Source organism: Vigna unguiculata, chromosome 1 (assembly GCF_037176805.1).
Source record: "Vigna unguiculata cultivar grain cowpea cultivar isolate G323 ecotype 2 chromosome 1, ASM3717680v1, whole genome shotgun sequence".
Taxonomy (NCBI): Eukaryota; Viridiplantae; Streptophyta; class Magnoliopsida; order Fabales; family Fabaceae; genus Vigna; species Vigna unguiculata.
The window spans coordinates 38,899,043-38,959,433 of NC_140792.1; the positions used below are offsets into that span (position 1 = coordinate 38,899,043).

The 60,391-nt window shown below is 33.3% G+C and overlaps 6 protein-coding genes and 1 long non-coding RNA gene across 12 annotated transcripts; 5 read left to right on the forward strand and 2 right to left on the reverse strand.

Moving 5' to 3' along the window:
- Positions 1-259: 259 nt before the first annotated feature.
- Positions 260-4,268, forward strand: LOC114176306 (protein indeterminate-domain 12-like). Its single transcript, XM_028061301.2, has 3 exons — positions 260-1,067; positions 1,259-1,655; positions 3,210-4,268. The coding sequence occupies exons 1-3, from the start codon at positions 899-901 to the stop codon at positions 4,030-4,032; spliced, it is 1,389 nt and encodes a 462-aa protein (XP_027917102.1). The 5' UTR covers positions 260-898; the 3' UTR covers positions 4,033-4,268.
- A 16,352-nt stretch (positions 4,269-20,620) lies between these two features.
- LOC114177483 (transmembrane emp24 domain-containing protein p24beta3-like) lies at positions 20,621-21,806 on the forward strand. Its single transcript, XM_028062889.2, has 4 exons — positions 20,621-20,898; positions 21,045-21,231; positions 21,341-21,448; positions 21,542-21,806. Exons 1-4 carry the CDS (start codon positions 20,692-20,694, stop codon positions 21,673-21,675), a joined length of 636 nt encoding a protein of 211 aa, XP_027918690.1. The 5' UTR covers positions 20,621-20,691; the 3' UTR covers positions 21,676-21,806.
- Positions 21,807-24,402: 2,596 nt separating this feature from the next.
- Positions 24,403-27,572, forward strand: LOC114194318 (uncharacterized). The gene is made up of 2 exons (XR_014994583.1): positions 24,403-25,951; positions 26,594-27,572. It is a non-coding gene; the product is annotated as an uncharacterized LOC114194318 (long non-coding RNA).
- A 3,780-nt stretch (positions 27,573-31,352) lies between these two features.
- LOC114177112 (calcium-transporting ATPase 12, plasma membrane-type-like) lies at positions 31,353-37,468 on the reverse strand. Of its 3 annotated transcripts, none has more exons than XR_014994587.1 (3): positions 33,346-37,466; positions 32,737-32,842; positions 31,353-31,640 (listed from the first exon to the last, which is right to left on the reverse strand). XR_014994587.1 is itself a non-coding variant. In XM_085672624.1 (3 exons), exons 1-3 carry the CDS (start codon positions 36,448-36,450, stop codon positions 31,522-31,524), a joined length of 3,279 nt encoding a protein of 1,092 aa, XP_085528750.1. In that variant the 5' UTR covers positions 36,451-37,468; the 3' UTR covers positions 31,353-31,521. The 3 variants fall into 3 exon arrangements, 2 of the variants coding, with proteins under 2 accessions (XP_085528750.1, XP_085528753.1); XM_085672624.1 differs by having other exon boundaries at positions 32,737-32,791; positions 33,346-37,468; XM_085672627.1 differs by lacking the exons at positions 31,353-31,640; positions 32,737-32,842 and having other exon boundaries at positions 32,896-37,464.
- LOC114177157 (uncharacterized) lies at positions 32,508-58,349 on the reverse strand. 4 transcript variants are annotated; one of them, XM_085672661.1, is made up of 5 exons: positions 57,404-58,349; positions 56,267-56,315; positions 40,812-40,871; positions 37,531-37,672; positions 32,508-32,791 (listed from the first exon to the last, which is right to left on the reverse strand). In XM_085672661.1, exon 1 carries the CDS (start codon positions 58,058-58,060, stop codon positions 57,425-57,427), a length of 636 nt encoding a protein of 211 aa, XP_085528787.1. In that variant the 5' UTR covers positions 58,061-58,349; the 3' UTR covers positions 32,508-32,791; positions 37,531-37,672; positions 40,812-40,871; positions 56,267-56,315; positions 57,404-57,424. The 4 variants fall into 4 exon arrangements, with proteins under 4 accessions (XP_085528787.1, XP_085528785.1, XP_085528781.1 ...); XM_085672659.1 differs by lacking the exon at positions 37,531-37,672; XM_085672655.1 differs by lacking the exon at positions 37,531-37,672 and having other exon boundaries at positions 32,508-32,842.
- Positions 47,355-47,756, forward strand: LOC146888970 (uncharacterized). Its single transcript, XM_085666884.1, has one exon. It carries the CDS (start codon positions 47,355-47,357, stop codon positions 47,754-47,756), a length of 402 nt encoding a protein of 133 aa, XP_085523010.1.
- LOC146888971 (uncharacterized) lies at positions 48,900-49,480 on the forward strand. Its single transcript, XM_085666885.1, has 2 exons — positions 48,900-49,164; positions 49,239-49,480. The coding sequence occupies exons 1-2, from the start codon at positions 48,900-48,902 to the stop codon at positions 49,478-49,480; spliced, it is 507 nt and encodes a 168-aa protein (XP_085523011.1).
- Positions 58,350-60,391: the final 2,042 nt, after the last annotated feature.

A 60,391-nucleotide genomic window follows, 5' to 3' on the forward strand; every position in this document is an offset into this window, starting at 1 on the left:
AAGAAGAGAAAATATATAATGACATGGGTGAAGATACTTTCCAGTATTTGCGCTGCTGCAGTGCCACACTCTATGATCAATCTCTAACTCTCTCTCTCTCTCCACACTTTCCACCCAAGTTTTTCTTCAATTTTATATATAATAAAAAGTAAAATAAATGATTTTGGAAGTGTTTTGCATTTTGTCACCTCCCTACATAGTCTGCCACTGTCATCATCACCCTTTCTTCTGGTCTCTATTATTTACAATATCCAGACACATAATGCAACTTATATTTCTCTCTTCGTCTTCTATCCCCAAAGAGTCTCTTTTTTTCAAAAGAAAAGAAGAAAGATGCCAAGTCCTATTTGGGAATTGAGATTGTGTTAGGAAATTAAATATCTTCTGCTTTTGATTGCATGCTGGATTCTCTTGATCAATTCCACACTTACAAAGAGAGAGAAAAGAGAGAGATGTGTCTGAAATAGTTGTGCAGAGTTGCTCAGACAAGCAATCCATGGCTTAGATAGATAGCGACTTGGAAAATAACCCACCACCCCCACACCACCACCATCATCATCATCATCATCTAACCTCTCTTCACGAGATTAATTTACCTTTCTTTTTACCACAAACACAGAATCAATTTTATATTCCTTTCTCTTTCTACATGTCTCTGCCACCTCACTACCATGCTCCCTCCTCAATAAGTTTAACAATTTTTGCACTTGTACCTCAGCTACCTTACCATCTTCTTCGTCTGTTCCGAGGTGCAAAAGTGCCTCCTTCTCGAACCAATATAGCAAATAGCTAGGATTTCGAAAACAAACAAATAAACCGAGACAAGAGAATATAACATCGTATCTCGCTTTTCTTCTTTTTCTCTCCCACCCTGTTGGAGGTTTTCTTCAAACCCAATATGTTCCCCACGGCTATTTCCAATTCAACTTCTTTGTCCGAGGATGCCAGTGTTTCTTCTGGTACAAAAGTTCAGGACCTGGGAGGACTCACTCACGCCCTTTCTAACATTTCTCCTCAACAACCACCTCAAAAGATCAAGAAAAAGAGAAGCCTCCCTGGAAATCCAGGTACACTTCCTCATCAATTCATATTTAATTCTCGACTTCTTTCAACCCTCTCTAACATGCATATTACCATTTCATAAGAGTTTGAATTTTTTGTCAATTTCAAAACTTGTTCGGGTTAGTGATCTGTCAAGCATATGTTTCGGTTGATGAGTTTAAATTAATATTAATTGATGATGGTGTGTGTGTTTCAGACCCAGATGCTGAAGTGATAGCCTTATCTCCGAAGACCCTTTTGGCTACTAATAGATTTGTTTGTGAGATCTGTCACAAGGGTTTCCAGAGAGATCAGAACCTGCAGCTCCACAGGAGGGGCCATAACCTCCCATGGAAGCTGAAGCAAAGGAACAGTAAAGAGGTAAAAAAGAAAGCTTACGTTTGCCCTGAACCTTCATGCGTTCACCACAACCCCTCCAGGGCCCTGGGGGATCTTACAGGAATCAAGAAACACTACTGCAGAAAGCATGGAGAGAAGAAGTGGAAATGTGAAAAGTGCTCAAAGATATATGCGGTTCAGTCAGATTGGAAAGCTCACTCAAAAACCTGTGGTACTAGAGAATATAGATGTGACTGTGGAACCCTTTTCTCCAGGTAATAATTATCATGCTCACAGTTTAACACGATCATGCTTTGGTATTCATGTTTTACTTAAATTGAAACCGATCCAATCTACCCCTTCCTTCATTCACTTCTTAAATAATGATGGGTTTGGCTTCATTTCCATTTTAACTTATTAGTGTTCATACAATCACACGTTTAAGAGAAAAACATGTTTCATAATATATCACAAGGCATATATCTTTAATATTTCTAGTGGATCTTTGGTTTTACACGCGAAGGGTAAGCACTTACCATGGAATACAAGAATAGCATTCACAGGTAGCACGGAAGTGGGGCAACATGCTTCTATGTCAAGAGAGATTAAACCTTACTTATCTCTGAATCCTAAAACTTCCAAATGAATATGCGGCAATGACCAAAAAAGGCACAATTCACGTATCTTCTGTTTTATCTACTGTGTAGTCTGTGACTCAACAGCAACCTTGAATCTTTAATTATTTTTCAAAAAACAAAAAAACATGTGATGCATGCCCATACATGAAGGGCAAGATAATGATGATATATTACTATTTCTTCATTATTATCTCCATGGAAAAGTTTTGTTCTTTAGACTATACAAAATTTTCAGTGTGTCAGATAGTGCTAAATTGTCTTCTAGAATATATGTAATCTCTCTTTCCCTCTTTATGTACATTTGCGCGTGTGCAAGTGGCTGCATACTCAGAAAATGATGATGGAGATTTATTTGTCTACTAAAAAACCAATATGAAAGAAACAATTGGTGATGATTTCTGACTTTCTCCTTCTCTTAATTTTGTTTTATTGAGAATGCTGTGCATTGTTTCTCTCAATTTTCATCATTGTGAAATCTGATAAATCTGCAAAATTATCAGATATGCCAAGTTGCTTTCTTTATCCTTGCTTCATCAGTGAGTAATATACACCCGGGATCGACTTCAATTCCATATTTTTCTGTCTTGCATTGCATGAGAACTAGTTTCCAAAGGCTCTAAAACATCAAAACAATATATGCACCCCCTACAAGCAATAAGCATCAACACTAGGAGCCAATATATATACAAATAAATTATACTTTGTCTATGTTTTTTTTTTCTTCATGCACCAAAGCATAAGCCTGTGTAAGTCGGTATATAGTCATTTCTCTCTCCTACTTTAATTTTGACCAAATGAGGACATAATATCTCCTTTGGTTCAAGCCTTTGACACTTCATTTCCACCCTGTGGACTCGCTCTCCCATGCATGATATCCCAAAATAAAATGTTCCCAGCATTTTTTTTACTTGTTAATGTATCTCTTTCAGAAAGCCTTGTTAATGCTAACTTAAAATAGACACCACCATTCACATTCACATACCTCACTTTCAAATAAAACCCAAAACAATGCAATAGTTCTCCTACTAATTCACGCCTTTCACTCACCGGTTTCTGTATTTTTCTAATGCTTTATATATGTTAATGCAGGATAGCAACTTTATCTCACTCTAAATTAATAAAATACTCTGATCTTGTTATTGGGTCGGGAACATAATACACATTTTCATGTTTTATGATGTGAAACCGCAGGAAGGACAGTTTCATAACTCATAGGGCATTCTGTGATGCATTGGCGGAAGAAAGTGCAAGACTATCAGCAAATCAATTAGCAGTAGCACCCACCACCACGACAAACCCATTCCAATCCCTCTTTCTTTTCCAAACCCAACAACAGAACTTCCAAAACCACCATATGACCAGCTTCAACCAATGGGACAGTTCTCAAGAAAACCCTAACCCTAGCAACATTGCCACTTCCCTCCAAATCAAACCAGAATCTCAAACTTTCCACAACCCCACTCTCTCTTCACTTCTCCAACACCAAGAGCAGCAACACCCCAACAAGGGCATGATAGCCTCACCCTTCGGGAACCTCCACGTGCCCTCACAAGCCTCCAGCTCTGCCACGTCAGCATACATGTCAGCCACTGCGCTGCTTCAAAAGGCTGCAACCGTTGGAGCCGCTGCCATGACGGGCCCAGGCCCTGCTGCTGTTGGGCCTCGGAGCGCAATGGGTCACGTGACTCAGCTCGGCGCGGGCGAGTTCGGAACAGCGAACCAACTCGACCCGGTGGTGGTGCCGGATAGCTACATGAGAGGGTTCCCCGGTCGTAGCCTCAAGAGTGACCGTCTCACTAGGGACTTCCTGGGACTCACGGCAGAAGCTAACGGCGGAGTTGACGGCGCCGCGGTTGACGTTAGCAGGAACGTGAAGGATATGCTGACGTTCGCAGGAGGTGTAGAGTACCACCAACCGCTCCGTCAGCATCACCACCACGCGCTTCTCAAGCCCCAACAAGGCTTCGGTTTCCTTGAGACAACCACTGCCCCCGAGACGTGGGGGAATTGTTGACGCAGACAATAAAATAATTCCATGTCACGAGGGTAAAATAGGCAACACATTTTGCTATAACAACCCTCACCCTTGACTTTGGTTTTAACACCTTACATTTTTTTTCTCAACCTCCTTTTAGACTTCTGGGACTTTCGTTTTAATGTGTTCTCTCCATTTAAATCAACTCACCATGCTTTAGTTCAATTTTTCATTTTCCTGAATATTAATATATTCGGCGTTTTGATAGTTAGAAATTTTGTTGCATACGTAATTAAATATAAAGCCTGTTTCTGACACTTGACGAAGAAGTAGAACGAATGAAGGGTTGTTTTGTTGAAGATGTTAAAGAGAATTATGCAGTTTTGTTTTGATGAAGTTTAGTGGCCTGGTAATGTTACGTGGATGATAGATTGGAAAAGTAGAGACAAAGTGTGTGGTCTGTGTGCGTGCATGAATGTGTTGGTGGCCTGGCCCTCTTTGTCAGTATGCAACAGCAAAAATGTCACATGCAATGCAAACGCAATAAAATTACTGTTAAGTTTTTTGTTGTTATCGCTGCCTATGTCCTATCTTTATCTCCATACCTTTTCATCTCAGTTACTCCCTCTCTCTCAACATTCAAATTTTCATTTTCACCTCATTTCATAATTGATTTTATAACAAAATGTTGTGTATAAATAAATAAAATTTGTTTTCTCTTTTCAGTACTTGTTTTATTGGCAGACCGTTGAAAATGAAACAGTGATGGTGGAGAGAAGATGAGGCAGATGAGCATGTCACTTATGTCGGATAGTACTTACGTTAGAGACTTTATGTCATTTTCTCTTCTTTACACTATCGATTATCCATATGTACCCCTATTTGACTACTTGTATGTATATGTGTGTCTGTATATATATAAAAGAAGATTGAATACACATAATCTCAAGAATTTCAGTGACTGAAAGAGGAAGATCATGGCATGACCAATACAGAGCACAGATTAAGATTCGTTAGGGTTATTGGGAAGCAAATTTCTTTGTCTTGAGGTTCAACAAGCAGACAATAATGGAGTATGTCTCTGTTATTGACTTTGAGATTAACAGTGAAAACCCTGCATTTGTTATGTGAAATCCTGCGCGCATGGTTTGTTGACTACGATGGTGGTTAGCTATAGGCTGCTAAGTAGTCCTTCAAGCTCACCAGTTAGCTCTTAGTTCTGTACCTTTTTCTCTTTCCACCTTCTTCTTCACAAATACAATGTTACAGATTATCTTCTCTTCGTTATTAAATGTACTGGAAGATATATTGATTTTTATCTGAATCGACTATTTTTAGATTTTTCATTTTGGGTTTTAACTTTAATGGATATCGGATTAGATATATAGTTGAAATAATAAAAGAAAATTAGCATAGGAATTGATGCTTAACTTCTGGTGTATAATTTGCACTGTTAAATCAACCATTGCTCATGACCCACTGATATTTTAAAAAAAAAAAAATCGAAGCTTAAACCATATTGACCGGATTTGCAGTCAAACAATGATTTGAATCAATTTGTATTTTTCTTCAAAGTGGTTTGGTCTATCATGTTGTCGTGTTGATCCTGGTGACCCTCAATTGAATACTCATAATAAATTTTGTTTTTTAATGTGAACAATCATGATAAACTTACTTAAAATATCATGTATATTATTACTCGACTATGATTTAAAATAATGATACTTTTACTATTAAATTTTAATAACATTATCTTCTAATATGAGATAATATCTTTTAAATAATTTTGAAATATTAAGAATGAAAAAATGAAAAACAATTTAAAAAATAATACTTAAGATTACAAAAGAAAATTGTGAAAAAAAATCATTTTCCTTTAAAATATCAAGTTGAAGCAGATTTGAAAGATGTCAAGTATTTAAGATTTTTTAAATCAGCTTAAAAAATGCTGTCATTGTTGTGGACTTTCAAATCCAAGGATTAAAAAGTAAATATTGAAAATGACGAGGTATTTGAAATGCGTGTTAAATTAATGTTTGAATAGCAAACAAATTGTAGAATATTTTTGCAGAAAGTAGTTATTAATTTAGGTATCAATTGATTGTACGGCAAAGTGTTTGATTTAGTTTTTGGAACAAGGTCAGACCACATATATCCATTCTTTTAGAACGAATGTTTCGGTAACTTCTATCTATATAATTTTCTTAAAATATATTTGAAAAATACATCGATATTGGTTAACGAATATATATTATAATCAGCAAGTAAAAACATTTTTGTAATACTTGGTAAAATTGTATGTGATTTTCTTTAAAGGTAGAAAATATGAATTTAATTTTCAGCGGAAAAGATTATGGAGTCAGACGTAACTATTTGCACTGCTGGCATGTATCACGGGGTAAGTACTTTGCATTGAAATTGCAGAAGGGACGTTACATGTTTTGTTTTGAAGTTGGAAGTTGGATATAGAATGAGTTTGAAGAGATTTTTGTAGCAGTGGACCACTTTTGGCTTTTATTTACTCCATTAGACTCATTAAAGAATTATTTTCCACACCAGACTGAATACTGTGCATGGAGAGAAATAGCCCCGAGAGCTGAATTTGCTTGTTGGTTTCTTGCCGCCGGCTCCATTTTTTCCACTGGAATTTGGCTCTTCCGGAGTTAAATTTTAGGAGGGTTTATAATTTTATATACCAGGATCTGTAACTAAAGGGAAAGAGATCGAGCAACAGATAAAGGAAGATTATTATTAATTACTACAAAATAACGACTACAATACAAGCTATTAAAGTAGACTTATTATTACTAACAAGTTCCTTAAACTTATGGTGCTTTAGGAAGCAACGTAAGTTTATTCAGAAAATATTTGAAAGAAGGTTTAGATAATGATTTAATGATAACGTCAATTTCAAGTTTATGATTGAAGCGTGTGTATATATATATTTTTGATGATATTTATGGAGATTAAAGGGTAAGTGTTATTGTTTTTGTTAAGTTGAGAGATGAAATTGTGTGACATGCTTATCTGATCAAGTTGATAAGTTTTGTCTTTGTGATTGAAGAATGTCTAATTGTAGACACATCTTGAGTCACTTCATTTATCTAATGCAGGTCTAGGTCAAATCTTATATAATGACATATGTGTAACACGTTTATTCAATAAAATTGATAAGTCTTGTTTAGGTGGTATGGTACATGTTAAATTCTTAACATGTGTCTTGAGTCACCTGATCTATCTAACACTCAGGATTAAGTTTTATCTAATGTGATACGTCTATCTAATAAAGTTCACAAGTTCTATTTTTTTTTTTTTTTGTGACAAAATGCAAATCCAACTATTGACACACGAGTCACTCCATCTACCTAACCTATGTTTCCCCATGATCTCACAAGAGCACAATAAGTAAGGTTTTCGAAACACTGAACAAAAACACTCATGAAATTATCGAGGTTGATCCTCCTCTCCGATGCCAACATGGGTAATTGTTTTCTCAGGTTGTTTTATGCAATTCATTTATAATTTGTAGTTTCTTTACGTCCAATTCTTTTACCAACTAAATTTTCAACAATTGGAACATACAAGAAGACAGAAACATTTGTTTTTTTACCACTATAACATAATCGGAAAGGACAATCCCAAGAAAGCACAATAATTGAATGAAATCCTAAGAAGACAAATGAACTTTTATATTTGACAATAGCCGACGGTACGGATTACTAATGTCATTGTGCATCGAGTCTTGAAGAAAAATAATTTCCACTAATTACTTATTTTGAAAATTAATTTCTTTGTTCAAACAAAAAATAATATGATCTTTTCAATTTCAATTATTTTTTAAATTCTATTCTGATTTTCTTAATTTTGTTCTTACATTCAAAATTTTATTTATATTTCATTATTTTAATTGATTTAAAATTTAATTAATTAATTAATTAATTTAAAGTTTAAATTGTATTTTTATAAATCTTATATGTGGTACTCCATGTTTATTCAAAATTTATTTCCACCTATTATAATAACAATTAAAAAAATATATTTTTAAAATTTCTATATTTTTTATATTTTCAATTTTTATACTTTTCCAAATAAAAATTTCTATTTAATTTTAAAACACGTATACCCTTTTAGAATTTCACGGTCAGGGTTGAATTCCAACTAGAACTGTCAAAATGAGTTAGAACACGCGAGCCAACCCGGCTCATCACAGGTTCTGGTCGGATTAGCTTAAATATTTTTTACAAATTTCAAAACGGGTTGATTTTTGACCCGGCTCATTTAGAACCCGGCTCATCCGGATTGAACCCGTGGTGAGTCGGGTTGGCTCACCAACCCGCAGATAAAAGGGTCACACAAGTGTTTTTATTTTTTTTATTAAGTTGGGCTTTACATTTGGGTCATGTTAGGTTATTTTTTTATCCAACACATAAATAATTTTTATTTTTTTTATTTTGGTTTGTATTTGGATTGTATTAAAGTTTATTTAGATTTTAATTAGAATTACAATTTATTTTTGACTGAAAAAAATAAAAAAATAATAATTTTTTAATTAAGTGAACTCGTGAGCCAACCTGTTTAACCCGCCAACCCGTGGTGGGCCAGGCCGGGTTCAAATTTTTTGGCTCGCTAAAAAGTGAGCCGGGTTGGGTTGACTCACTAAATCATCAACCTGTGGTGGGTCGAGCCGGGTTACCCGTTTTGACAGCTCTAATTCCAACATGTCAATCCACAAATTATCACTTAAACTATCATTAAAATTTAAATAATTAAATACAAATACATTAAATACTGAAAATCATCCATTTAAATTTGAATATTTAAACACAATAAAAATAATAATTTTCATTTCAAATATCTTATTTACAAAAATTACAATTAATCACATTAGTAAATAACAATATTTTTCAAATAATCATTATTTTGATAACTAAGTCCCTTAAGTTATGTTATTTTTCATTTTTTTTTTACTAAACATTTCAAAACATTAATTTCACAACAAAAAATCCTAATCACAATTTTCCCTTATTTATACCTATTTTATATTTTTTTTTCCTAAATTTTTTCCACTACAACTTTCAAAAGAAATGAAAAATCAAACAAAATTTTATAAAATCACTCATCCACCATCTCTTAGAAAATTGAAAATCTGCTAGAATTCGACTTTCGAAAACTGTGACAGGAAAAGTTTGATCACAGTACAAAATCATACTCCATTTTCGTTTGCCTGGGAAAGGAAACAGTTTCCATATGTAACCATGTTTAAGTCTACTTGGATGAATAAAATTTGAAAGAGGAAGATAAAAAAACAAAAGTAGTCTTATACTGGAAAAAATTATGATTTCTCTCCACGCACAGTATTCAGGTCAAATGATGGAAATAATAATTCAATGAGTCTAATGGGAAAAATAAAAGCCAAAATAATGAGCCACTGCTGCTGGAAAAATTTCGAGCTTAACTTAATGTAATTATGTGAAAGACAATTACATTCGATTTTGTTGGAAAATGTCACCTGTCTAATTTTTTTCTCAATCTTATTTATTCATATTTTATCTCTCTTTTCTAATTTTTATCGCATTTATCAATTTCTTAGGCTTGTCGGAGTGGAATTTCAACCCTGTAATGATTGTGATATGGTAGGATTTTTTTCATCTAAATGTTTGGAGCAGAATTGGCAGCAGCAGATGCTCTTCTACAGGTGCTGGTGATTATGATTTTTAGACATTATTTGGTAATAATTTTGAGGTAATCTCTGTCTGGAAGCAAATAATGAAGATTGTCCAGCTTATGTTAAAAAACTGATACTGTTTTGGATGCCAGAGGTTCCTACTGTCTACGCCATCTAAGAAAACATGCTGGCCATTATGATTTGAAGTTCACAAAAAGTTTCTTTTGTGAATCATTATAAGGAGCAGAACAACTCATCTATGCTATGCTGTGCTATCAGTGTAAAATTCAAATCCTAGCCTGTGAGTTTTTTAAGCCTATTATAAAGGGATGTAGTTATCATCATCTAACCAATTAACATAATCATTTGAATTTAATAAGAATTTTGAGTTCGAGTTTCGAATTTTATTCAGAATGTTTTTATTCGATCAAAATATGACTATCCAGCTAAAAAACAGAAATTATAATGTCCATCCATTGCATATGATATGATGGTAAAAACATATGGGTTTAAGTTGGAAGTTAATTTACAATTTATATAAATAAGAACAAATCTTATAAAGGGTGAGTTTCTGAACTTCTGGTGTGGTTGGTTCATCCTCCATGACAGTGGTTGATTGATGCACAATCCTTAACAAACTACGATATAGCTAAATTGCGAAATAGTGGGCACATAATAATTATTGGTCAAAGCATCGGTCAATGTTGCAGATGATATCAATTGTTCCATGATAGAAATCAAATAAACCGAATAATAATAACGTTTGGACCTGTGTTACACTCTTAAGTAAAAAGAGTTACATCTTGATGATAGTTACAACTTTCAACCTAGTGGAAGTGTTCAATTCTAACAGCCAAACTTCAAGAAATTCTTTTCCTCGTTGCTTTTTCTTTAGGGAAAAAATGGAGAATTTCGAAGAATTGGAGCCTTTTGTAAAGAGGATCCAAATAAAACCTGCATTAATTTATAAGCGTGAGTGTCTATATATATCTATGTGTATCTGTGCAGAGTGTGAAGGTGGTCCATGGCGCATAGGGGGTACTCAATTAAAAGGGAAAAGAAAAGAAAAAGAAGAGGAAAAAAATAAATAAAGGGAAAGATAAATGTCAACGGTTGCTCAATGGAGCTTTGAATTGAAAGTTCTGAATCACAATTCCCAGCAATCTTTCGTGTGTGTCCTTTATCAAATTCTGTGCACATCGCAGCCTTTGATGAGCAACTCTTTACGAATGCACTTCAACATAATGCAATAATTTGCTGTGTTTTCAATGAACCACTGAGTTATCAACCTAACCTAAAACTATCAAAATTTTCATTTTATAATTTCCCAAAGGATCACCACCTTGCCTAGCTTATCTCTCGAAATCTCCTCTAAATGGAGTTCTATTTTACAGATGAAGAGAGTTGGACATAACTACTAAAACTCAAAAGATTCTTAAAAAAATATGATTTAAGTAATGGTTCCATGATGAATGAATTAACCTAGAGTAACAAAAAGAATGGAAAAAGTTTGTAGTGATTAAAATTGAGTATGTTGAGTGGAAGAGAGGTGGTGAAAAAGAGTCTGGGGATTAACGAAAGGAGAAGGTTTTATGGTCTATGAATCCAAGCTTTTAGAAAGGATAGTTATAAGTTGCAGGGTTAAGGTACAATACATCCCATTTGCCTTCCAAAAAACTGCCTCTTTTCATATCTCTCTGTGCCACAAAGAGACAAACCAAAAGCCTTCGCTTTTTCCTCTCTCTTCTTCTTCTTCTTGCATGTCATCTTCCACTACCAAATCTCATTCAACTATCCCTTTTCTTTTCTAATTCTAATAATTACCAATGCCATGCTTCTTCCTTCCAATACTCAACAGATATGACAGAAACACAAGTTGTCATGAAATGCCACTATGAGGATGGTGATATTTTTGTCCTGGACCTTTACACAAGTTGATTGCCTTTTTTTTTCAATTTGATTAGTTTGGTTTATACAATTTATATATAACTGTGTATTTGGCTGAAGACTAAGAAAATCTTACTATGCAACTGCATATTCTCTCTGGTGTACGAAAGAGCAACTAAAGTCTCAATACACATGCAGAGCAACCAATGCAAAGATTCATGCACTGAAATGATGACATGGTAGAGAAAACTGAAAAAGGAAATATGCCATTGTCAAACTATGCATTGAGGTAATCTGTCCCTCTCAGGAGAAAAAAAAAAGACAACAACACGGTTCAAAATTGTCTATATCAGTTGATACAAGAAAGCGTAAACAGCTTGCTCGGTCAGAAAAACACCCAGAATTTGAATGCAAATTGAAAAGGACATGCATACGGAGAATGTCATAAATGGTAAGGTTAAGTGTTCAAAAGGAAACATAATGAAGGACAAAATGCCAGAACAGAAGCCAAAATTAACAGAATATTGAGACTTAAATAACACAATTCTTTCTATGCAGATGTGGCACATATTAGAAGCATTGTATTAGCCTATGTCCTTATAATTCTGTTTTATGGTTAGATAAGCTGTAATAAGAACTAGAATGAACATAGTTTCTTTGAACTCGTAGTAGTGTTTAATTTCACATGGTGAAGTATCTGAATTCATTTTGCGTCTTCTAAAAAACCTGATTTCGGAAAGGATGATATTTGGTTATTGCTACTTTGATTTGTCACGAAAGTTCAAACCTTCATCAGACTAAAAGTAATAACAAACATAGTTTTTGCACTAGGATAAAACATTTGCACTTTTTGGATCATGTTTTAATACATCATACAACACAGACATTCATATTAAGCAATCTCTTAACTTTGTGTCATTTATGTTAGAAATTGAGATTTTTTGCCCATCATTTTATAAAGCCTTTTTTTTGTCAGCGTCATTTTGTAAAGTTTGTCAGTTTTTTCTTTTAAGTTTGGTTGTAGTTTGTCATTCAATTAATAGTTTCATAATTTTAGCTAACTATATGCATGACATATTTTGAAGTATTGTGTTTGTGGTTACGTCATAATTCTTTGGTTTCTTTTTTTAAAAAAAAAATGTGTTGGTGGATAAACAAAAAAGAAAATATACTTCGAGAAAATGTCTAATTAATGATCAATTTAAATAACAAAAAATAATTAATTATTATAGTGACAAATTTAAATATCAATTTGTAAATTAAAAATTATTGGTAACTAACAAAATTTCTAAATTGGTCTCTAAATTTGGTCATTGTATGAATTTGTCTCTAAATTGATCATTTACATTAGCTATCAAGTTTTAACTACAATGAGTTTCTAAACGGGTTCTAAAATACTTATTTTATTGGTAGTTAAAATTTTGGTAACTAATGTTAATGGTTACTTTAGAGAACAATTCATATAGTGACCAAATTTAGAGATCAATTCATAAACTATTTTAGTTACAAATAATTTTTAATTTAAAAATTGATATTTAAATTTATCGCTATAATAATTAATTATTTTTTATTCCTAAAATTGATCATTAGATATTTTTTAATAATGATATTTATAAATTATTTTTTGTCACTATTAGATAGTATTAAATCTTTTGCTGTATAAAAAAAAAATAAACCCTTTAATTGAGATTAAGTGGACAGAAGTAAGCAAGTCAACTACCTGCAATTGCGGTCAGTCTCGCTACCTCTTTAGTTGCCGCCCCCTACTTGCTTGCTCATTCGCAATTACTACAAAGTCGCCCCTCTCTCTAAGGGGGCTTATGAACTCAGAAACTTTTTCGTATGTTATGGGGTCGCGAAGGATTTCGCTGCCAACCCTAGTCAGCAAGCTTATTTTTCCAGTGTCAACATTTCGACCACAAATATACTTACGTTGTCAGGGTCACGGTGTTCAAAACTTTACTCTTTGTATTTCACGATGGTCACACATACATTCTAAAACGATGAATAAGTTAATTAAGAAAGAAAATATTTATAAATTATTGTTGTGATTAGTAAGATTTTTTAACATATCAACACGACAAAATAAAATTAGATTTATTAATCATAAAATTTGTCGTTATTTCCTCGTAATTTTAGTTTGATGATAAAATCATTGTTAATCATAATACATATAAGATATTGTCTCTTTTGGAGTATGTGATCCGTCACGATTTTATTCTTAAAAAGTATGTCAGAAGATAAAAGGAGAAAATAATATTTAAAGAACCTTATGCTTTGACTTCTAAACGAAGAAGAACTATTGAGTGGTTTATAAATATTCGTCAATAATTATAGGTGAAGTTTCTCTATAAAAAATATAATGATTTAACTTTCTTTTCCTCTTTTTTCTCTTTGTTCTCCTCTTCTCTTATTATCTTTTTATTCTAACTCATTTTCATTTAATTTATTACAAATATTTCGTCAACTAAAAAAAATAGTTCTTATTTTACTAATAAATTTTAAAAATTTCAATTATTGATGAACTTTTAAAAATTTGTTATCAATTATTTTCGACAAATTGTAACCATGGCATTGTCAAAATCTAAATGAGAATTTTGACCTAAATTTTATTGACAGAGTTATCCATCGAAAATAAAAATTCTAAACTACTAACAAATTCTACAAATTAATTCATTATCAATGGAATCCCGTTTGTAATTAAAATTCTAATATTTGTAGATAAAATCTATCATTAAAAATATTATTTTACTAAAGAATTTTTTTTCATCACTAAAGTACATCAATAAATATTATTTTATTGATAAATTTGTTCATTTGGTAATATAGTTATTTTTTATAGTGCAAAAATAACAAATCCAATTTATATGTATATGTACGAAGAGGATTTAATTACCTTTATAAATCTTACTAAACTTTATATCATAAATAATTTTATTTTAAAAGTGAACTTTGTGTAACAAAAGTTTCATATCCTTCCACACAGTCTAGAAGCACGATTTATGTATATACTTTGGACAAGGAATGTGACACTTTCATTCATTCATATATATATATATATATATATATATATATATATATATATATATATATATATAATTCCAAAATTTGAATACCTTTGTTATGTACCTAATTACGAAGAGAAACATTACAAAATAATTCATCACAAAACTATTTTCAGACTGACATAGCGATGAAAACAAAAGGAACAGCGTTTTACCAAATAAGGACAAAAAAAGAAAGGAATAGTAATGAACCACTGTTGTTCACTTTTTTCTTTTCACCGTAGTACAAATTATACCAACTATCTGGACAAAAGAACCAAACAACTTCCTCAACCTGCACGTTAAAACCTATTAGATCATCTCAAAAGACAAACATTTCACTTGCTTATTAACCAAATTTCTAATACTTTACCAAAGGATAATCATATGAATATATGACGTTTATAATATTGTATTTTCATTATTATTTTGTCTATAATTTAAATGTTTAATTAGTAATTTAATCTTCTAATATATTGGTTTAGTTTATTAGTAAAAGGAAAGTTACCGATCTCCATTCACATCAAGGTATTGTCTAATCTGGAAAACGGTGCCTAGTGACAAAATTGTTGTGATAAAAGCACTAACCATCTTAATGGTTTTTTTTTTTGTTAAAATACTCCTTTGCTCCATGTTTTTGTTAAAAAATCTCAAATAGGTTCTAAGATTTTTTTTAGTCTCAATTAGGTTCATATTGAGATTTTTTTTAAATAAAAGGACTGAAATGTAATAAAAATAACAAATATATAGACCAAATTGAGATTCAGACAATGATTTGACACGTGTCACCTTATTAACTCGATACGTGACACAATACTGACGTGACAAGTGACATGAATAATTTTAAAAAAAAAATTAAAAAAAATTTTAAAAAAAAATTAAAAAATTTTAAAAAATTCAAAAAAATGTGGAACTGACACGTGACACATCTTTAACATCGTTAACTCTATACTAACGGAATGAGCCTAATTGTTACACATTTTAAAAAATATGAACCTAATTGAGACTAAAAAAAAATTTTAGGACTTATTTGAGATTTTTCAACAAAAACATAGACTAAGAGAGTATTTTAACCATTTTTTTTTCAGAGTCTACAAATAAAGTTGAGTCCTTCCATCATAATCATTGGGCTATTACTTCCTACACCTTACAAAATTTCTCCCAGCACCCTTATTTTCCAAAAATAATAAAATATTTCTGATTTTTTGTTTTGTTTGGAAAGCAATCACCCTCTCCTATTACGAAAAAGAAATTTCGGAAGTCTTTTTGTGGTGTGGAGGAAGAAATTTGATAGGGGTAAAAAGCAACAGCGTAATCATTGTTCTTCATGAAGTCCATGAAGCTGAATGGCAACGGTGCAGTTTTAATTGGGCCCAGAGAACACAACATAAGGAGTTCCTGAACGAAAGGTACAACAACTTTCTGTACAGCCATAATTGCAACACATACCCCATTAATTTTTATATTCCGAAATTCAAAATAAAAAATACATTCTGTACTGTACCATCTAGAGTAAAATTTATATTTGGATTGCAGAATCCAGAATACAAAAGTTAACGGAGATGTATGAAGAAATTATATAGGTGCAAGAAGAAGTTGTCAATGAAATTTTTTAAAGATAACATTGGACAGTGAAGACACACAAATGCGGGTAATTTCTTTCTGCAATCCCATACTTTCCACCTCCTCCAATGGCAGTGGTTCAAAGACGGAACTGCCTCCTACCATCACCCCCTTTGTCATAGTCGTCTGTGTCTTCTTCTTTACCACTATCCTTTCTATGTGTTATATAATGGATCAATTTAAGGAACAAAATGTTCTAAATTATTCTTTTTTTCATAAAAAAAAAATTAATTGTATAATTTGGAAGAAATTTGCTAATCTAACAAGTTAAAAAAAATGACTTTTGGATTATGCAATTTGAAAAATGCTTTTAGATTACTCGATTTAAAAGTTTTTCATATAAGAAAATAATTTCTAAATTGTGCCATCTAAAAATTTTATTTCATGAAAAAAAAATCCAAAAGTCAAAAAAGCTTGTATATTAGATAATTTGGAACAAAAAAAAGTGACTTTTATATTATGCAGTTAAGAATTTTTTTCATGAAAAAAAAAAGTTGAGAATTGTATAATCTGAAATTTTATTTTTATATAAAATATATGATTTCCAGATTCCACAGTCTGTGAGTTAACTTCCAAGGATAAAGTGAGAATTTTAGTATTCGTAGGACGTAAAAAGAAAATATGGTACTGTATAAGGAAATTCCTGATGAGTGGTTTGAACAACAACTAAAGAAGCCCAAATCATTAATTCTCATAGACAAAAAAAAAAATAGTAACTATTTTGGGTTTGCTGAAGGTAGTCCATCGAACAAAGCAGTTAAAATAAATAAAAAGATAGGAGGACAATGTCGAAAGAAGAAACTGGAAATAATTAGAATTTAAAATAATTAAAAACTAAAAATAACAATAGGTTTATATTAAAACGGAACAAGAAATGGAAAAGTGCTTTGATTCTCAAGTAACAATTAAAATTTCTTTATACTCGGCTGTTGTATAAATAAATATATCACAATAGTAAAATAATTGAAAGTGAATTATACACCAAGTAAAAATTGAAGAGAACAAAACATTTCAAAAAATCGAAGTATAAAGAAGATTGCAAAATTTGAAATGAATGAATATTCTCGTCGTGTGTTTACATTTTCCATGTGATAATAAAAAATATGTTATATATTTATATATATTATGTCACAATACATTTCATACTAATTGGTTACTAATTATAAGGAAAAAACAAAATATTTCTAATTAAATAAACATAAGTAAATGATTGCTACTTCACCACACATGATTAATCATCAAGTCATTAGAAGTTTTTCTTAGATGACATTTACGATTATTAGCGGATGACATTTGCAATCATTAAACAGCTTATCTTTTAAAAATATTAGCATACCAATTTTTAAAAATTTCACATTGGACTATTACAAGAGAATCGTTAACTACTAACAAACAAAAATTTGATGATAATAACAAGAATTCCTTCTAAACTCAAATTTACCTATAGATTATCGATAGTCATAAATTTGTGAATAAAATATATAGATGAATTTTCAAATTTATTATTGGTAATTTACTAACGATCACGTTGGCTCTTTTTCTTCTTTTTTTTCCCTTTTTCTTCTTCCTCTCCTTTTCCTCTTTCGTATCCTCTTCTTCCAAAATCATCATCGTTGTCATCACTTCCAACTCCTTCTCCTCCTTCTCCTTCTTCTTCTCCTCCATCTCTCATCGTTGTTGTTATGGCCCCACCATAGCCACTCACTTTGGCTTATCATCTCCCTCTTCTCCTTTTTCCTCCTCCTTCTCTTTTTCTCTTTTTTCCTCCTCCTTCTCTTTTTCTCTTTTTATTCTCACCCATCTCCACTTAACTTATAAAAGAATTTTATCAAACTTGGCAAAAAATTTAGCACTCTTTTACAAACAAAATTTGTCAACTTAAAAATTTGTCAATAATAAGAATAATAAATTAATGACATATTTTACCAACAAATTTTAAAACATACAATTATCTACGAATTTTACACAAACTGGTCAAAACCTAAAATGAAAATTTTGGCTCTATTTTAGTAACGAGATTTATCGGTGGACAAATTTGTCGCTAATAAAAATTATAAATTATCAATAGAATTTTTCTATGGATATATTATTGACAAAAATATTCGTTGGTAATATAAATTCTAATTTGTTGATAAATATTAACTATGTAATCATTAACAAAATATTTTTTTCAGTTATTGAAATTCTAAATTTGTGAGTAAAAACCTGCTTAATTTAATAATGCATGCTTATTTTTTGTTTAAATAGCGTAGATTTAAGTAATCTCTCTTAATAATGATTTTATTCTTGCCCATCATGACACACTTCCCCCCTTTTCTTTTTCCCAAAATTAATATTTTGAAATTAAAAAACAAAATAATACTTTTAAAATTATTTTAATTCTCTTAAACCAAAACTTTACTTTATCCCAATTTAATCTTTTCAATAATTCACTATCGCAACTCACAAACCACATTGGACCTCACTATTATCTCATCTCCAAATAGCCTAAGGGAATAAAAAGAAAACAATGGGTTTCAAAGGAGAAGAAAGGAAAAGTGTAGGGCTCTTGGTCACTTTACTTTACCTCCGTTAAATCTCCTCTTTCCAATAAGACACTACCACAACTCACCATAATCACACCTCTAAATTGTCATACAAAAAAGAAAACAACTCATTTTATAATGTGTACATGTAACATAGGTTTAAAACCTCCTCAATATAACCTCTACAGTAAATTATAGGTACCATAGGATTTAAAAACCTCTACTAATTGTTTGCGACGAATCTAACTGCATAGGTTTTTAAAACTTCCATAGTTTAATGAGTGGTGATCAAAATCCTCCACTAAACCAAAGTAAAACCTCCACTATTTAGTTTGTGTTTTGTAGTGTATTCTTATCATGTCTTCTTGAGGAACTTTCACAAATTTCTTCATTTGAAGATATCATATCTATTCGTTACAAATGAATTTTTTCATGAGGAACTTGTTCAGCTTCATCCATAACGTAATTCAATCATTCTCTTTTGCAACCTCTTAAAGGATCAAAACAATGATAGAAATATCATCAATCGGGGTATTTTCCTTAATTTGTTGCTCGAGATCATGATTCTCTATATGCAGTATACTTAGGGATGATAACGGATTGGGTTGGATACAGATAGTAAAACAAAGACTACCTGTAACCCCCCGTTTACCCGCCAGATATCCGTTTAAATAATATCTATGGATTTTCTTAAAATCCGCGGATACCTATGGATACCTACACAACCGCGAATATTTAAAAAAGGTATATATTATATAATTTTTTAAAATAAAAATTAAATAAAATTAAAAAAATATAAAATATAATATAAAATTAAATTTTAATTTTAATTTTAATTAAATTTAACCTAATAAATTATAAATTAAATTTTATTTTTATTAAATTTAACCTAATAAATTATATATTTTATTTTATTTTTATTAAATTTAACCTAATAAATTATAAATTAAAATTTATTTTTATTAAATTAAACTTAATAAAATATAAATTAAATTTTAATTTTAATTTTTGGTGGGTAACAAATACCCACAATTTACCTACAAGGTACGTATAGTATGGTACCTGCACCCGTCCCGTTTATAAAGGTGTACTAAAATGTTATCCGTTATCCGCGGGTACTAACTATCATCCACGATTTTATCCACAGATATCTTCGGACCCAATTAGTTTTGTCATCTCTATATATACTCTTGATAAATGGTTTTATAATACATTTAAAAATAAAATAAACCTTTCCCTATTTAACTAAAAACTATTACAATAATTATAACTTATTTTAGTCTTAAACACTTTTTAAATTTTAAACACACACACATATAACATATACTTATGTTTAGTATTTTTTTTTTTTTACAATAATACAGAATAGAATTTGTTACGTCAATAATATTCAGCTTAACGTACCAATGTACAAAGGAAAAGAAAGAACAAAACAATTTTATTCAAGATTATTAATTTAATACTGAAAAATTAAATTTACACTATTGAAAGGTATTAATTTATTGGTTGTTTTTTTGTAAGATATTACATTTTTTTAATTATTTGTAAGAAGTATATGTGTATTTTTTGCTCTCCACATTACATTTTTAACAAGTTAGTAAGTTAAGAAATATATGTTTGTAAAAGTTTTTAAATATTATTTTGGAGTTGATATGCCTGTCACATATCTTTAGGAAGCTACATAAACACACCAAAAGAATTAAGCAGCAAAATTAAAAAAAATTAAATCATAAATATATTTCATAAGATATCTAAAAATGCACTACCCCTATTGTATTTCGTGATTTAAATGTGTGGTTAACCTTACTTTCATAAAGTTCATTTTATAAATAGATATACAGATGAGTAACGCGACTCTATAGATAGAAGTAATGACCCGTTAAACTACATAACCAAAATTAAGGGCATCAAGAAACACAACACGATGCATAATTCACTCAAAGAAAGGTGAAAAATGGATTGGTTTTCAAAGATTTACACAGTCGTGATCTCTTTGGTTGGTTTCATAATCTGTCATGGCTTTGCTCTCTCAATCAGTTTATATGACAGGGAATGCGTATCTGAACATGTTCTACACGATGGTGACACTGTTTCTGGGAATTTCGTAGTCATTGACTACGATATTTTTTGGAGCTCAGATCATCCAGGAATCGATTTCAGTGTAAGCTAAGCCACATGCTTCCCTATTTCATAGTTTCAACAATGTGCGATCCAATTAAGTGCCTCTGAATCCATTTGTTGAATCATGTCTCTTGAAGACGTGTATTTGCTGATGCATATTCTCTCAAAATGCATCACAATATGCAGGTTACATCTCCGGCAGGGAGTGTGGTGTACTCTTTGAAGGGAACATCAGGGGACAAATTTCAATTCAAAGCCGCAATACATGGAATATATAAGTTTTGCTTTCAAAACCCCGCTTCAACGCCAGAAACAGTGTCTTTCTACATTCACGTTGGTCACATCCCAAATGAACATGACTTAGCCAAAGATGGTAAGTACCAACAAGTTTCTACACTCATGTGAAGATTATTAGCATGCATGGCTATTATCTATATTTGTGATTCAATTTGTTTACTCAGTTTTGGTTTTCTTGGGTTCAGAACATTTGGATCCCATTAATGTGAAGATTGCTGAGTTGCGAGAAGCACTGGAATCTATTATAATAGAGCAGAAGTACTTGAAAGCACGTGATACTAGACATCGACACAGTGAGTTAATCTTGGATTATGATTTTTTTTTTGTATTAATTTGATGATTATAATTTATTGGACTAATTTGCTGCATTAATTTTGTAATTGCAGCAAATGAAAGCACTAGAAAACGTGTGGTTTTCTACACAATCTTGGAGTATGTTTTGTTCGCTGCAACCAGTTTATTACAAGTTGTATACATTCGACGTCTCTTCAGCAAATCATTTGCTTACAACCGAGTATAGGTTTATATATAATGAATCATAATAGAACACTGAATATTTTTTTCATTCTTTTTCAAGTATCTTGTAACTCTTCTATAATGTATAATTGATTGTTCATTTAAGAATTGACGCAGTAACATCGTAATGTTATTATCAAGTTATCTACATTTTTCCTACTTGTGAAATAGAATAGTTTATTTTTTCATAATTCAAATTAATTTACATACATCCTTTGTATAATACTCTTATTATGTTAACTTCATACCAATTTTTTTCATAAACTACACTTTTACTTGCGTTATTTGATAGAAGTTTAGCAAATACACACAGGTACACTCAATTTAAGGTTGAAAGTATCCATGATGTTAAAGTGTATATTATATGTTGTGTGACCCGTAAAATATATTCCTGATATAATTATGGCTACCGTCATAATAACACATTCCAGTAAAAATATAATGAAGGTTTCATTAAGAAAATATCATTTATTAATTTACATTACAATTTTGGCCTATCTAATCTCAATAATTAAGAAAACCAAAGGGCATAAAAATATTCATAACATCTTTTAAATTTTGTTAAAATCCTGGTAAAGGTTGTAAACATGATGGATTTGTCACAACCTATTATTAAAATCTTAGTGGTTGTTCTGAGAATTAGATTACTCATTATTACCAGACTATCGATGCAACGTGCTTCTGCGGTATTACTGGAAATGTGCTTGTGGGATTAAAGATGGTTGGAATCTTTCTGTAAGAAGAAATAAAAAAATAAAAAAATAATTATATAATTTAATATTTTATATCCCGTGATGATGTGTGAGAATTTATAAGTTAATAATTTATTGAAAGTTGATAAAATGAGTATTAAAAAGAAAAGATGTCCTAAAATTAATTGGATTGTCCATATGTTACAGGGCTAGGAGGCAGGCTACACTAACAACTTAGCCTGAATCAGACATTACAGAACTTAGCTGTCACAAAAAATCACTAACCTTTACAACGCATGCAAAGCCTCACTCAGAATCATCAGAGGAATACACTCTAACCAATTACCGATAAATATTCAATCATCCATATCTTGTTACATCAATGCATCTTTTCTCCTCTTCAAACATAATCTCTCCAAATATTATATGTAATACAGACAATACTACTTTTTCATCTCTTTTTTATATACCCCATGTCTGTATAATTTTATTTTTCCTGTCATAAATAATCATTTTGTTTTGTAAAACAAGTTTATATTTCACTTGATTATCTTAGATCAACGGCAGGATAATTTTGTAAATCAGTAATAACTTTTTTTTAGTAATTGTTCACCATGAATTAAATTTGTGATTTTAGTTTTGATATCAATTATTAAATCGAATGTTTATTATTGAATAAAAATTATAGTTATTAGTCAGAATGCGACTCTTTTTAATTAAAACTATAATAGTTTAAGTACCATATTCGATTATGATGTGATCTATAATTTTATAATATATGCATTTACATCACTTAGGAAAACTAGAAGAGTTATTGTACAACTGAATTATATCTGAACTTTTATGCACTCCAAAAATCATGTACAATACCGTTCTTTTTAGTGAATGTGAAAGAAAAAAAATGCATGAATGAAAACATAATTAACTATATATTTATGTAGAATATGAAGAATGCATGAATGAAAACATAATTAATTATATATTTTTAGTGAGAAAAATAATTTTAACTGTGTCAAAATTTAGAAATAAAATTAAAAATTATTTTTTTCTTATATTTTGATTATTAAATTTGAAAAAAAAATATAGTCATTTTAACTTAATAATAATTTTTTTAAATATTAAATAGTGTTATTAACATCGAAATTGTTGATCTTAAGTTAATAATAATTTTTTTTTTAAATATTAAATAGTGTTATTAACATCGAAATTGTTGATCTTGTTTAATACTTAAACATCAGTTATAAAAACATTAAAAAAAATTAAAATTGTTGAATTAAAAGAATTACTTATTTGATTCTAGAGACTAAAATTTATGAAAATGAAAAATTCTAATTTATCGTACAAATTTAAAAATGTTTTTACAATGATGGTAGTATGTTAAGTGATTTTTAAAGAAAGGAAGGTGGTTGACCCGTGGAAGGGTAGAAAAGGAAAAGGGAAAGGAAAAGAAAGTGCGTTTGTTGTGTGTGTTGGTGTTGTTTCTCGATGGCTGGGAACTGGGAAGTAACATTGAATTGACAAGTGAGGATTGTGCAATGCAATGAACACACCACACAGAGAAAGAGAGAGAAAAGAAATACAAACATACGCATGGAAATTGTAAAGAAGCCCCCCTTCTTTTTCTTTTGCTCCCAAACCCAATAATTGTAGGCCCTGTCACTTTTTGTCCCTCTTGCTCTTCTCTTCTCTCTCTCTTCTTCTCTTCTCTTCACCACACACTCTCAAAATCTTCAACTTTCAAATTCATTTTACTCAACCCTTTTATTATCACTATTTTTTTAATTATAAATAAAATGTGAATATTTACACTAACGGTTTCAAACCCATCCAAAACTTTCACTGCTGCACTTTCTCATAGCCAGATTTTACAGGATCTATATAAAATTTATTTCTTATCAATCTTTGTAAAACCTTAAAAAAAACAACTCGAGGTGATTTTAATATTTATTTGAAAGTAATATTTATACCACTCCTTATTACTTATAAGTTGAATTTGATTCATTTGTATATAATTTATCTTTTGGAAGAAAAAAAAAAAAGGTTATATGACATGGATACATAAATTGAAAGTGTGAAGGTAGAGAAAGGATCCTCTGGCATTTTGGCCCTAGGTAGCTAGTCTCTCATCTCTGACCCTATATAGCTAGCTAAGACAACTCTTCATCAATCATCATGCGTCTGCTCCTTCTTCCTTTTTAGCCTTCTTAGCTGTGTGCCTTTGAATTCCCTCTTCCTTGACTCTACTGTGCATGTATGAACCTTCCTTTAATTCACTGTTACACAAGGTGGGATATGTCTTTATGATACTTATTAACCCTCTTCTCTTTTCATCTCTACTCCCCCTCACTCTATATATTCTACTCTTCTTTTCCTTTCTCTCTTCACCCTCTCTAAATGGTATCCACATACCACGCACCTTCTTCCCTTTTCTTTCTACATCTAAATCTTAGGTTTCCCAACCCCTCTCTTCCCTCCTACCCTATATATTTTCTTATCAACTTATAGGTTGTGTTTCGACTTAACTTCTTCTCATTCATCCCATTTTTTCTTGTGTCCACTTGCTTTTCTATGTGCAAGTGTGTGATCGCTCCTTTTAGGTGCTGGTCTATATATCTTTTTGTGGTTCCAGAAGAGTCTTGTGATGTTTCTTTTCTTCTTTTAAGTGTTCCTCACATATGCACCCGCAGAGAGAGGAATTTGAAGTTCTCAAAGGAAAAAGTGAAGCTGCCAGCATGATCTAGCTTTGGTTAGAGAGCAGACGAGTGCTAACCCTGACTAGGTCATGCTGTGACAGCCTCACTCCTTCCTGTTTGGGGACCCAGTAGATTCTTCAACAACATCTGAAAGACACACAAGGATTAAAAGCAAAAGGTGAGTGAGTAGATAGATAGAGAGTCACCATGAGAAAATCACTGTTAGCATCGTATATTCCTTTTTCTTTTTTTTTCTGAGTTTCTGGTCTGGCAGGCGTGCGTTATTAAATTTTCCCTTTTTCTTGCTTTGTCTTTTCCTTTTTTTTTTTTTTTTTTTCTCTCTTGCTATTACTTCTTTCACGCAACTGTTTCACTGTGTCTTGTGGACCTAACTTTTAATTTCAAGGCCGCAGATTGCTCCTTATCTTTACTTAATTAGGGTTCCTACAACCCAAGGATCCATATTGCTTGTGTCATTTAAGTCTCCATTTCATTGATTGGGAATTTCTTTACATTGCCTTGAATTTCAAAACCCTAGTTACTGGTTACTTTGATCTTAAGGTTGGTCTCTATGAGTGCTATCTGGTGCTGTAGAGTCATAGTTTATGCAGCATATGTATATATATATAAGTCGTGTACTTGTTGTATGCTTTGTTGGTTTAAGTTCTCATTCATTTAACTGCATAAAATGCTGAAATATATATTCTCTAAGGCGCGCTTCAGTCCCAAAACAGTGATGCTGATCCAGATGAACACTCTTTTTCTCAGGTTTGATTCTGTATTTGAATCCAACCATTGTTTTACCTCAGCTACTTATATTTGACTAATGTTAACTAGAATTTTTTAAAGCAGGTTCTGAGGATTCTGGTTACTACATATGCTTTGTTTTTATAAGGTGGGGTTTTACATTTGTTATCTTTAACTGCTACCTATATCTATGTAAAACAAATAGTGTTTCAAATCTGGTTAAGGTTAATTCTTGCGTTGAGACGCTAATCCAGACTCTCTATGAGAAATCGTATACTGAAGACATTGGTCTGTTGGCGCAATGAGAAGTATGAATGTATTTTTTGTGTGTATGCTATAAACTATAGAAGTATCAGAGGAAGTACTTGAGTCTGTCATGTATTATTTTCGTCATTTTTGTCACATTGGTCTGAATCAGAGTAGATTTGAAAGAGGAATAAGTTTATTCATTTCTAATGTAGTACTTTTATATCATCCTCTTATTATCGGAAATCGTCATTTTTTAATATCTCAAATTGGATAATACTCGTTCCAGAAGAACCCATCTGCGCTTTTTGTTGCTTCTGTTCATAGTATTCATTAGATATGAATTTAGGTGGTCTTTATAAGCAAATGATCTATATATAAGAATACTTATTGAATGGAAGCTTTATATCATAACTACGTCTCTTGAATATTTCAACATAAATTATATTCTTAATTTTGAGAAAGTTTATTCAATGTTTAATCTTTTCTTCTAGTATATCGCTGGTTCTAAGTGATTGTACTCTAACCATTGTTCTTTTAATAGGTACATGCTGTGATATGGTGTCCAATATGAACTAATTTGTTAAACAACCATTCGTTTTCTGACCAAACTAATTTGAAAATGAATTAAGTGATCAGAAATTTTGTATTCGTTTGGCTTCGTTGAAAAAAAGGTATTTGGTGACCTTTCGTCCTCCGGGCATGGATGATATAGTTGGAAGGTGTTTAGAGGATGGAAAAGAATAAACATGATCCCTTTTGAGATAGAAAAAATTAGAAGATGTTCTAAATGTTGTTGAAGTTTAAGCAAGATCTATATTTACGATAGTTTTTGGGTGACGAGTTAAGCCTATAGGACAACTGGGGAAGCTGTTTTCAGTAAAATACGATGAGTTGGGAAGATATTGGGTTGACGGTGGTGGTGGTGGGATTTTACAACATGACGACACGGTGTTGCTGACAAGGTATTTTCTAGGGCACGATGGAATAATGTGAATTTTCAGAGTTAAGGTGGTAAGTTGAGTCACGTGAACATTTAGGATTGATGAGAATGGGTGGCCTATAACTTTTTGTCTTATTCTTCTATTTCTTGTCATATTTGTCTAGGCACACCTTGTTCACTCAGTCAACATCCTTTCTACAACCAAAATCTTTTGTTTATCCAAAAGAAAAAAAAAAAAGAGGTTTGAAATGTATTGCAGTAATTTTGATGGTAGTACGTAGAACGTGCAGGGAAGTGCAGGGAACTGATGGAAGGCGTAGGGAACATGAACACGATGACAAGTTTGTGATTAAAAAGCTCCATCAAATTGCACCCTCCATGCAAACTTTATGATGAGTTAAAGTTGTTTGACAAGTCTCAGATAAATATAGGTTAGGATTTTCTATTTATCCTGCATCACGATTGTGGATCCTATGTAATCGATGTCAAATTTTTACAATAATAAGTTTAATTGTCAATTGTGATGTGGTTTATGTAAAACTATTTTAGATTAATAAATAAATTATATTTTGCTATTTTATTACATGAAACCGTATTCCTAATATACATGTTTTCCGTTTTAGTTTGTACAGTATATAATTTATTTATAATATTTTTTAAGACATATTATTTAAGATGAACAAAAGAAAATATAAAAAGAGAAAGAAAAGCCCGTTGAGAAAAAGTTGTGTTTTCCACTCCCTCTGGACCTGACCTGCCAAAGAAATGGAACCAAAAATGAACAATGCATGATGTCCAAATCACAACAAAACTTTATCAAAATGAATACACCTTAACATGTTTCGTATCCCAAACAGGCTCATACGTTCTCCCTTTGTTAAAAGTTGTTCCACCCCGTTTGTTTGGGAGATTAGACATGACTTCCAATGCCTATTTTTGAAATTTTTGATGTGCCATGGATACCAAATACAATGTTATAGATCGCGTCAAGAGGAAGTGATTATTTGTTTAATATAAATTTCCTTTTCTCCCCAAACGCTGATTTGTGGCAAGGAAAAGTTTTTCCCTTCTCCAATTAAAACACTTTTGAGTCAAAATAAAACTTTAAAACACAAATTGGTTTGTTTTTCTTTCTGATAGAACAATGAACACTTGTTTAACAATGGAAGTGAAAATGAATCTCAAGAGCAATTTAGTGCAATGAATGATGGGTAAGAGAGAAAAAGTACTCACATGACTTCTTTTTTTTGGTTTTTTTTTTCCTCTTTCCAACATGGCTCTCTGTGTTATGTTGAGATACTACATTTCTTTTGTGTTTGATTTGTATGAAGGCATTGAAATGGTCCCCTATGAAGTGAGTGGTTGGCACACTTTAACTTTGGTTGATGTAAACTGTAAGAGAAGATGACTTAGAACTACTCAAAGACTTTGATGGATGGGTGGAGCATGATAATATTTCAAATTCTCCTACTTTGGACCACCGCCACCTGTCCTACTTATGATAACAACATTATATTATTTTATTTTCTTAAGGACAACCATTCATTCATTTATTATTAATATCATTGCCTTTTCGGGTTCCTCAACTACCAATTCTAATTCAATACAAAACCCTTACTATTATTCTATCTCCATTCACTCATATCCTTATTCACCTCTAAACTTATCATCTATGTATTTATTACAACTCTTTCACATATTTATTTTTTAAAAAATTTCAAAAAACTGAGAAAACAAATATATTTAAGGTTTAATTAGTCGGATGGTATCCACTTTCGTTTAGATGTGACAGTTTAGTACCCGCTTATAAAAATGTGTCAATCTAGTCTCAACTTTTGAAAAAGTGATTAGATCCCTTTTAGAGAAAAATTACTAAAGCCGTTAACTTAATTCATGACTTTTACCACTAAATTTTGATATAAATATCAATACTTAATTTTGTAAGTCATTTTAAATATCAATACCGTTAACGGTGTTAATAATTTTTAGATGAAAATGACCTAATTGACGTATCTTTTCCAAAAATTGGGACTCAACTGATACATTTTTAAAAGTGGGTACCAAACTGACACATCTAAATGGAAGTGGCTACCATAGGACTAATTAAACCTATATTTAAATCGTCTTTAGTCTCAATTTTTAATAGATGTGGATTATTAATTAGGTCTTTCAAAACAAAAACAAAATTCGAATAATCAATCTTAATTGTAAGTGTTGAAACTAATCTACATGAACTAAATTTTTCTATGATTTACACGAGAAAATATCAGATCATGTAACAGCTTCACCTGTTTATGGTGTTGTAAAAAAAGGAAAAAAAAAAAAAAAGTGTGGTGATATAAAGTTTTTACTGTCCATGTTGAGTATTCCTTGAAAATAAGAAAAAAAAAATCTGCTTCTGGATTCGGATTTATTCAAATCCTACTTGTATAATGTTAATTTATTGGTATTTAAACTCTCCAATTTTGAATTTGCCTTTTTGTTTTGTTTAACATTTTTGTGTGTGAAATTATATATGGTGGAGAATCTTGAGCGCATAATATAATATATATGAGTGTTAGGGTTTTGAGTGACAAGATCTCCCGCGTTCACGTACCGTTGGAGCTTTTGAGAAATTAAATCTTGAACCCATATATTAATTCAACATTATTTATGTGAATGCATGCATACAAAAGTAGGGTTGGGTTCACGATTTGTTGTCATAAGTTTAGACAAAAATATTATACAATTATCTTTGTGAGAGATGGCTCTACTACTTTTTCATGACATTTCATATATAAAATACCATGTTTTTGCCCACTTCTCAATTTCTGAAAGTTCAATTACATGGTTGATGATGAAGAAATATCATTGACGTATTATGAACAAATTTTGAATCAGTTTGGTTTGCTTCTCATATATATATATATATATATATATATATATATATATATATATATATATATATATATATATATAATTGGTCTTTTAATTTTGAAAGGCAGCATAGATGGTCTTGAACAAACTCAAATAAATAAGAAAACATAAATAAATGTAAAGTATCATTTGGGACAACACTCGAGAAAATAAGAAGATAAAAAGAACCAAAAAAAGAGCAACTCAAGACACAAACAGATTGTGATTTGATGAAGATAGATTTTTGGATGGAATGTCATTTTTATCTTTTGTAATATCATGCATGTTCTTTAAACAGCTTCTCTATACTATTTATGCTTCCCTATAATATGTGTGGAAATAAAATTGTATCAAAATTTATAACAGAGATCAAATTCAATTTCATATCATAGTTAGATATTAAAAACACAGTTAATTCGATATTTTAATATCCATCGATATATATATATATATATATATATATATATATATATATATATATATATATATATATATATATATATATATATATATATATATATATATATATATATATATATATTCTCTAAAAGTAATTCTTTTATCTAGAAGTAACAATCCCCTAAACAGTTTATTTTATACAATTCTAAAATTTTCTATAAGATTTTATAGTAATTTAAAATATCAGAAGAACATCTCCCTCTAGCAAATAACTCAAAGAGAAGAGAAAAGAAACAAACTAAATCCCAAATAAAAAATAAACCAGTGGCCCAAATCAAGATTATGATAAGTTTAACTTGATCTTTTCATTACAAGAAAATGCTTCATTAGTAACTAATTTTAGTGACTAAAAGTTGTTAGTCACTATAATAACTAATTTTGATACCAATTTATAAAGTAAAAAAATTATTGATTACTAAAATAGTAACTATTATGAATAAAAGAAATATAATTGATCATTAAATTGATCTTTTAAATTAGTTATCATGGTTTTGGCTTTGATCACTAAAAATTAGCTACTTAGGTTTTGGTTACCAAAATAAATTAGTTTCCAAATTGGTATCTAATTAATTAATGACCAATTTAGGGACCAGCTATAATTTATCATTTATAATAGTGATTATTTTAGTTCTTATGATTATTTTTTTAAAATTTGGAAGTGAAAATGAATAGATCTAAGAATAAAATTTGTAAGTAATTTGATTGATGTAATAGATAAAGAAATATAATAGATTAAAATAAAAATTAAAAAATTACCCTTCGTTTAAAAATAATATGAACATTAATTTTTGATGAGTTAAAAATTGATTTTTAAAAATAAATAACTTTGTGGTGTAATTAGTCACTCACATTCAAGAATCTCCACTACATGGCCAGGAATATCATAGGAAAGCAATGGTAAAAAGTAGGAAAATTATGTTTTGACAAAGTTTTATTAACAAACTTATGATAAAGTACATGTGACAATACTTTAAATGATGAAATAAAGGTTTGATATAACTTGGAAAAAGAAAAAAAAATATTTTGTGTGTATTAAAAAACAAATTTTGTCAAACTTTATTAAAAAAAAAATTTGTCTAAAAATCATAGTCCTAAAAAGTAATAATTGAAAATATCATGAAGTGAATATAGTAATATAATAGCAAGTGATGAGGAGAAAGTGGTAAAAACACATTTCATTCATGCAAATATCTTCCCATTTGAGGTGAGATGAGATTATGCCACCATCCAAGGAATTCATCCAAACTCTTCTTCTCAAATCCGTCCCTCCAAATATGTTTATATAGTGTTATCTCTACAATCAAACACAACATTAATCTCAAATTGAGTTTAAATCATTCGAAAAAAAATGTTTTATAATATTATAAGCTTTAGATTTATATGTGAGCAAAAATATCTAAATAAAATTATTACAATCACCAACCAAGATAAAAAAAAAATGTTTGTAATCATAAGTAAACTTACCATAAGGTCTCAAATGTCACAGTATAATATATAAAATAATAATTGAGATACCTTGTGAAATGAAAGATGATTTTATAAACTTAACAAAGAGACAAATTTAACAATTGAAAGTAGAAAAATTATATGAAATATCAAACACACGCATCTTAACAATAATTAGTATTTTGAGAAACAACATTTATACTAATATTAGAAGAAATATAATTATAATTATTTTGTGAAAAAAATGAACGAGAAAACACGTGCAATCCGTCAATCAAATTACCACCGACAATGATAAAAAAATGATTTTTAAGAAAGGTGATTAATAAATTATTATAGAAAAAAAAACAAATTAAAATTAATTTGAGGTGCATAACATATATTATCAAGTACCATGAGAAAGTTGAACTACACCGATAGTTACTACAAAAATAATAGATTGATTGGGTAACACAAGGTTCTATAAATAACATGTGTAAAATTGAAAACATGACAAGGATTTAGCAAACATGTGTACTAAAACATGAATCAACGATCATTAGAGCTTTTATCCAATCCAAAACATCCACGAAAAAGAACAAAAAATTATTGAAATAAATACAAAAAAAAAAAGTCATTTTGATATTATATTAAAAAATAAATAAATAAAATAATTTTCTAAATTAAAATATGTCATTTACAGAAAAATAAAATTATATATAATAACAAAACATAATTAACTATCAAACTATGTACTTTAATAGAATAAGTTCTCGACATCAAGGTACTACAAATCTTCCTATAGATGCAGAGCAATATCCAATCCAAGATTTGATAATAAAACAATAGTTAAAAAAAATCGAATAGCTTGTTTAGCAACAATATTCGAAGACAATGCCAAACATACAAATTTATTAAGCACATGAAATTTCACTTGGGCTTTGGATGAGGCCTTCAATACTGACCAATAACAAATCCGTTTCTTCTTTCTTCTTGCTTCTCCTTCGTTCTGTTGTTCCTCTGGAATTTTAGTTCAGCATGAGACTCAACATATCATAGTAATTTTTATCCCTGGGCTTACAAAGTCAAATTAACCAAGAACCATAATATAACAAACATATCAGTAAATGAAATAGTGTTCTTTATTCAGAGGTTTGTGTGATATCAATTTTAAGTTCCCACAACCCAAATATTCTTTATATACTTTTTTGGTACAACAGAAAGTGTGAACTTTAATATATCATCTCTATCCTAATTCCCACCCACCCCAATTCACCATTTCATAACTAATACTAATACCAATAATTTATAGACGGAATGAAGAAGATGCCAGGTAAGATTCCATAAAATTTCAAGCATCTTGCACAATCTTAAATATATGATATTTAGGTATAAGATATATAGAAATTCAAGATCCCGTATGTTTTAACCATAAAGAGTCTTGAATTTCCATACATCTCATACACGAATATTACATATTTCTGTGTTGAAGATGCTTGGAATTTTTGGTGAGTGACGAGGTAAAATTATAAATAATGTTTAATCTTGAAGACCGATAATTTAACCCACTTAACTTGGCTGAAGAAGGGTTTATCTGAAACTGGTATGAGCTTTGTAATCCAAGCAATCGGCCATGACACAGCTGCAATTCCAATACAAATTCCCCATTGCTCCCATGTTAATCTCTCTGTATCAGCAAACTTCCGTAAAAGTTCCACCATCACAACTTGAAGAACAAGGGTGATCCCCACAATTCCAAGAAACAAATGGTTTCTGTGAAGGCCTCGGAATACATTAAGTTTCTCCATACTTCTAGAGTTGAACTCGTTGAATACTTGGCAGAGAACAAAAGTATTAAAAATAAGAGTATCCTTTACCTCCTCTCTAACATTGAAGATTGACTTTCCATTGAATTGTAAAACCAAGAGAACTGCAATCTGATATAAAGCTTGAGCTAAAAGGTTTCTCCACATAATACTAGTAATAAGAGGCTCAGTCCTACCCACTGGCTTTTTCTCCATTAACTCCTTTGTAGGTCTTTCTGTTGCCAGTGCCAATGCTCCTAGCGTATCCATGATCAGATTTACCCATAAAAGTTGAACTGTTGTTAGGGGAACATCTCCCGAAGAAACTGCCGCAATAAAATTTATCACTAGAGCTGCAACATTCACTGTTAGTTGAAACTGGATGAATTTTTGGATGTTGTTGTAAACACATCGCCCCCACCTTAAAACAGTGGCAACAGAACTGAAGTTGTCATCTAAGATGACAATGTCGGAACTCTCCTTGGCAACTTCAGTTCCTTGGATCCCCATAGAAAGTCCAATGTCAGCTTCTTTCAGAGCAGGTGCATCATTTGTGCCATCTCCTGTCACTGCAACAACATGACCTTTCTTTTTCAAGCACTGCACCATCAAATGTTTGTCCAAAGGGGATGATCTTGCCATCACGCGGATCTTCTCTACTTTCTCCATTCTCTCTTCTTCTGAATAATTCCTGAATTCCACACCCTCCACCACTTCTCCCGCGCTCACATGGCCATCAAAGTCTAATATTCCGCATTCTGCTGCTATTGCTTTTGCAGTGAATATGTTATCACCTGTGATCATCTTGATACTAACTCCTGCGTGTTTACAGGTTTCCACAGCCTTCTTGACGTCGGGTCGGCATGGATCCTTGAGGCCAACAATACCTAGCAAGGTCAAGCCATCTTTTCTAAGGATTTTATCTGCTTTCTCCTTATCGTTATAATCGATATCTTCTGAAATCTGCATGTATGCAAAAGCGATACATCTAAGGCTGCTAGCAGCCATGCCTTCAATTATATTTTCAAGTTTACTCCGTTCTCCATCAAGGGACTTCTCTATGCCGTCATTGTCAATATAATTTGAACACATTGCAAGTATAATCTCTGCAGCACCTTTCCAATGAACGTGAACCGTGTTGTTAGTCTCCTTCCTTATTGCGACGCCGCTTCGTTTCTTTTCAGAGTTAAACGTTTCAACATGGAGAACTTCGTATGTTCGCTTGAGTTCATCCATGTCCATGCCTAAATCTGACACGGCCCACAAGAGTATAGCTTTCTCTGTTGGGCTGCCAGAAATTTCAGGTTCGGATGTTGATGAATGTTTATAGATACTTCCAGTTGTGTTGAGGCCAACTCCTTGTTGGAATAATTCAAGAACTTTAGGGGCCATTGCGTTGGAATATTTTTCCGCTACATTTTGCAGGCCAAGCCAAAACTTGGTGACTCTCATTTGATTCAAGGTTAAGGTACCAGTTTTATCCGTGCAAATAACTGTAGCTGATCCCATGGTTTCGCAAGCAGAAAGTTTCCTCACCATTGCTTGGTCTGCCATCATTCTTTTCATTGAGTAAGCAAGAGTGAGAGTGACAGCCAATGGCAGACCCTCTGGGATTGCCACCACCACAATAGTGACTGCAGCAGCGACAATCCTCACAACCGCATTGAAAATGTCGTTTACATCAGTTTTACTCCCCAGGAACTCAGTGTTCCCATTTTTATCTTGTGAGTTTCCAGTGAAATAACGAATTAACAAGACTACAAGAACAAGAAAAGCGACTGTGAGGCCTACCTTTCCAATGGAGGAGGTTAACTTATCAAGGCGAGCCTGTAATGGTGTCCTTTCCTTGGTGTCTCGTGATATCGAGCTCATCATTTCACCCCATGCTGTGTTGGTTCCCACAGATGTCACTAGCATCTGAGCATATCCATCCACCACTTTTGCACCAGACAGCAAGAAGGGGCTTCTTGAAGGCTCAATTTCTACATGGTCGCTCTCACCTGTCATACTTGATTCATCCACTAGCAAACAATGGCCACTCAAGAACAATCCATCAGCTGGAATCTGATCACCAATCTTAAGGGATGCAACATCTCCCACAACAACATCAAAGATGGATATCTGCTGTGGCCTTCCATTTCTCACTACTTCTACCTTGATGTTGTTGCTTATCTTAGACAATTTGTCAAACTGTCTCTCTTGTCTGATATTGCTGAGTGCGGTAACAACCACCACCAGAAACACTGCTACAAATATACTCCCTCCTTCATACCAGCCTTCCCCCGGGCCATGTTCTTTTATACCAAAACCAAGGGAGAGACCGGCGCAAACAAGAAGGATCAAAATAGTAGTGTCATTGAAAGCTTCCACTACAAAGCTCAGGAAAAACTTAGGCGGTGGCCTCTGATAAGTGTTTGAACCAAATACCTGAATACGTTTGGCAACATCATCATGGCTGCCAGTGATTCCCTTTGCCGGAATGGTTCCAAGAATGTTTGCAACACCTTCAACTCCTCCAAACTCTGTAAAGGCTGACAAATTTTTGTCCTTGACCATACTGGTAATCCTGACCTTGTCAACATCAGGAACCAAAGGATGATGATTGGTCCCATGTTGCGGAATCAGGGACTCAATGATGTCAAGAGTACTGCTGCAATTTGAAGATTGGGTTTGGAAGAGCTTAGAGTAATTATTGGTGTTGGTATTTCTCTTAGATATGACTTCTTTGGCCAAGGCAAGCATGACTCGCCTAGAATAAATTGCTGTGTAAGCAAAACGCCATCTCTTTTTGGCTATGTTGATGGTGTAATTAACAGTGGAGGTTATGTCAATGAGGAATGAGGTGCCATCATATTTAAGATTTTGGTTGCTCATGCTGGATTTTGAGAGAACAACAGAAGTTCTATGATTACTTAATCCAAGAAGATACTAGGAAAGAACTTCATTCTGAATACTCAATGCTGGCTATCTTCTATATATAACATAAATTATGCCAATATTTCGTGCCAGAGGGTACATAGAGGCAATTTCCGAGTAGCTTCCTACAAAGTTGCAAAACAAACAACTGTCTTTTTTTTATAGTCCAATTTAGTCAAACTTGTAAAGGACACGCTCCGTAATTACAACATTCTTGCCGCATAAGTGAAAGTGATTTCCGAGAATACAGTACTTACTTTGCTAACTAATACCAATTTACATTTGAAGACCACTCTTTTTGCTTTCACAGATGACCTAACCAATTTATATTTTATTTCATAAACTTGTAAATATGCACAACTTGAACCGTCTAATTAATTTAATGATGATGTTTTATGACTCTAAATGGGTCTAGTTTTGTATAACAGAAAACAGACTGCGAAACAGAACAATAAAAAGAACTTGCATTGTTATCCAGATTTATGTTATTTTAAAAATCATATGACTATTAGTTAAGGGTGTGAAACTGTTGCATATGCATTAAACTCAATGGAACTAAAAAATTTATAATAAAAACTGCTCCGCTGGTGGGTGTAAAAGACTTTTGTTATAATAATTTTATACATTTTCTTGAAGCCGACATAGAGACGAGTAGTGGGTAACCATAATCCCTATCGCTATTTAATTCAGATCCCAGAATAGTCGGAACACTTACCACAGTTGTATAAATCATTTAAACCTATTAAATATATAATCAGATAGTAACATCATTGATTATTAATTTATATTATTATATTATTATAATATACTGATGAAATGGTCGTTTTATTTTTCAAAAAAATCTGTTAAAAAACACTTAAAGATTTGAAGGATCCAGAAATATGGTAGTTTCATAAAAAAGGATGAAGTAGAAGAGAAATAGAAATATGCAGAGTTATTTGAGTGGAGGAAGAACGAGCTTCGCGTGGAAGTTAATGGCCTAATTAAAGCTACCAACCAAGTAGAAGAAACCAAAAGAAATTGTATTAAAAAAAGTACCGTGCAACAAGTGCTTGTTGACTAGGTCTGAGAGAATGTGATGTACGATGATATAATTGTCTTTATGTTTCTCAAAAACTCCGGGTAATACCATGCCGTCCTGGCCGGGCATGGATTTTGCGTGGAATTTGCGTGCCTACAACTACAAAATTCCAGACAAATTTCTGGCATTATATTTTTCTTCCTAAATCACTAAGAAAATAAAAAAATTGAACATTGTGTTCAGTTCTTCGAAAATGTTTCTATTTTGTTTTTCCGTTCGTTACAAGGCAATAGCGTACTATTTTATAATCAAATATCATATGTATGATTGATTATTCAGTCTTGGAATTGTAAACTAGGTAGCATAGGACAAGTGATGAATGAGTTCATATGAATCAAACAACTAAGATTTACAAACATCCCGAGTCACTCACAACACAATGCAGTTAATTCAGGTTCCAGGTTTTTTAAGAGAGGTTGTCACTGACTGAAATCCAAACAAAAAATTACTGTAGAAAGTAAGAGTTGAATTGATGAGGACGTGGAGAATGAAGATCATCAAAATATGCGGCTGGTTTCACACACACCCCCATGGACCAAATGACAATTCAAAATGTTATTACTTCCTCACTGGTGTGTGAAACCCGGTGCTGGGCGGCGTCAATGTCGGAAATTTAACTCCGACAACTACGACTTCAGTGTTTTTCTTTTTTTAAATAACCGTGCCAATTTTTTTTTAATTATAAATCATCACCGTTACACTTTCTAAAATGTTTATCGTTCGTAAAGCATATATATATATATATATATATATATATATATATATATATATATATATATATATATATATATGTCAAACAGAAAAAAGTTTAACATCACCAAACTAATTTATTCAATTATAAGTATTTAATTAAATTATTTTGAAAATTAGTTGATAAAAAGAAAATAACATGCATAGACATTTATACAATATTTTATACATCACATTTCTTTCTTTTTATGGATAAATCTATTTATGATAGACACTGAAAAATTTAAATTAGTTTTCCTTCAAAACTTTGAACCAATTTAGTCCCTAAACTCTATAAATATGTTTGAAACATTTTTGTTTCAATGTTAAATGAGAAACGTATTTGAAACATTAAATGAACTTAATAAAATTTGGACTAAATTTACGCAATTACAAAATTGACAGAGTAAATTGGTTCAGACTTTACAAAAAGGACTAATTCCAAATAAATTTTGCAATCTCATTATTTTAATAAAAGCCCAGTTATTTAAATTACGTTTTTACTTTCAAGCATCAGACTTTCGTGGTAAAATGCATTTTCCTATAAAATATACGTACGTTCCGTTGTTTTCGGATTTACGCTACGTTCGAGTCTTTCAATATTATTTAGATTATTTCAAAGTGAAGTTTAATTTCACGCTTTAAGACAACAACTATTAAAATGAGATATCATATCTTGAAAAATGTGGTTAAATGTGAACAAATACATTACTAAGTACATAAGTTAACATTTGGTAAGTGATATCAATGCAAAAGAAAAGAAAAATAAAAAACACATTGAATTCTGTCCTAACAAAAAGTCTTGGTTAGTTAAACAAAAGTGTGCTCCACGTCATGCAAAAACATGAGGATAAGAATATTACATTATATAATATATTATTTGAATATGAGAATGAAAGTTATAATTGTTATCTTGAATATATAAGATCAAGTACAACTTTTTTTTTTTTTAAATCGATACTTAGGAAACATGTACTGTAGTATCTACCTAGATCCTGTGCGAGGTACTAACAAATTTATTTGATAAGCAAAAACAATTATGTGAAATAAACTGAGTAAAAATATTTATGAATGATGAAGCATTACTAGAGTAGATGAATCTAAAGTGCAGTTTTGTGAGTTTCTGTAATAAGTCGCAGTGAGGAACCTGGCGTCAACCCAATTACCTCATTTGAGGTTTAATTGTCAACCATTACTCGTTTTCTGATTAATTAAGAACATTACCAGCAGACTCTGCAGTTCATCTACCTTACCCACTAATCTATCTATTTCACGGACTTGATTAATATTCACTCTAAAATCACTTGAACTAAATAAAAGGATTGAAATCAAGTTATTAAAAATTAGGACTTTCAACAATATTTATTAAGACTCTATTGGGTGTACTTTGATTCAACTTTTGGTTAAAAACAAGTTGGAACCAAACCTATAAACTTCAATTAATGAATATAAAATAAATCCAAATCAAAAGATTATATACAATTCGATTTAATTTGAATATAAAAACATAACCAACTTTTCACGTTTGGTTTGGATCAGGTTGCTATTTTATTTATTTATTCTTACATGTACCTATCTTTATCTCTTTTTATATAATAATCTAATATTATTTCACGATGAATAGTTTAATGTTTTATTCTACCACTATAACTATAACTAGATATTTATTCTCTGTAATATTTTGAATATTATTAAACAATTTATTTGTAGATATTGTTAACATTCTTTCCTTTTTTTTATCAATAGGGGCTCTATGGCTTTTACAACAAAAGATAAACAAATGCTATGTTATTTGTATACATTGTGAAATAAATATGAAATAATCTCCAGAATCTATCTCTCATAAGTTTCACAAACCTTTTAGATACACATGGATAGTATTGCGTAAAATCCAAAACATAAATATATGAGTCTCTTTATATTTTTCCATAAATTTCTTATTTTTTGTCAATATATAATTTGGAACTCTTTTCATCACACATACTTATAAGCATAACCACATTAGACATTAGATTGTTTTCATCTCACACGTCCCTTATAAATGAGTGAAATAATAAGTGATATAATAATATTAAAATAATTAATTTCAGTTCAGGTTAGGTCAGTTTTGGAGTGTCAAAGAGTAAATTTTGGTTCTGGAAAAAGAAAATCTATATCCATCCAAAAACAATCAGTTTCAATTGATTTTTCATTTATTTTCTGAACCAAACATAAAAAAAAATAAAAATAAAAAATAAAGCAATTCATAAGCTTCCCACATACTTTATTATTGGGATTAAAAATATATTAATCTCATCTTGAATAGAGAATTTTATAATTTCTATGAAATTCAAATATAATTTAAATAGTCTTCTTTTCATATTATTTCATTTTTCTAATGTTTAGTTTGGATGAAGTAATTCAAATTTATTTATTTTTATTTGGATAGTGTACTTCAATTATCATCAAATATAAAAAAAAATATTATTTCAATCCTGCAATTATCAACAAAAAAAAGACTATTACATACCTTAATTGAAAAAATCTTGTTGGCAACCATCCAAAAATAGTCAGCTTTGAAAACTTGAATCTACATCGACCAATAAATAATCTCAATAATGCAAATAAAAAAAATTAATATCAACACCGACTAAAAACTTACCAATAAGGTTAAAAGAAAAAAAAAATAGTCTCGACAACAATAAAAACAATGCTAATTGACATTAGTTAAAAAACAATTCGACCATTGATTCAAAAAATCCAAATTAACCGTGATAGAAAACAAAAAATACAAATGACATCAATTATAAACAATGCATGGTGATGTTAACAAAAAAAAAAGGCATGTTTAATATGACCTAGAAAAGCACGATTAATGTAAAAATATAACCTTGATAATAACAATAAAAAAATAATCACAGTTTACTTTTAATTTAAAATAAATCATTTTGATATAAGTAAAAAAGAAAAAAAAAAGAAATTGAGTCAATAATATTTTAAGATATCTCATTCCAAGTTGAGGTAAAAAGAATACGAATGGAATAAACAAGAATAATGAAGAAGACAGTATGAAAAACTTTAAATTATTACTTTAAATTCACAATTCTTAATAAAAAAAATTACTCATAAATTTCTTTTCTATAATGTTAATTTCCTTTAAATTTGTCTATTAAAAAGTCCTCTTTTATCACAAAAGTACTTAAAAAAATCATTGGAAAAATCAATTAACCTCTCAAAAACTTCTCCTCAAGACACAGACTTAATGTATCGTACTAGTGATGTAATGCATTTATTAACTAAAAGCAAGGAACATGTTGTCCTATTTTCCATAGGTGCCAAACTGCACGCAGAGAGGGTAGGTAAGAAAAAGACTTGACTAATAACTCCAACACTTTAATGCATGCTTCAGAAAAAAAGAGTGCGCTTACACAACGCAACTACTTTTGAGGGTTTCCAATGCATTTTTTTAAACACACTAAGTTGTTAACTAAATTCTATTAAAGATCTAAACTATTTCGTGCTCCAGGTATTATTTAACGAGTTTTCTAATTTTATAATTTTGGATATATTTAAAGTAATTATAGAGTGATTGTTTAAAGAAGAATATTGAGATGAATAGTAATTGGTGATTGTTGAAAAAGAGAAATACCTAGTTACTTGGACACCGAAAATGTGTGGACTTTTCCCCAGTATATTAAATCACCGACTGGGAGGCGGAAACTACCAGGCAATTTCGTGGAAAATGACATTCAGAATTTTGTGATACTAAAGTGAGCAAATACTGACCAGCAAACAAAAATCTTCCTTAGACAACTTCGCAGCATCTTCCAACGTCATTCTTAATCAACTATTATATGCTTTCTAAAACCTATTAGTCAAATCATCCCCATCATAGGGTTGCTTTTATGCCAAGCAACTTCTTCCATTGCCAACTACTTCCAACAATGGAAAAGGTGGCCAATAAGTCCAAATTCAGACATCGAATCAGATAAACCATCACAATGTAAATATTTCCTAGGTAATACTTACAAAAGAAAAGGTTCACAATCGCGTGCATGACTTTTTTTTCGCATCTTGTTTAGACAACGTGCTATCCATTCCGGCGCAAATAGGTAGCAATCTTACTAGAAAGAAGCGTTGTGCTATTTAAAATAGCACGTAGAAAAAAGTGAAAAATGGGCGTAATTTGCAATCCGCCCTACATTACGCCCAAATTATAATCCTCAGTCGGTTTGCACACTTATTATCCACCCTACAGACAGCTATGTAACAAACTTCCGAAATTAAAATAACTGAATAAAAATATCACTTTTTTTTTTTAATTTAAGGTAGAATAAACTTTAAAAAAGACTAATGAAATATATGAAAATAACCTGTCCACAAATAGAAATATAAATAAATCTATATGTTGATAACTAAAACTTAATAAAAAACACTAATTATTTATTATCTTCATACGATTAATGTATATCATGTTATGAATAAATTCAAACAATACTCACCACTATTATTTAAAAAAATAATTAATAATCATTATCCTACACATAAAGAATATATATTGAGGAAATAAATTATATATTTTATTAGAACAAAATATTTGTTTTTCCTCAATTCAAACTGCAAATGTGAGACCCCACACTGTGAAACCCCTTTTATTCTCTCCTTTCTCTTTCCACTTCATATTCACTGAAAACACTCACCAGCTCAACGTTCCTCATTTTTTTTTTCTCTGCACTGGTCTCCTTCACTCCCTCAAACCAGAGGACTACATCCCCTTCTGACCCATCCTTCTTCCTGAATTGCAGCAAACAAGTCAGAAGGATCAGCCAGGACTTCCCTTCCTAGCTAAACCTCCATCTTCTCAACGTAAGTAGAAATTGCTTCTCACTTCTAATCAATTTCGAATTCTGGAAGTTCTTCTTGAGCTAGACTGAAATTAGGGCCTTATCCTTACTGTGTGAACCTCCATTTCAGTCTCTTAGGTTGTAATTCGGGGTGCCTCAATGTGAGAAGCCATACTTGCTAGTTGGTGATCAATTAAGGTAAGGGAAGTTAACTCTCCACTCAATTTTCGTGTAAAATGTGTCTTTGAGTGATTTGATTGCATGACCATGTGTTTAATTGATGTTTGGAACTGCTTGTTGTGTGAAATTAAGTTTTGGGTGAATTTGTGTGGCTCTGCATGTGAAGAACAGATGGGAATCCTGGTAATTTTGCCTAGGCAAGCAGCTCTCACTTGAGCGAAAATATCAGAGGGTTGCATCTGTCACTGCGCTAGGTCTCGCCTAGGCGAGCTGGGGTCGCTTGAGTGAGAGATCCTCTCGTCTAAGCGAACCTGCTTGGCCTAAGCGAGAGTTCGCTCAGAATTGTTAAGTTGCCACTGTAAGAGGTCTCGCCCAGGCGAGAGCAGCTCGCCTAAGTGAGACAACTCTCTAGCTCAGGCGAGATCCTCTAGCTTGAGCGAGATTCACTGCAGAATTTGATTCCTTCTCTGTTTTAGATTAAATGAAACTGTGCTAAGTGGATTGGTGTGATAATTGTCTATCTTGTACGTGAATTTCATGATAGTAGTCAGTGTGATGGAATTGTGTGAATATTGGTCTGTATAGGAATGTGGTGGAATTAGGATTTCAAGGGAAATTCTAAAGATGATGGTTTTAGTGAATGTAAGGACATGAGGACTCATATTGGTGGTATCCTGACGCTCCTATAACCATTAAAGACTCATATAGAGTATAATGGATTATGTCGGGAGGAGTAGCAGGAGGTCCTAGTCTATGGACCCAATCCGTCATAGACGTGAAGGGGACTTACCTTGGGAGTGGTTGGGTGAATACCCCTTGTGCACAAAACTCTGCAGAGTTTGGGAACCGTCACGAGTGCAAGCCACCAAGAGCTCCAATGTCACTTACATAATCCGGATATCGAGTCTAGAATTGAGATTGTGTTATGATTGTGGCAATTTGAACAATTCTGATAATTGTGATAGACCTTGATTGATGCTTAATTATTAAATTGCATGATTTCTCTCTATTTAAGTTAGCTTACCCTTCTTGCATATGTTTGTTCTGTGTGTCCATCCCTCTTGCAATGATCGCCCCTAACGATTGGCGTGAGCAGCTAAAAGTGCAGGTGAGGATACACCCCTCCTGGATAGGAGTTGAGTAGTGTTTGGGGCGCTTCCAGCAGTAGATTTTACCCTTTCTCTTACTTAGATGTTTCGGATGTTTTGTAACCCCTTTTTGTAAAGGTTGTATGTATAGACAATGCAAGTATGGTTAACTAAGGATGACTATTAATACTTTGTACTGGCATATTCCTATCACCTGCCTTTGAATTATCATAATATAATGTTTTGTTTGATAACATAAAAACTATTAAAACGGGATGTTACACACTCTCTTTTCCCTTTTCTTTTCTTCTTTCTTTTTCACTCTCCCTATACTCTACTGCCACTCTCACAACCAACTCACTGCCATTCCAACCTTTTCACCATTTCTGTTTCCTCTGCCCCCTCTCTCTAAGCCAGAAATTTGATTGCCAACCTAATTCTTTCCTCAACTCTGCAGCAACAAACGAACCTGAAACAAGGGCAGAAGTTTTCCCCTTAATTAAGTCTCCCTCTCTTCCTTGTAAGTTAACTTTAGCTCCTCAATTCCCTTCAATTTCGAGTTCTGGAACTATGTACATGCTAAAATCGGATATGGATCACATTCTCACCCTATAAACCTTATTTCAGCTCCCTAAGTTGTGCTTGGAAGCGCTCGCTGTTAAAAAGGGTCTTGCTTGTGAGCAAATTATAGAGGTAAGGGAAGCTAACCGAAATTCTTCTCATTTAAACAATGAATCATGTTTGATTGAAGCTTTGTGTGCTGAATTGATGTTTGAAACGCATGTGTGGTTGTTTGATTGTTGTGTGCCATGAAATCAGTGCTCCTGCATGTGGGATCAGTGGAGTGACCTGGTATTCTCGCCTAGGCACCAAGAGCTCCAACGTCGCTTACACAATTCGGATATCGAGTCTAGAATTATACTATTGAACTATGTGTTATGAATGATGTTATATTGTGAATTGTATCATTTTCTCTTATTCCAGTTAGCTTACCCTTTTGTTTATGTTTGTATGTTCTTGTGTGTTCTCCTTTGCAATGATCACCTACGGTTGGTGTGAGCAGAGCTGAATCCAGATGATGATACCCCCCTTCTGAGTAGGAATTGATCCTTGATGATGTGATAATTTCGGGCCAGATTTTTGTGAAGTCTTTATTAATCGCGTAGTTTAGGCCTTCTCCTTATATCTACCCTTGTCTTCCAGGGATTTGTATGGCTATTTTTGGATGATTGTACCAGCGGTATATACTTGTGTATATGACTGTTATTCCTACTATCTGCTATGCTTGATCATAATATAATGTTTTATTTGATAGCTTGAAAAATTATTAAATGGGATGTTACATTTTTTGTATCAGAGCAGTAGTTCTTTAGGGTCTGTAGGTGTGAGCTTGCCTAGTTTCTGTTGTGTGTTTCTCATAGTGTTTTGGTGTAGTTGTGGTATCTATTAGCTAGACTGATGGTTCTCTCTTTGTGTGGTCAGAGCTATGGCACCTAGGCCTCCTCCTCCTCCTCCTCTTCCTAACCAGGATAGTTCTCACTTGGTGGGGACGATTGAGGTGATGTTAGCAGCCATGCAGTAGCAGAATGCTAACATGGTGAATCAGCACAACTTAGCCTTGCAGCAAATAGAGTCTACCAGGCTCGTAGCAGAGGCGACTCAACAGAGGCATTTGGAAGCCCTGCATCAGTTGGGGGAGAATCGTTCTGCAGCTGGATCTTCCCAAGCTCCACCATCACAATTACAAGAGTGGAGTTTGGAGGATTTTCTTCAACATCACTCATCCCGCTTCGATGGCAAGACCACTCTGGATGAGGCAGATCAGTGGATGAGGGATATGAAGCGGATTTATGATGCCAAGAGGTGCCCAACAGAGAATAGATTGGCATATTTTGAGTATTTGCTGGCTGGAGAGGCTGTCCACTAGTGGTCTAGTATGAAGATGATGCTAGAAGACAACAGGGAGTCTGTCACTTAGGAGTTGTTCAAGAAGAAATTTTATGTTGAGTACTTCCTAGACAGTGTGAGATATGCCAAAGAGGTGGAGTTCTTGCAGCTGATGCAAGGAGAGATGTCAGTATCAGAGTATGCTGAAAAGTGCAAGCACCTGGGCAGATTCCACACCTTGAGGATGGCTGAGGATTGGCAGTGTAGGATGTTTGAGAACAGGTTGAGAGGCGATCTTAAACTCATGGTGGCTCCGCTCTCTATAAAGGAGTTCCCTGCTTTGGTGGAGAAAGCAAGGGTAATGGAGAAGCTAAAAGCTGAAGTTGAAGCTCAGCAGCGATCTCAGCAGAAGGTGGGAGGACCATCTGGGTCCACAAGCCGACAGGATGATAGGAGAAAGCCCTACTCTAGACCTCCACCTCAGGGATCCAGGAGATTTTCACCTCAGTCTCATCAACCTAAGTCTCATCAGCATCAGTCTCCTCAACATCACTCTCACAGGCCTCGGTGATTTCATTGTGGAGGGCCCCACATGAGGAGTGTTTGCCCCCTACTTGGTGGTAGGCAGACATGTCACAGATGTGGCCAAGAAGGCCACTTCCTCAGAGATTGTCCCACTGGTAGGAGTGTAGTGTCGAGGCCTCCGACGCAGTCTCAGCCATAGTAGACACGGGGAAGTGCAAGGCCCCAGGCAGCTGGCCGAGTGTATGCCATGACGGGTACAAAAGCAAACAGATCAGGTAACCTCATCATCGAATCTTGTGATTGCCGGTAGGAGCTTGCATGTTTTATATGATTCGGGAGCGACACACTCTTTTGTGTCGGAGTCTATAGTGATAGAGTTGGGTCTTCCGGTGAAGGAACTCCAATACGACCTGGTGGTGTCCACACCTGCTTCTGGGTTGGTCAGAACCTCGACGTTGTGTGCTAGATGTTCGATCAAAGGTTGAAGGACGCAAGTATAGGGTAAACCTTATTTGTTTACCTCTAGAAGGACTGAATGTGATCTTGGGAATGGATTGGCTATCTGCTAATCACATTCTCATTGATTGTAATGAGAAGAAGGTGTTGTTTCCCAGCTCGGAGGATGAAGATATGTTGTTATCCTCACAGCAGGTGGATCAAGCCATCAAAAAGGGATCTCGGTGTTTCTTAATTCTAACTCAACTATCTGTTGAGAATGGGGATGGACACCTTGAGACGCCAATGGTGAGGGAATTCTCAGATGTTTTCCCTGATGAGGTGTTTGGCTTTCCTCCTTCCAAGGAGATAGAGTTCTCTATTGATCTGGTGCCTGGAGCAAGACCAGTATCAATAGCACCCTATAGGATGGCTCCTGCTGAACTAGCAGAGTTGAAGAAACAGATTGAGGAACTGCTTAAGAAACAGTTCATCAGACCCAGCGTGTCACCTTGAGGAGCGTCGGTGTTATTGGTCAAGAAAAAGGATGGCAACTCTAGGCTTTGTGTGGATTACCTACAACTCAACAAGCTAACCATCAAGAAAAAATATCCTCTGCCAAGGATAGATGACTTGATGGATCAGTTGCACGGTGCTGCGGTGTTTTCAAATATCGACCTAAGATCGGGATACCATCAGATTAGAGTTAAGTTTGATGATGTGCATAAGACCGCTTTCAGATCCAGATATGGGCACTACGAGTACGTAGTGATGCCTTTCGGTGTGACTAATGTCCCTGCCTTGTTCATGGACTATATGAACAGAATCTTCAGCCCGCTTCTAGACAAGTTCGTGGTGGTTTTCATCGACGACATCCTGATATATTCCAGAACTCGAGAAGAACATGTGGAGCATCTGAGAACAGTTCTAAGCATCTTGAGAGAAAAGCAGTTGTATGTGAAATTGTCAAAGTGCAAGTTTTGGATGACCACGATCCAATTTATGAGGCATATGATCTCAACTCAGGGCATATTCATGGACCCATCCAAAGTAGAGGTTATGTTAAAGTGGGAACGTTCTAAATCAATGACTGAGATTATGAGCTTTATGGGACTGGCAAGTTACTACAGGAGGTTCATCGAGGGGTTCTTTAAGATCGTGGCACCCTTGACACGACTGACTCGTAAGGATCAATCTTTTGCTTGGACCAACCGGTGCGAAAATAGTTTCCAAGAGTTGAAGCGGAAGCTGACTAGTGCTCCCGTATTGGTGATTCTTGATACCAGTAGACCCTTTGAGGTTTATTGTGATGACTCCTATCAAGGGTTAGGGTGTGTTCTGATGCAAGAACGAAGAGTGGTTGCCTACGCCTCAAGGTAGCTTAATAGTCATGAGAAGAACTACTCCACACACGATCTTGAGTTAGCAACTAGTGTTTGCACTGAAAATCTGGAGACATTATCTATATGGTGCTCAGTTCCAAGTTTTCAGTGACCACAAGAGCCTGAAGTACCTGTTCGACCAGAAAGAGTTGAACATGAGGCAGAGGCGATGGATGGAGTTTTTAAAATACTTTGACTTCGAGTTATTGTACCATCCGGGAAAGCGAATGTGGTGACAGATGCTCTAAGCCGAAAAACAGTTCATGCATCTTATATGATGGCTAGGGAATTGGATCTGGTGGAGCAGTTCAAAGACATGGAGTTGCAGGTGACTTTAGGAGAGGATGTCATTAGATGCAACCATCTAACAGTGTTTAGTGATTTCCTCGTCCTAATAAAGGAGAGGGAATTATCTGATCCCAAGCTGCAGAGAACAGTGGAGTTGCTTGGCACTGAGAAAGCCAAGGACTTTGTAATAGGAAGTGATGGCGTGTTGAGATTCAGAGGCAGAGTTTGCATACCTAAAGACTTGGAGGTGAAAGGTATGATTCTTGAAGAGGGGCACAAGAGTCGTTTTAGCATGCTATGGATTTTGTTACCCATTTACCACGGACAGTGAGGAGCCATGATACCATATGGGATATAGTAGACTGTCTAACTAAGAGTGCCCACTTTCTAGCAGTGAATATGAGGATGTCCATGACGGCACAATTGTATATCAGCGAGATTGTGAGATTGCATGGAGTGCTGACGAGTATAGTCTCTGATAGGGATCCACGATTCACATCCCGGTTCTGGCAAACACTGCAGGGTGCCCTGGGCAGTAGACTGACTATGAGCTCAGCTTATCACCCCTAGACAAATGGCCAGTCCGAGCGGACAATCCAGTCTCTTGAGGATCTCTTGCGGACGTGTGTGCTGGATCATCTTGGTGCATGGGATGAGGTCCTACCTTTGGTGGAGTTCACCTATAATAACAACTTCCATGTAAGCATTGGCATGGTGCCATATGAAGCTCTCTATGGCAGGAGATGTAGGAATCCTTTGTGTTGATACCAAGATGGAGAGTCAGTGGTAGTGGGACCAAAGTTACTGAGACAGACCACTGAGAAGGTCAAGTTAATACGAGAGGATGAAGGCGTCTCAAAGCAGACATAAATCCTATGCTGATCAGAGAAGATCTTTGGAGTTTGCAACTGGAGACCATGTTTTCTTTAGGATTACCCCGACCACTGGTGTGGGGAGGGTTATTCGCTCAAGGAAGCTATCTCCTAAGTTCATTGGTCCATATCAGATTTTGAGGAGGATTGGACTAGTGGCCTACGAGATCGCCCTACCTCCTCAGTTGTCCAACCTTCACTCAGTGTTTCATGTCTCCCAACTCAGAAAGTATGTGCCTGACCCCTCACATGTGCTTGAGAGAGAAGATTTACAGATTACAGGGGATCTCTCAGTGGAGGTTCAGCCTGTTGGCCTTGGTGATAGTCAGACAAGGCAATTCAGAGGGAAGTCCATCAGTCTAGTTCAGGTTATCTGGGACAAGAAAACGAGTGATTCCACCTGGGAATTAGAAGAAGACGTGAGAAAATCTTATCCATACATGTTCTCTGGTAAGTCTGAATTTTCGGGTCGAAAATTTTTGCTATTAGGGAGAATGTGAGACCCCACTCCCTTTTCCCTTTTCTTTTCTTCTTTCTTTTTCACTCTCCCTATACTCTACTGCCACTCTCACAACCAACTCACTGAGACTCTAACCTTTTCACCATTTTTGTTTCCCCTGCCCTCTCTCTAAGCCAGAAATTTGATTGCTAACCTAATTCTTTCCTCAACCCTGCAACAGCAAACGAACCTGAAACAAAGGCAGAAGCTTTCCCCCTAATTAAGTCTCCCTCTCTTCCATGTAAGTTAACTTCAGCTCCTCAATTCCCTTCAATTTCGAGTTTTGGAACTATGTCCATGCTAAAATCGGATAAGGATCACATTCTCACCCTATGAACCTTATTTCAGCTCCCTAAGTTTTGCTTGGAGGCGCTCACTGTTAAAAGGGGTCTTGCTTGTGAGCAAATTATAGAGGTAAGGGAAGCTAACCGAAATTCTTCTCATTTAAACTGTGAATCATGTTTGATTGAAGCTTTGTGTGCTGAATTGATGTTTGAAACGCATGTGTGGGTGTTTGATTGTTGTTTGCCATGAAATCAGTGCTCCTGCATGTGGGATCAGTGGAGTGACCTGGTATTTTCGCCTAGGTGGGTGGTTCTCGCCCAAACAAAAACACCAGAAAACCCACCCCTGTTACTGCGCGAAGTCTCGCCTAGGCGAGCTGGAGTCGCTTAAACGAGAGATACTCTCGTCTAAGCGAACCAGTCTAGCCTGAGCGAGAGTTTGCCCAGTTTTTAATCTTTGCCACTATTAGAGCCTCGATCAGGCGAGACCAACTCGCCTAAGCGAGATGGCCTCTCGCCTGGGCTAGAATGTCTAGCTTGAGCGAGAGCTATTGCAGTGGGATACTTCAACTTCTATTTTAAAGAGTAAAATCATATGTTTTGATGTGGTTTTGTGCAAATAGACTCTTCTATGCTTGGAATGTCATTATTAATGTGTTGTGTGATGAATTTGGAAGAACATGAATTATAAGGAATTGTGGCTGGAATAGAATTTCATGGGAAATTCAGGAGAACTTGTTAGTGTGTGTAAGGATGTGTGGAATCCATATTGGTTGGTATCCTGAAACTCCAATAACCATTCATGCTCAAATAGAGCAGAATGGGTTATGTCGTGAGGATTAGCAGGAGGTCCTAGTCTTTGGACTCGATCAAGTCCTAGACGCGAAGGGGACTTACCCTGGGAATGGTCGGGTGATAACTACTTGTGTCCATACTCTAGAGTCTGGAAACCGTTACAGGTGCAAGCCACCAAGAGCTCCAACGTTGCTTACACAATCTGGATATCGAGTCTAGAATTAAACTATTGAACTATGTGTTATGAATGATGTTATATTGTGAATTGTATCATTTTCTTTATTCCAGTTAGCTTACCCTTTTGTTTATGTTTGTATGTTCTTGTGTGTTCTCCTTTGCAATGATCACGTACGGTTGGTGTGAGCAGAGCCGAATCCAGATGATGATACCCGCCTTCTGAGCAGGAATTGATCCTTACTTGATGTTGTGATAATTTTGGGCCAGATTTTTATGGAGTCTTTATTAGACGCGTAGTTTAGGCCTTCTCCTTATATCTACCCTTGTCTTCCAAGGATTTGTATGGCTATTTTTGGATGACTGTACCAACGGTATATACTTGTGTATATGAATGTTATTCCTACTATCTGCTATGTTTGATCATAATATAATGTTTTATTTGATAGCTTGAAAAACTATTAAATGGGATGTTACAGCAAATCAATGTCACATTAAGGCTTTGCAACAATCTTGTTAATTATTTAGAAAAACTGGAGACATTTAAAATTTATTTTTCTTCAACATTCGACATTCTTTACAAAATTACAACCATTTAATTCCTGATCAATATATAAAACTGATTTATAAAATAAAATTTACATTCACTTATATAATAAGTTATGTAAGATCTCCAATAATAATAATAATAATAATGAAAATGGTGTGTACGTAATGGTGGTGACAACAAATATAGTGTAATTCATGATGATAGTTATAATGTGGGCAGTGATGAGTGTTAGAGTTGACAACAAGAACAACGGTGACAAAAGCGTTGATAGTACTTCTAATAGAGGTGAGTGGTATAAAAATAGAAAGAAAATGAATTCTTTCATCCAATTGCCTTCTAACCAAACTCTCTTCAAGATAAGAAATATATTGCCTTCAACCCCAACTCTCCTCAGGATAGGAAATATACTACTCTAACAAGATAGAGAAATCATATTCTATTGATGCAGCAAACGAATGATTATAGCTAGAATTCATCCTATTATATTCCGACCAAAGATCCTTAATGTTTTTTATTTGCACTTTAGTACCTTGACAGAAGGACCAAGTCCCCATACCAAAAGGTAGAAGGAGAATTGCCCTCGTAAGTGTGATTAAGAGAATGGAATGCTAAGTGGCATGATTGTGTTTTACAGCATTTCCCGTCCTTTACACAGAATCAAGAAATTTATTGAAGGTTTAGTTAGGACTTTTAAAGAAAATTGTAATTGCATTCGAATGAAATTGCTGCTCTGGTTTAAAAAAAAAAAAAAACATAGATCAGTGTTTTAAAGCGACTTTGTACAACAGCGAGCACGACACAAAACTAGTTGGTTCAAACTAGCACGTCAGCATAGTTAAACATTGCATGTTGGTTGAGAGACAGGAAATTCGTTCGGGATGTTTTGTCTCCGGTGAGAGACTGGTTTCGACACCGAAAGATGGCGACTTGGTGGAGGTGAAGATGTTTTCGAACTGCAACCCTTCCTTACGATGTATTCAACAATTCATGACCTAAATTCCCCTCTTTATTTATTGAATTTTGTTTTCACATTTTATATATTATTTTATTATTCTCTATTAGAGTTGCGTTAGACTGTGGCATTGTTGTTGAAAACGGAGTGGATGTGAATTCTAGAAATTTGTGTCTAGGTGACATTTTCTAAACTTTATGAATATTGGTTTCGATTTACAAACAAAAAATAAACAAATAAATGCATTATTTGAATACATATTGGTGACATGGTTACATTATGGCTGAATTTTTCAATTATGTCTACTATTCCATTTTTTCTTTAATTAAAAAACAACACACATTTTTAAAATTCATATGTGAGAATGTTTTATTCACATGTTCGGTAGAACAAGATAGATTTGCATGTAAAAATTGCCTCAGAACGATTTATTAAATTACATAGGGACTATATTGGAATTTTCATATTGTAACTTATTCCTTCCCTTTATCTTAGCTCTCAAATAAAAAATGACAAACGAGAGTTCTCCTGGTTTATCCACTCAAGCATCCAAACAATAGAAAGTATCTTTTACCCCAAAATCTTTCAAACGTAAACATCTTGATATTTTGTATATTCCCTTTTTCTTTTCACATCTCGGATGCTCGGGAGTCTCCTTCTCAGCTCCAGAAGGACCGAAGGTTTCAGGGATTGGGATTACTCTTTGTTCTCAGTCCTAAAGGAAGAAGGATCTCTATCTCTCTGATCCAGTGATTTTTCCAAGGCATCAAATTAAGATTGTCATGTTTTGCTTATTGATGTACTGATTGTTAAGCTTATGCACAGTTGTTTGTTGAGGCAACCAGAGAGGCCATTGAACAAATTATTTTCGGATTTTCCTCTTGGGTTGGTCCTTAAGATTGCAGTTTTAGCATTCGATAAGAATTGCCTAAAGGTACCTGTTTTTTCCATATCTGTGATGGTGAAATTACCCCTCCCCGCTTTCCAATGAACAAATCATGTTCCTCATAATAGGTTTTGTTTTGGTTTTTTCCCCTTCTTCCTTCCCTTTCTTTTTCTCTGCTTATTCTTCCTTTCTTCGGATGTGCCTCATCTCTTTTTTCTCTTCTTATTGTTGGTGAGGCTATTATTGTTCATCTTATTGTTCTATTTTTTCAAAATTTCAATATTTAGTTCTGTTTTTTTCTAAACGTTTGATAGAGTTTCAGAACCATGTTATTTTATTAAACCTAGATCGTTGTGCCTAATTCTTTTCAGTCATAGGACAATGTCTTAGATTTCAGTCATGATTTTTTTTGTTTTTAATATCTTTTTTCTTCTTCTTCCATTCTTTTAGATATATATATATATATATATATTTTTTTTGCTATGACTTCTGCTACAGGGCATCCGCCATATGTATATGACAGTTTTAATTTTTTTCTTATCGCATCAACGCACCTACTACACTTTTTATTCATTTTTTTCTCTCCTCTCAAAACCCGCACGAACTCATTTTATACTTTCTTTCTCTTCCGTTTTTTCGTTTTCCACTCTTCCCTCTATTTCAAAGAAAGCACATAGTATAAAGGTATCAAGGTGTACCGAACTATGCCTTTATCTTACGTTATTATATCAATAGTATTAGACCGCCCAGAGAGGAGAGAAACTATCATATACATATGGCAGATGCCCTATAGCAGAAGTCATAGCAAAAAAAATAACAATATATATCTAAAAGAATGGAAGAAGAAGAAAAAATATATTAAAAACAAAAAAAATCATGACTGAAATCCAAGACATTGTCCTATGACTGAAAAGAATTAGGCACAACGATCTAGGTTTAATAAAATAACATGGTTCTGAAACTCTATCGAACGTTCAGAAAAAACAAAACTAAATACTGAAATTTTGAAAAAATAGAACAATAAGATGAACAATAATCTTAAGGACCAACCTTAGAGGAAAATCCAAAAATAATTTGTTCAATGGCCTCTTTGGTTGCCTCAACAAACAACTGTGCATAAGCTCAACAATCATTACATCAATAAGCAAAACATGACAATCTTAATTTGATGCCTCGGAAAAAAAAATATACAAAATATCAAGATGTTTACGTTTGAAAGATTTTGGGGTAAGAGGTACTTTCTATTGTTTGGATGCTTAAGTGGATAAACGAGGGGAACTCTCGATTGTCCTCTTGTTTGAGAGCTAAGATAAAGGGAAGGAATAAGTTACAATATGAAAATTCCAATATAGTCCGTATGTAATTTAATAAATCCTTCTGAGAAAATTTTTACATGCAAATCTATCTTGTTCTACCAAACATGTGAATAAAACATTCTCACATATGAATTCCCTAAGATGATAAATATTTCACAAACCAAAAGCTCCATAATGTCAAGGATATTGGAAAATAACAATTTGAAATGCCCCATTTTCAAATTGCAACAAGAGAGTTGAGATGCGTTTATGGAGAACGCTAGGCCCCCAAAGCCCCTAAGCATAACCAAATTTCTTGGCAAGTGAAATTGCTAAATCTTTAAACTTTATCCTCTACAGTAGTGCGCAAAGACAGGCAAAAGAAATTTGGCCCAACAAATTCAGGTTAAAAGAAGACTTCGAGACTTCTATCACCAGCTGAAAAGTACCCAAGTAATTGGGGAACTCACACTCAAAACCTAACTAATGAGAGGGAGAACCAAACACTTAAATACACCATCAAGCACCTCATACTCAATGTGGGAACCCGAGTTCCTATCATAGCACCATCCTAAGAGTTAAAAACCTCTACGGCTTTCACTATACAACACTTCACCATTGCGAAATCTTTAAACTTCATTCTTCCTTCTACAGTAGCGTGCCAAACAGGCAAAAGAAGTTTGGCCCATAAAATCCAAGGTAAAAGAAGACATCAAGACATCTATCCAAGTGAACCCATCATGTAAATAGCTAGCTATTAAGGAGTGAAAACCAAACACTTAAATACTCGTTTGAGCATTTCATGGATATAAAATTCAATTTATCTAGACTCCAGCACAACCCCTCAAATCATTTTACCTTATGATATGTTCAAATTCAAATACATCGGACTACAGTAACTACATTTGTTTTTTATGTTATCATGCCATGCAACTACACAAGTCTGAATCCTTTGTAACTTACTAATTACTAATAAAAATGTTGTAACTTACTAATAAAAATGAAAATCAGAACATAATTCAAAAGTTAGAGTGAAGCAAATGCAAAACCTGGATACTTGATTCGTTAAGCTCTATGAGATGTCACTTTTTATAACTTCTGCACCAAACAAAGAAGGAATAAATTACTTCTATGCAACCGGCTTTTCAAAATTATTCTGAGACAACAAATATTTAAAGTTATGCACAATCAACATTATGTTGATATATATATTGTGTGAAGCATCAAAACACACCAGTCTCCTCCACCAACACAGCTGACATTTTCAAGCAGGCATAACAAAGCAGCAATGTCAAAAAATGGTGGATAGCATCGTCTGTTAATACAGTATCTATATGATTTCTATTTTCTAGCAGTCATGATTCAAGAACCAATAAAAAGTTGTCTGAAGGACAATACCATCCCATGTGTGACATCAATTTGATCCATCATCTATAATATATATAAAGGGTATAAAGGGGATATTAAGGTTTGTTGTACACATTTTTTTATTTTAGTTTACCCCTATAACTCTTCCTAGAAAAGAAAAAAAACAAGTTATCCCTATAATTTACATTATTTACACCAGTCATATCTGTATCCACATTCTGAAAACCATCCACTTCAATTATCTAACTTTGATTAATTTTTTTACTTTTAAAAAATGCATATAGGCAGAACGTTCCTCCTTTCCCTAAGTACAAATAATGATAGTCCATACAAAATTTCCACACCAAAGTATAAGATTCAACAAAGAATACCCAAGTATGGAGACCCCAGATTCCTATATTTCCAATTTTCCTTGAGACTGACAGCCTAAACGGATGAATGCAAAATTCCATCGTATCTCACATACTAGTCCGAACATAGCTATGCACAACACATCCACCCAGTTCAAAGGAGAGATTTCTTAGGATAAAACTTAGATGTAGTTCAAGTTTTCTTCGTTCTGTTCTCTAATCAAGTGAAATTTCACCTCTGTAATAAAGGTTTGTATTAAAACCAACATAAACTAGCCAGGAGATACTCCAACTCTAATTGGAGTACAACACTAAAAGAAACCAGGGAACTATAAATAATATTCGTCCTTCACTGACTTCTTTAACCAATAAACTTTGTATAGGAACTACTTTAGTCTACCTGACAGACCAACTGTCTAGTCCAGAACCCAGAAGTATAAAACAAGTATTGGGGTTTCGAAACTCTACCTCCGGTATCAGAGGGCAAAATTAGTTTTTGGTGCCTTGTTGTCGTTCACCCAAAATGCGTTGCACATAATCATCAAATCCCAGCAACTCGCTAGCCTTGCAATTCGTCATTCCCAAATCACCCCCAATCAGACCAATTTGATTCATCAACCACATGTTCCTCTCACTCACGGGCATCGATCCCCAACCAATCAACCTCCCAACATCCTTAGAACTCAAAACCCCTCTCGTAACCCTAATCCTCGCATCCCTAAAGGCAACCAAACACTTCTCTCTGGCGAAGCCAGCACACTTCTCCTTAGCCGCGGCGAAACAATCCGCCATCTCCCGCACTTCGCACTCCTCCCGTTCCTTCAGATCGGAAAGTGTTAGGCCCGCCAGAGCCTTCCACCACGTAGGCTTACAGTTCCTGGAAGCGCTCACGGCGCATCCGATCCTCGCCCCCTCCTCGCACTGCTCAACGATTTTGCGCTCACAGGCCACGAACGAAGATGCCCAAGCGCGCGAATCCCTAAAGGCGAGCACGTATGGTCCAGCCGATGGCTTGTCAGCGGGACCCGCCGGTAATGGTCCCCGGAGTAAGGGAACGGGGCGATCAAATTCGATAACGGTGGAAGAAGGTGAGTAGTCGACGGCATTGTCGGGCGATGCATCCATTATTGCTAGTTAGGATTTTAGAGGTTTAGGTTAATCGATTGAAAATCTCGAAATTCAGATGAGTGCTTAGCAGAAAATGAGAAGCGGAATACAGAAGTGAAAGTGAATCAAGACGAAAATTCAGAGGGCGATCAGAAAGTTCAGAAAGTTCTCTGCGCAAATTCTCGACGGAAAAAACGCCGCCACATAGTGCCTTCCACCGCCACGCCTCTGCTCTCGATAACCAATCTTACATTTCAAAATTTTCGTAATCATAGTCACGTACAAGAGTATAAAATAACGGTACCATTCCAAGAGTAAACAATGAAACGTAGTAACGATTATTGTATTATATATAAAATAATTATTTTATGATTAAACTAGGTAAAAAATAATATCAAATTCAAAATATCAATTTTATTCTTTAAATATTATAATTTATTAAATTTTTAATGGATTAAATATGTTTGTGTTCCTTAATTTTTAGTTAATTTTGAAATTAGTTTATTTTGAAATTTTAGACCAATTTAGTCCTTTATTTTTTAAAATACGTGAATTTAGTTATTTTAATCCAATCTTGTTAAATTTAGTTGGCATTTCAAAAGTGTTTCATAATAGTATTTGACTTAACATTAAAGCAAAAATATGTCAAACAATATATACAATTCAACTACAATCCTGAAATGCGTACGAAATATCAAATAAATCTAACAAAATTTGATTAAAAGTACTAAATCCACATATTTCGAAGGATGAAGGACTAAATTGGTGCAAGATTTCGAAATAGACTAATTCCAAAATTCACTGAAAGTTAAGCGACCACAAATGTATTTAACTCAATTTTTAAAAATTGACCGTTACTTTTACAAACTTTTTATAAAATTAACTATCTCTATTTATTATCTTTTTCTTTATTTATCAACGGTTATTCTTTCATATGTTGTGATATATTTCACATTATTTTTAATAAATTTAATTTTAGTTTATATATTAACTTAATAATATTACAATATTATTAGCTACTAATATAATATCACTTATATTTATTTAAAAAATTCATTAACAGACGTTATCGCGCATTTGTATACGCTATTAAATTATAAGCTTAAATACTTTTTTCGTCTTCATTTTCGTAGTGTTTATTGCGGATGGTCCTCATTTTGACAGAATGTTTAAGATGGTCCTCATCTTTACCAAATGTTTAAAATGTTCCTCATTTTCGCAATTCATGTTTTATTTGGTTCTTTTCTGTGACGTCGTTTAAATCAGTAACGGAGCAATGTACGGGTGGCACTGTTTGTATTAAGTTGCATTGGAGTGTGTTACGTATACGGTACAACTGGCTAATCAACGTTAACTTTTCAATTTGGAGAAAGTTTTGCAATTAGGGCTTGAGTTGGATTGCAGTCGCGCTTTTCATCGTTGGAGACGATTTCTTCATCTTTGTCTTTCTTGAGCTCGGATTTGCAGGGGAAGCAGCTAATACTTGTCATTTCAATTGTTGGATTGCAGTTGCGCTCTTCATTCTTCATTTCAATTTTCCAATTAATCATCATCAACAAGGTAAGATGGTTTAGGGTTTTCTGGTTTAGGGTTTTCGTAATTCTATTTTGGGGTTTGTTTGTTTGTCTTTGGATTGTTGTGATGTTCTGCATGATTTCTAAATTACCACACCACACATGTACAATGCTCTGTTGATTTAAACAGCATCCGTTGTGAAGAATGGGACAAAAGGATTGATCGCGAAAGATTTCTTGTTCTTATTAGAAGATCGTGATTGATCCACAAATGTTTGGTAAAAAAAAGAAAAAATATTCTTTTTTGAGAATAATAAAAAGAGGGAAGTGTTCAATTGAAACATGAAAACGTGACTGAATTGGTCCTAGTTACTCTTCGGAACGAAATAGAAGAAGGGGAGAGATTCTCGAACCGAACTAGAAAACGGATCAAATAAAACATGAATTGGGAAAATCATGACCATTTTAAACATTCGGATAAAAATGATGACCATTTTAAATATTTTGTCAAAATGAGGACCATCCGCAATAAACACTACGAAAATGAGTAAAAAAATGTATTTAAGCCTAAATTATATGTGGATGTTTGGCATCAATACAAAAATTCAAACTCGGAATATTTAAAAGAAAAAAATAAAAATAGATATCTAAATATCATAAAATAGTGTTGTGACTATTAAAATTATGAAGCATAATATAATGCGAATGAAAGCACCTGACATTATCGATCAATATTTCTTGTCTCTTTTTGAGTAAAACATTTTTTATGTCTCTTTTAGGTTAAACCTTTTAGAGAAGAATGTTCCTCTCTCCCAAATGAATTTTTATTTAATTT

Bases quoted from the DNA above. Each gene is read 5' to 3' on its own strand.
- LOC146888971 (XM_085666885.1), top strand. From the start codon at position 48,900: ATGGCTAGGGAATTGGATCTGGTGGAGCAGTTCAAAGACATGGAGTTG. The intron at 49,165-49,238 runs GTATGATTCTTG...TACCACGGACAG, and splicing joins TAAAGACTTGGAGGTGAAAG to TGAGGAGCCATGATACCATA.
- LOC114177157 (XM_085672659.1), bottom strand. From the start codon at position 58,060: ATGGATGCATCGCCCGACAATGCCGTCGACTACTCACCTTCTTCCACC.
- LOC114176306 (XM_028061301.2), top strand. From the start codon at position 899: ATGTTCCCCACGGCTATTTCCAATTCAACTTCTTTGTCCGAGGATGCC. The intron at 1,068-1,258 runs GTACACTTCCTC...TGTGTGTTTCAG, and splicing joins AAGCCTCCCTGGAAATCCAG to ACCCAGATGCTGAAGTGATA. The intron at 1,656-3,209 runs GTAATAATTATC...GTGAAACCGCAG, and splicing joins TGTGGAACCCTTTTCTCCAG to GAAGGACAGTTTCATAACTC.
- LOC146888970 (XM_085666884.1), top strand. From the start codon at position 47,355: ATGGATTGGCTATCTGCTAATCACATTCTCATTGATTGTAATGAGAAG.
- LOC114177112 (XM_085672624.1), bottom strand. From the start codon at position 36,450: ATGAGCAACCAAAATCTTAAATATGATGGCACCTCATTCCTCATTGAC. The intron at 32,792-33,345 runs GTTAAGTGGGTT...CTAAAATTCCAG, and splicing joins ATAAACCCTTCTTCAGCCAA to AGGAACAACAGAACGAAGGA. The intron at 31,641-32,736 runs GTCAGTATTGAA...GTTTGATTGTAG, and splicing joins AAGAAACGGATTTGTTATTG to AGATAACACTATATAAACAT.
- LOC114177483 (XM_028062889.2), top strand. From the start codon at position 20,692: ATGGATTGGTTTTCAAAGATTTACACAGTCGTGATCTCTTTGGTTGGT. The intron at 20,899-21,044 runs GTAAGCTAAGCC...CACAATATGCAG, and splicing joins ATCCAGGAATCGATTTCAGT to GTTACATCTCCGGCAGGGAG. The intron at 21,449-21,541 runs GTGAGTTAATCT...TTGTAATTGCAG, and splicing joins TGATACTAGACATCGACACA to CAAATGAAAGCACTAGAAAA.